The 70,369-nt window shown below is 49.7% G+C and overlaps 1 protein-coding gene, 1 long non-coding RNA gene, 1 other non-coding gene and 1 pseudogene across 6 annotated transcripts; 3 read left to right on the top strand and 1 right to left on the bottom strand.

Moving 5' to 3' along the window:
• Positions 1 to 17,099: 17,099 nt before the first annotated feature.
• Positions 17,100 to 39,706, bottom strand: Nlrp12 (NLR family pyrin domain containing 12). 4 transcript variants are annotated; one of them, XM_027921508.2, is made up of 10 exons: positions 38,881 to 39,476; positions 36,224 to 36,304; positions 33,143 to 34,826; positions 27,058 to 27,228; positions 25,032 to 25,202; positions 23,178 to 23,348; positions 21,681 to 21,851; positions 19,599 to 19,769; positions 19,038 to 19,208; positions 17,100 to 17,797 (listed from the first exon to the last, which is right to left on the bottom strand). In XM_027921508.2, the coding sequence occupies exons 1-10, from the start codon at positions 39,233 to 39,235 to the stop codon at positions 17,710 to 17,712; spliced, it is 3,234 nt and encodes a 1,077-aa protein (XP_027777309.2). In that variant the 5' UTR covers positions 39,236 to 39,476; the 3' UTR covers positions 17,100 to 17,709. The 4 variants fall into 4 exon arrangements, with proteins under 4 accessions (XP_027777309.2, XP_027777312.2, XP_027777310.2 ...); XM_027921511.3 differs by lacking the exon at positions 38,881 to 39,476 and adding an exon at positions 38,484 to 38,852; XM_027921509.3 differs by lacking the exon at positions 27,058 to 27,228 and having other exon boundaries at positions 38,881 to 39,477.
• Positions 39,707 to 50,418: 10,712 nt separating this feature from the next.
• Trnap-ugg (transfer RNA proline (anticodon UGG)) lies at positions 50,419 to 50,491 on the top strand. The gene has a single exon. It is a non-coding gene; the product is annotated as a tRNA-Pro (tRNA).
• Positions 50,492 to 54,175: 3,684 nt separating this feature from the next.
• Positions 54,176 to 64,873, top strand: LOC114079999 (uncharacterized). The gene is made up of 4 exons (XR_003580557.2): positions 54,176 to 54,399; positions 61,050 to 61,164; positions 61,325 to 61,462; positions 62,153 to 64,873. It is a non-coding gene; the product is annotated as an uncharacterized lncRNA (long non-coding RNA).
• Positions 55,944 to 56,039, top strand: LOC114080003 (U6 spliceosomal RNA; annotated as a pseudogene).
• Positions 64,874 to 70,369: the final 5,496 nt, after the last annotated feature.

The following is a 70,369-nucleotide window of genomic DNA, read 5'->3' as shown; positions in this document are numbered from 1 at the left end:
GAGGCCTCCACTTGGCCAGACCCACAACTGCTCAGGTCCCGCCAAATGGGGAGAACTGCAGATGCCCTGGAAGCGCTCACTAGCACCCCCATCTCCTGATATCCTGCAGCAGACATCTCCTTTTGCAGAGGAAACCCACCCCCAGTGCAATGAAAGAGCTGGCCCTGCTGTGCCCCTGCTATCCTGGGAGGCCACAGGCTGGAGGGGGTTTGGTGGCGCCCCCCGGTGACACTCAAATATGGTAGCACTTTCCATGCTGATCTCAGAAGAGTGCTTCCACATTTGAGTACCACAGGCTGGGTGGGTCCAGGCCCCAGCCTGGACAGCAGGTCTGCTGGAATGCACAGCATGTCCAGGACCAAACATGCTCCTCTGTGGGGTTGCTCAATTGGTAGCACTCAAACTCTGGCGGCAATTTTTTTTGTGGCACAAATAGTGCCCCCACAGTTTGAGAACTACAGGTTGAGTGAGGGGTCTCCGAGCAACCAGGGACATCTACTTGCTGCGCCCAGAGGCACACTCGTGCATGGGATCCAGGTGGCCATCTCTGGAGGCTGAGGCAGGGGGACCCACTCCAGGCCAGCCTGGGAGACTTAGGTAGACACCTCACACAGAAAAGCTGGTCTACTCACCCAGGAGACAGTCAGGCCTTAACGCACTGGTCTAACCTTCAGAGACCTAAAGACAAGAAAAGGCAAAATCACACCAACCTGGGCGTGGGGCTGTGGCTCCTGGGACAGCAGAACACTGGGCCAGCGCGTGGGGAGGGAGGCTCTGCTCCTCCGTGGAGCTCAGCAGATCTGGGAAGGCTCACCAGCCCTCAACTACCACATGCAGGAGCCTTGCTGGGCTCTTATATACCAGAGGCCCCTGTGCCTCAGGACAGGGAAGAGCACTGGAGACCACTCCCCCACCCCCTCCCCAGAGCCTCCTTCCTGACCCACCCTGTGGCTCTGGATTCTAGTTTAACTGGATCAGACTCCCCTTCACAGGTTTAAAAATACATGTTTTTAATCTCCAGCTCCACAAAATGTATTTGCTTGACATCATATTGGGGCAGTCATCACAGGGTCCTTGGGGGCCTGGGCGAGAGGATCACAGATTCAAGACCAGCCTGGGTAACTCGACTCTGTCTCAAATAAAATAAAAATAAAAATGAGCCGGGCACACTTGTGCCTGCCTGTAATCTCAGCAGCTGGGGAGGCTGTGGCAGGAGAATGACAAGTTCAAAGCCAGTCTCAGCAACTGAGAGGCACCAAGCAACTCACTGGGACCCTCTCTCTAAAGAAACATAATAAAAAGCTGGGGACGTGGCTCGGTGGCCAAGTGCCACTGAGTTCAATCCCAGGTACCAAAACATAAAAATAAGAATGCTGGGCATGTAGCTCCATGGTAGAACACTTGTTAGTAATGTGCAACGCCCTGAATCGATCAACCAGCACTACCTAAAGTAAATAAGTAAATTGATTGATCAATCAATCAATCACTAAGGGCTAGGGATTCCACTCAGTGGTAGATCACTCCTGCTTCAATCACAGAACCTTAAAAAACAAAAAATGACCCATTTACTGCTGAGTGATTATAAATAAAGAGAAATATACAGTGAATAGTCCAAAGGAAGTTATCCTGCAGTGTGGGGTTCAGTCATTCATTCAACCTTTATTTTAACCTGTGAGCCACAGCCCCAGCCCTTGTTATTACTTTCCAACAGGCGCTCAGGGAGCCACTCAGGGCCTTGCTAAGTGGCTGAGCTGGCTTGCACTTCTCCATCTCCTCCTCAGCTCTGGAGGCCCTGGGATTACAGCCCTGCTCCACTGCCCTGGCCTCAACAATGTCTGTAGCAATATTCCTCAAGCTCATGGAGCAGATCAGACCCGTGGCTTGTTTTGTGCTTGGAGAGGTCCAGGACACCCTGGATTTTGTAGTCTGGAGCAGTATGTGTGTCCCCCAGGAGATATTCTGCAAAGTCTACAAACAGTTTTGGTTGTGAGAGCTGGAGTGGAGGAGGTTACCTGGTTACACCTCCAGCCCTGTGTTGAGACAGGGTCTTGCTAAGCCACCAAGGCTCCTGTGGACTTGTGATCTTGCACCTCACCTCCTGATCCTGGGATCACAGGCACGAGTGTGCCACCATGCCTGGCTCACAGTCACTTTTCTTGAAAGTTGCTTTCATCAAAGTGAGAGAACAGGCCTGTGATCCCAGAAGCTTAGGAGGCTGAGGCAGGAGGATCAGCAGTTCAAAGCTCCCTCAGAGCCTTAGTGAGGCTCTAAGCAGCTCAGTGAGACCCTGTCTCAGAATACAATTTTAAAAAGGGCTGGGGATGTGGGTCAGTAGTTAAGTGACCCTGGGTTCAGTCCCCAGTACCAAAAAAAACAAAAACAAAGAAAAAAAAGTGGAAAGGTTTCTGACATAGTCCTCATAAAACCCCTAGTGTTGACTTTGACCTTGAGCCCTAGCAGGAAACTCAGAAGGGGGTGGGGTGGGTAGGGGTGGGGCAGGGGAGGGGGTAGATTTGAAGGTTGAGGTCTTAGCTGGTAACTCAGGGAGCTGGGCAGGAGCTCCAGGATCCCTAGTCCAAAATCAAAAACCAAAGGGCTGGGGACATTGCTCAGTGGGCAAAAATGTCCTGGTGTTCAATCCCCAGTACCAAGAAAAGAAATGCCAGGTGAGCGCACTACCACTTGAGCCACATCCCTAGCCCTCTTTTTATTCTTTGTTTAGAGACAGGGTCTTGCTAAGTTGCTAAGGGCCTTGCTAAAGAGTTGAAACTAGCTTTGAACGCCTGATCTTCCTGCCTCAGCCTCCTCAGCAAAGGTCTTACAGGTATGCACTACTGGGCCCAGCTCTACATTTTTTTTAATACTTATTTTTTAATTTTAGGAGGACACAATATCTTTATTTTATTTATATGTGGTGCTGAGGATGGAACCCAATGCCTCATGCACAACAGGTGAGCGCTGTACCACTGAGCCACAACCAAAATGTTGGAATTTATCATCACTGTCTTCCCAAATTAGCAAGAGCCTCAACTACTTAGGGTGATCCTGTCTCAAAATATAAAAGGGGCTGGGGGGGCTGGGGAGGCTGGGGATGTGGCTCAAGTGGTAGCACGCTCGCCTGGCATGCGTGCGGCCCGGGTTCGATCCCCAGCACCACATACAAAACAAAGATGTTGTGTCCGCCGATGAATAAAAAATAAATATTAAAATTCTCTCTCTCTTTAAAAAAAAAAAAAAAGAACCTATAGAATGAAATTGTATCGAGTAATTTGAGTGAATAAAGCATTGAAAGGGGCAAAAGAGTGTGGACATTCTTTAAAAAAAAATAAAATAAAAGGGGCTGGGTTTGTGGCTCAGTGAGAAAGCCCCCCCTAGGTTCAGTCCCCCTACAAAACAAAGAAAAGACCAGAAGGGACCTAGTCCCAGGTGGACCTCAGTGCTCAACACTAGTAGAAGGTGGTCTGGTGCTCTGGGCAGGACACTTGTTTTCCTTGGGACATAAATAGTCTAACAACACCAACCTCACACAAGGTCATTTTGAAGCATGGCAGAAGGAAAAGTAACAGGACCATTTCAGAAAGCTGTTTAAACCCACAGAAACAGCCTGTCCTTGGTGTCCACAGAAGACCCAGGCTTGGAATGGCACCTGCTTGGGGACAGGACAAATCTGCAGAGACTCAGCCAGATCCCAGACTTCCTCAGACCCACCTGGGGGAAACAACAGAAGGCCCCTCCTTGCTAACCCCCATCCACCAACACACCTGAGTCCCCAAGGTGCTTGGTCCCCTTGCTGCCAGAGACAGTCCAGAAGGTCATAGCACAAGAGACCTCCTTCTGCTCTTTAGCTGAAGGGCATCCAATGGGCATTGAGAACCTCCTGCAGAGGAGGTCAGATTCTGTGCATCCATGTGAGGTCACCACCCTCCCTCTCCTGTGGGCATGTGGAAAGCTGGGCTGTCAGTCAGGACTGGCTGTGGAACTGCCCTTGAGCTGAGAATTTTGTCTGTGTCTTTGGAACTGGAAATTGTATCCAGGTGGTGCTCTGCCACTGAGCTATGTCCCAAGACCTTTATTGTTTTCTTTTTGAATAGGGTCTCAGTACATTGAAGTGGCTGGCATCCAACCTGGGATCCTCCTGCCTCAGCCTCCTGAGTATGTGAGAATCCAGGTGTGGGCCCCGAAATCGGCCTTTGAATGTGTTGAAGGAAAAATTGTAAAGAACAACATTTTGGGGGGTCTGGGGTTGTGGCTCAGTGGCAGAGCACTGGCCTAGCAAGTGTCAGGCACTGGGTTCTATTCTTAGCACCACATATAAATGAATAATATAAAGCTCTTTGACAAAAAAAAAAAAGAAACAATAGAATAACAGTTTCTGACCCATGAAATTCAAGGCCTGTGGGTACCTCACAGCCACATTCATTGCTTTTCCTGTTCTCCATGCTCCCTTTCCTCCAATGCAGAGTTGAGTGATCCCGACAAGGACATGTGACCTGCAAGACTTACAGCATTTAGGAGGCACTACAGCCCATGTGTGTAATTCCAGTGGCTGGGGAGGCTGAGGCAGGAGCAGCCTCAGCAACTTTGTGAGGCCCTAAGCAATTCAGTGAGACCCTAAATATAATAGTAAAAACAGGGCTTGGAATGTGGTTCAGTCATTCAGCACCCTGGGTTCATTCCCAGGGTACCAAAAATAAAAACAAAACACCCTACAGCTTCCACTATCTGGTCCTGCCCAGGGTGAGGGTGACTTTCTTGGCAATGCTGGATGTAATCCTGGGCCTCCACATGCTAGGGGTGCAGTCTCCCCTTGCTACATCCCTGTCCACAGCTTGTTAGGACTTCACTCAACACCATGCAGTGGGTGTCAAGACTATCCCAACAGGGGGACAGACAGAGTCCAAGTCCAAAGAGAAAGCAAAATGGGATTTGTCATCAAAGAACAGGGAGGCTTCAGGGGTAGAAATGAAGGACAGGAGGCATCAAGGGTGCAGGGATCTTGCTTCAACTGACCCAGCAGGATTCTTGGTCAAGTCCCAGTGGGGGATGGGGAACTTGGTCAGGCATCAGAAGTGATTAGATAACAAGATCAGGGATATAACTGGACAGGATTCTTTGGTAAGACCTGGCTGGGTGGGTCAAAGACAAGATGGCGGCCAGATTGAGGCTTAGCAGAGAAGGTTCCCTGAGTATGATTAAGATTAGGTCAGTGCTGGAGAAGGAGCTAGTGTAGTAGAAATATCTAAGGGTAAACACCCTGGATTCAACCCCTAGTACCAAAAAGAAAAAAAAAAAAGAGTCAAGGAGAGGACTTTGACACCACAGATTGGACCCAGCAGCACTTAACCTCTAATCCACATCCCCAGCCCTCTGGTTTTGAAGCCGGTCTCCCTAAATAGCTTAGGCCTGGCTCAATTGCTGGGGCTTGTTTCAAACTTGCAATCCTGCCTGGGCCTCCCAGCTGCTGGGAGTAGAGCTGCTCACCTCTGCACCCAGCAAGGGACAAGTCTGTATCATGCTATTTCTTCCTAGGTAATGTTGTAGTTTTCAATATTTTTGAGACAAGGTCTTGCTAAATTTCCCACAAACATGCAGTCCTCCTGCAACAGTGCCCACTTTATGCTCTGAAGGGAGCTCTTGCTGCTCTGCCACTGTCACCTATTTTTAAAATGGACTTTTTTTTGTCTTCCTCTCTCCCAGCTCCTCCCTAATCTCCCCCCTCCCTAATCTCAGGGGAAACAGCACTCCCTTTCTTCCCCCTTTTAGGTAGATTTATCTGTCCTTGAGTGCACACCCACCATAGGAATGAAGTCATCCAGGTTTAGGGGATGGCACCAGAAGAGGTCAGAAGGGACTGCCTCCCAAATTAACAAGTGAATTACCCTCCAACAGAGAACCCAGGGAGGTAGACTTCCAGTCCCCTCCTACCAAGCCACCTTTCCTGCTGATGGGCAGAACCACAGCCTCTGAGACAGGAGTCCAGTGCTTGTCTCTCTCTGTCTTTCTTTTTTTTTTTTTTTTTTTAGGTACTGAGGATTGAACTCAGGGGTACTAGACCACGGAGCCACATCTTTAGCTGTATTTTGTATTTTATTTTAAGGAGAGGGTCTCACTGAGTTGCTTAGTGCCTCTCAGTTGCTGAGGCTGGCTTTGAACTTGGGATTCTCCTGTCTCAGCTTCCCAAACTGCTGGGATTATAGGTGTGTTCCACCATACCAGGTTCCTGTGCTTCTCTCTCTCTAATATTTTTTGAGCTGTAGATGGACAAAACATTATTTATTAGTTTTGTGGTGCTCTAGACTGAACCCAGGGCCTTGTGCACGGGAGGTGAGCACTCCACCAACTGAGCCACATCCCCAGCCCCTGGGCTTCTCTTTTGCTAGCAAAACAATCAACTTTTTCCTTTTTCCCAAATACATATCCTCCTAATTGAATTGGCATCCGGGACAAGGACAGAGCTTTCAATAACAGTAAAGTGTCCCTGAGTTTGATCCCCAGTACCAAAAATTAAATTAAGAAGGACTAGAGAGTGGTGCTGTGATGAATGCCTGTAATCCCAGGGGCCCAGGAGACAGAGGCAGGAGGAGCCAGCCAGCAAAAGGGAGGCCCTAAGTAACTCAGTGAGACCCTGTCTCTAAATCAAATATAAAACAGTCCTGGGTGGTTCCTCAGTAGTTGAGCATGCGTGCCTTCAACCAGTACTCCCCAAAAGAAAAAGAATTAGAGGTGGAGCTCTGTGCTAGAGCACCCCAGTTGGATCCCAAGCACTAAAAAAAAAAAAAAGGAAAGAAAGAAAAAGAAATAAAGGGGTTGGGGTTGTGGGTCAGGGGTAGATGCTTACCTAGCAAATGAGAAGCCCTGGGTTCGATTCTCAGCACCACATATAAATCAATAAAATAAAGGTATTGTGTCCAACTACAACTAAAAAAATCTTTTTTTTTTTTTTAAGAAAAAGGTAAGAAAATGAATTGTGGAAATTCACTTTTCAGCATCTTCATATCCTGAAGGGGCTGAACAGGAAATAAACAGGTTCAGCACCATGTGACCCTGGTTTTCAGATTCCCACAGTTATCAGTGTAGGAATAAAAGTTTCAGGGTCTGGGATATACCTCAGTTGGTAGGGTGCTTGTCTGTCCTGCACAGGGCCCTGGGTTCCATCCCCAGCACCAGCCACAAAAAAGGAACCAGAGGTTCAGGAGCAGCATTCAGCACAGGTCATCTGGTCGCCTGGGAATGGGACAGGGAGCTGCTTTAAAATCACCGTGTTCTGGTGGCCGGGGCTGTGGCCCAGGGGCAGAGCTTGCCCAGCACCTGTGAGGCACTGGGTGGATCCTCAGCCCCAGGTAAAGATAAATAAATGAAAGAACGTCACTGATGTCCTCCTGACAACGTGCTAATACTTTCCTTGTGGTTCACTGTGTCTTACTGGCCTCATTTTACAAGGGGACAAATGAGAAATAGAGACAGACATAAAGGGAGGGCGCCTGGCTAGGAACCAGGACCCCAGGATTCCAGCTCTGACCTTCCCTGAAGGAGCCCTGGCTGCCCGCCCTCTGCTGGCCAGAAGGAGAAGCATTTGCCCAACGTGCCCTCGCTGCGGGCCGCCTGCTGGCGGTGAGGGAAAAGTGCGCCTTTGCTCCTCCCCTTTATTGAGCAGGGTGGGCCGCCCAGCACCTGGGAGCCAGGGCCTTTTGTTTAGTTAGATAAACTGGGATTGACTGCTCTGTGTGCATTATGGCTTTGCACAGGAACCAATTATTACCGTTCAGGTCTCCTACATCCTGAGTCTGTTCAGCGCCAGGGACCCAAGGTGGGCACAGCGTGCAGGCCTGCTGTCCCTAACCCTCCTGAGGCTGAGACAGAAGGGCTACAAGTTGGAGGCCAGCCTGGGCAACTTGGCCAGACCCTGTCCCAAAACAAAGAGGACTGGGGATGAAGCTCGGGGGCAGAGCCCCCTTGGGTACTATGCCCAGTGCTGGAGGAAGCTGAGTGTGTGTGTGTGTGGGGGGGGGCATTGGTGGGGACCCAGGGTGGGAGCCCTGGGGAGGAGTCAGGGACCTTGTGCTTCTGCCTCCAAAGTGCCCAGAGAGCAAACATTTGCCATACCCCAGTGCCTTCCCCTTGGTGGCACCAGGACTCCTGGGATGACTAATGGGCATCCAGGCTCACCCTGTTCTGCAGGGTCCTTTCCAACACACACAATCATCCTCACTTATACCCAGGAAAAAGCCCTCAATGACCCTGACCACTGCTTTCTTACCAGGACTTGCAGTCTGGCCCATGACCTTACCCTGCCTTTTTCTTTTCTGTACTAGGGATTAATCTCAGGGGAGCTGTACCAGTGAGCACCAACCCCAGGTTTACTTGTTTGTTTTGAGACAGAGGGGAGAAGATCAGGGTGGAGATGACCAGACAAGGTGTTTCTTCCTAAGGCTGGCCTGGAACTGCAACCCTACTATCTCAGCCTCCAGAGTGGCTGGGAGTCCACATGCCACCACACCTAGCTTCAAAAAGATATCTCTCCAGTCACTGCAGATTGCACACTGAGTTGTCCTGTCAGACTTACTATCATCTGGACACAGCGTTGGCAGGGAGCCAGTTGGGTCACACAGGGTGATCAGAAGCCACTGGGTGACTGGAAGCCAGAGGAGGGTTGTCAAATAAAATACAACCCAACTAAACTCAAAATTCAGAAACATTGTGAACATTTAGTATAAATAAAGATGTCCCTAGCCTGTCTCAGTGGCCCATGCCTATAAACCCAGGGACTCCAGGAAGCTGAGGCCTGAGGATTGCAAGGCCAGCTGGGGCAATTTAGAGGGCCCCTGTCTCAAAGTAAAACATGCAAAAGGGCAAGGATGTAGCTCAGTGGTCAAGTGTCTTTGGGTCCAATTCCCAGTTTAAACAAAGTCACCATCAGTCAGGGTTGTAGCTGTGTTTATAGGGCTCGCCTATAGGTGCAAGGTCCTGGGTACAAAAAATAAAGTCCCATACTCTGTGTGCCACCACACGGACTCCCCCAAACAACAAACTGTTCTTTGCATAAGTCTGTCCAGGAGTGCAATTATGTGGGACTTTCTTTCCTGGAAAAAAAAAAAAATTATCTGCCGGGTTTCGGTTAGCAACTAAAAGGCTCAGGGGTCACTCCAGTTAAATTAGGGTAATTGGGCTGCACAAAATAACCACAAGAGAAACAAATACATTCTTTCTTTGGGGTCACTGTGAAGGCTCCTCTGACCTTAAATGTCCAGAGGAAGAGAGAGCCAGAACATGAGCTGACCCCTTTTATTGAGGAGAATCTATTCAAATGAGGCAAGGGGTCAGGTCTTAGGGGCTGAGTCTATCTTCATGATGTCCACTGTCAGCAGGTTGACTGACACCTGGGTAGGCCACACCCAAGGGCACAGTAAGAGAAGGGGACACACACAAGGCACTTCCATGGAAGATTCTGTCCTAAACAGGGCAAGAGATTATATTACAAAGGAACAGGTGGGCATAGCTTCACCCATGGGGCTGTAGCAAGACACATAGATGCAGGAGACACTGACCCTCGCACCCAAGAAGAGTGGGGAAAGCTCTGCCACATTTCTGTGACTAAGTGCCAGGGGGTGTGACTCAGTCACGTGTTAGGTTGGTCTCCCACAATTATCCACTGTGATTTCAAACTTGAACATCAGAGGGCACCACTGAGTCATCGCTCTCCCTGGCAGCACTGCCACAGACAGCCCCCTGGCTGAGCACCTGTTCCCCTTGGCAGCCTGGGTCCCAATGTGCAGACAGAACCCAGGGCCTCCCCCATACCAGGCTCTGCTCCACCACTGTCACCCACATACAGCTCTTTTTATTTAGACAGGGTCTTGCTAAGTTGCTGACACTGGCCTTGAACTTGCCCTCCTCTGTTCTCAGTCTCTGAAGCACTGGGATTTCAGGTGTGTGGCACCTCACCAGGCTCCCAGTGCAGGAGCTAGGGATGTGGCCAGGTCTACAAAGTCTGGGCTGTCAGGGTTTCCAGATTCTTAGGTATCCTGCAAACTCCAGGACTCCCCCAAACCTGAGTACCTTGCTAAGAGCAATAGAGCTGGGGAACCAGCCAGCTGTCCTGGGCACAGGCCTTGGACATCAAATTGGACAGCTGAGAGGGACACCAGGGAAAGTAGGGGCGGGGCAAGTACCTGGCTCAACCCCCTTGGTTCAGCTCAACCCCAAACTGCCACTGCTCCCCCTGCCCCAGGGTTCCCCTCCCACTGTGCCCTGCTGTCCCAGCCAGGATTGCACCCTTCACTGCCCAGGGTTGTCACCTGTTTTCCTGTCAGGGAAATGGGGTATTCTACTTCATGGCTGCCCAAATCCCTTGTTCCCAGGAGATCTTGTGCCCTCTCCTGGTGGCCTGCTTCACTGTGGAGCTCAACCATTCCCTGGGGATGACATTCTGCAGGGGACAGCAAACATGCAATGCTAAATCAGAGCAGGCAGGAAGGGTGGCCTGCTGCTGGAGCCCACTGGGACCCTGCTGGAGAGCTGGAGAGGGACAGCACAGGACAAAGGTGCACAATCCTGCAAACACACTCACCCCAGGGTGCAGGTTGAAGACAGCAAGAGAGCCAGGAGCAGGGGTGTGGCCCAGGGGAGGGCAGTTGCCTAGCCTGTGCAAGGCCTGAGTGTGATCCCAGTCAGGTGGACACTACCCACAGGGGGGTCCTGCTGTGCCCATTTACCATCTGGAATGGCCTTGTTCCCCACCCTGAGTGTTCACCCAGTTAAGTGAAACCCAACCCCATGTGTTGCTAAGCCACTGTGCACCACCCATGCTCCCCCATCCACCATGAAAGGGACTGGCTGCCTCCAATTCTGTCCCCCAAATGTTTCACTTACCAGTTCTTTTTTTGGGGGGCTGGGGTTGACCAGGGATTGAACTCAGAAGCACTTCACCATTGAGCCACACCCCCACCCTATTTTGTATTTTCTTAGAAATTGGATCTCACTGAGTTTCAGATCAGGCGAGGCGGGCAGTGACCAAAGGAGGCAGATTTTAAAAGGCCGCTGAACAAGGCTTTATTGAGATATCCACTCCTGGTCGGAACTCGATCACACCCACAGAGTGGACAGGAGAAGGGTCTGAGGAGAAACCATGTGAGAGCTAGACCAGACTGGATTTTATGGGGCTCACAGCAGGAAGGGAAGGGCTTGGGACAGGAAAAGGTGTTTTTAGGGTCCCTTGTCCCATTGGAGTTGGTCAGGGCAGTTGGCTGAACTCCAGGATTGGCCAGAGGGTCCTGCTGATTGACAGGCATGAGTCAGGAGATCTCGCTGATTGACAGGCATTTCTCCTGGCACCTGATTGATGTTCCTTTCCCCTTGGCTGCTTTGTTCTAAGTGGACACCACCCCAATCCAAAGGAAAGTTTGTGGGGGAAAAACCCTAGGTGTGATTGGGCGATGAGACTTTGTTTCATTAGGAGGAGATGCTGTGCACCACACCTGCTGCTGGACCTCAAACTAGGTCCATCTGGGCTGCAGAAGGTGTTGGGAAATGATGTAGGTGATGTCTCCTGTGACCTTACCATGGAGTGAGTGACATGTAAGGCCTGGACCTTGGTGTTCACCAGGGCTGCAGGACATCCCTTGCTGGCTCCTGTGGGCTCCACTCTGGTTCCCCTGGGAGGAGGATTAACAGAACATGAAAGAGCAGGGAGCCCTCAGGGGTCCTGTCCAGGGGAGGGGGGACTGGAACAGGAGCTGGCCAGAGGTGGGCAGGCCTGCTCTTCAGGTCATGGCTGCAGGCTGTTGGGAGGGAAGAGATTTCCTTCTCCCAGCTTCAGGGATGGTGGGCTGCAGTGCAAAGAGGCAGGTCATGCTGAGGGGAGCAGGCTCCGTGGCAGGAGTCTTGCCTTGTGTCTGTCATATGCAAGGGCCTGGTGTAGGTGTGCAGCCCCAGCCCTGCAACAACAGAACCCAACACCAGGTGAGCAGGGAGAAGCACCTTTATTGGGATTTCCAGAACACACTGGATTCAGGGGCTGACTGGAGCAGAAAGAAGGTCCTGGAGCCAGGTGCCATGACAGCTAGGAACGTATCCTTTTCTATAAAAAATAGGAGACTTAGCATATGTAATAGAAAGTACCCCATTTACCAGAGCCAGGGAACAGAAGGGTCCTATGTTATATGTGGGAAGCTTGACATTCTAGAAAAGGCAAATTAAGACCTTTAAAGCAATGTTCTAGGAAACATTTCTGGTCATGTAGCTTTGAGTAGCAAGAATGAAAACCTGGGTGAAGTGGAAGATGAGACGTCGTCACGTGGCCTGTCAGCCCCTGAGTGGGAGTGGGCGCTCCCCTCTAATCCTAGCCCGGAGGCTGAGGCCGAGCACAGGGAGTTCCAGGGCAGCCTCAGCAGCTTAGCAAGACCTGAGTCCAAACAAAACTCTTCCAAGGCTGTGTTTGTCCCAGGGCGACACTCAAAACAGAAGCACTTTCCCCTTTGAACAACAGAGGGGCACCCCTGAGCCAGTCCTGCTGCTGCTGGCCCTGGCCTTCCATGTGGGAGCTTCCTTTGGACCCTAGAACCTTGAACAGAATAGACTGTCAGCTCTGTGCAGCTCTGACCACAACACCCGGCAACCTGGAGAGAGTGTTTGGCTCTTGGTTCCAGATGTATCCATGGACCCTTGACTGCGTTGCCCTAGGCTAAGGTGAGGCAGCACAGGACTCAAGGGCCTGGTGGACATTGCTACCTGTGTTATGGTGGCCAAGAAGGAGAAAAAACCTGCATGGGAAGTACTAAGAGGATGGTTGAGTGTGGCCTGGGGTGCGGACACATGAGCCCAATCCTGGTGGTGCCTTCTGTTCAAGAAGCTGCACCACAGTACAAGCTCCCAGCTGCAATGCAGGAGGTTTCCTCTGAAAAGGGAAACATCACTGTGTTGCAGGATGTCACAGGGTGGGGGTGCTAGTGAGCAGGTCTCCCCACCTGGCAGGACCTGAGCACCTGCAGATCTGGCTATGAAGTGGAAGCCTCCTGTGAAGTGCTCCCAGTGGCCATGGGTGGTGGCACGCACCAAGGCCAGCCTGGGAGACCCAGGGAGATCCCCATCTCAAGGACTTTATGGTCATATTGATTTGGGAACTAATGCTGATTTAAGCCTTTACTCTTAGATTGGGTTCATAAACTATTATTAACTTACTGTGAAAAACCAGCTTCTACCTCAGAGCAAAGCCTGTCCAAGGAAGGGACATGACCTTAGTCCTTGGAAAAACCCACAGAGCACTCCTAAGCACATTCCCACCCTGCTAAGTTGTTTATCTACAAATAACAGGAGAGATCTGCTGTTATCTGCCAGGTGTCCCTGACTCAGTCAGGCTAGGTGGGGATCCATAGCAGCCCCCTAGCAGCCACCAATCAGCATGAGACAGGGAAATACCTGGGATGCCAGATAACCCTCCCAGTGGTTTATGGTGGTTGATAACAAGTTGGGAAACCATGTAGTTCAGCACGTACACCCCTCTTGGCTTAAACCAATCAGTTCAAATGAATACCCCTTTTGTACTGACCAATCACCCCTATCCAACTTGTTCCCGCCAGTGAATGTGCTAATCATGTTTTAGAGTTGTTATTTGATTTTCCCACGGTGTGTGATGATTTGCTATGATGTATGTGAAGTCCCTGCCCTCTCCAAAGAATGTATAAAACTGCTGCATCACCAGTTGCTGTGTGTGTGCGCGGAAGAACCAGCTAGCTCGCAATAAACACCTCTTTGCTGCTTACACCGATCTTGGGTCTCTGGTGGTCTTTGGGGGTCCCAAATTCGAGCATAACAACTGCTCAACCCCACCCTTTTATTATTCCTTTCCTGAGCCTTTCTCACCAAGTTGCTCAGGCTGGTGATGAATTGTGATCCTGCCTCAGCCCCCAGGGCTGCTGTGACTCCAGGCCTGGGGCAAGCTGAGCTGATATTGCTACTTTGTATTTAAACTTACATAAATTTAACCTATTGCTACTTTGTATTTAAGCTTGGACTTGTTTGTTGCTACTTTGTATTTTAAGTGGGGACTATTAAGATTGTAGTCCTTTCCAGGCAGGAGTCTACCCCTAGCATGCAAGACAGCCTTATTTTTTGCAAGAGCCATTTTTCTTGAGTTAAAGGCTCTGACAGTGAGGCCCAAAGGGAGGCACTTGCCTTGGTCAGGATTGGAAAGTGCTTCTGTTTTGAGTGTTGTTGTTTGGGGGGGCGTCCGGGAGCCAGTGTGCCTTTTGACCTTCCACAGCCACCCTTCTAGGTGTATGTGACTTCTACACTGCCGTCCAGCCCTCAGAAATAAGACTTCATGGGGCTGGGATGTAGCTCAGCTGGTAGAGTGCTTGTCTCTTGCGCACAAGGCTCTGGGTTCAATCCCCAGCAACACACACACACACACACACACACACACACACACACTCCGTGCCCCCATAGTGAGCTAATTCTTTTGTCTTTGATTCCTGGGATTGAGAAACATCTCTAACCTTTTAGAGGTGGTCTGGCTAAATGGTCCAGGCTGGCCTGGAATTGCTGATGTCCTCCCTTGGTCTCCTGAGTCTCTTACAGGGTTGAGCACCTGCCCACCCTAACCTAAGCTAATTCTTCACATGAAAATAAGTCTGGTATATTGAATGAGGGGGTCAGTAGTGGGGGTAGAGAACCCTTGTCTCTGGGACCCCACTCTGCTCCTCAACTAAACAGGACAGGCAGGGATGAAATGGGAAAATGGTTTCCCCTAGAGGCATTATTTCTGGATGCCCAGCTGTGACCCTTAACTCTATCCTATTTTCAATATGCCTAATTTCTAGTGGCCCACCCTCCCTTCCCCCCCCCACCCTCCACTCCCCATACTGGGGATTGAGCCAAGGGCTACTTAACCACTGAGCCACATTCCCAGCCCTTTTTGTGTGTGTTTTATTTAGAGACTAAAAGGGTAAAGTTTCTAAGCTGCAAAGCCTGAGTTAAAATGTAAAGGACCAGGCATTGTAAACCTGCTTCTAAACTGAAAAGCATGGGTTAAATTCCTGAGGCAGTTAAGACAATGCCCTACTGGCCATTTAGTTGATTTATAGCCTAGGACTCTGTGTAGCTTGTCACGTAAGCATTCAAGACCCTGTGCAGCTTGTCACGTAGGCATTCAAGGCCCAAACCAATCAGTTTGAATGTAACCCCCTCCTTAGGAATGACCTATCACTCCAGCCTGACCTGTTCCCGCCAATGAATGAACTAGTCATGTTTAGGAGTTGTTGTTTGATTTTCCCGCGGTGTATGATGATTTGTTAAAGGGGACTGTGATGTATGTAAAGTCCCCGCCCTCCCCAAGAAGTGTACTTAAGCAGTGCTCAGCCCCTGCTCTGGGCTCTGGGCTGCTCTCCTTTCTCGAGTGGGCACGGAGCCCCAGCGCGCTGGAATCTCAATAAACCCCTTTTGCTGTTGCATGAGTCGCGGTCCCTTGGTGGTCTCTTCCTCCGACGTTAGCCAGACCCTTACAAGACAGGGTCTCACTGAGTTGCCTGGGATTACAGGCATGTGTCACCGTGCTCAGTAACTGATGGTTTTGACTTTAATGTTCCAATTGGGGAAATGTCCAATCCTAACCCTTCAGCTACAGAGGGAATTCAGAGTTTTTTTTTTTTTTTTTTTTTTTTTTAAGAGAGAGAGAGAGAGAGAGAGAGAGAGAGAGAGAATTTTTTTAATATTTATTTTTTAGTTATTGGCGGACACAACATCTTTGTATGTGGTGCTGAGTATCGAACCCGGGCTGCACGCATCTCAGGCGAGTGCGCTACCGCTGTAAGGGTAAAAGAAATTGAAGTTAAAGTGTAAAAGACCGGGCATTGTAAAGTTTCTAAGCTGCAAGGCCTGAGTTAAAAAGTAAAGGACCAGGTATTGTTAAGTTCCTATGCTACATGCAAAACCTGAAATTCCTGTAGCTGTTAAGACAATGCTTGGAACCGCCCAGTAAATATTTCCCCTGACCGCCTGGTTGTTTAATAACTTAAGGGCTCTGTGTGGCCTTGCACGTAGGCATCACAGGGCCTGGACCAATCAGTTTGAATGTGTACCCCGCTTTAGAACTGACCTATCACCCCCGCCCGACCTGTTCCCACCAATGAATGAACTAATCATGTCTCAGAATTGTTGTTTGATTTTCCCGCGGTGTATGATGATTTGTTAAAGGAAACTGTGATGTATGTAAAATCCCCGCCCTCCCCAAAAAAGTGTACTTAAGCAGTGCTCAGCCCCTGCTCGGGGCTCTGGGCTGCTTTCCCTTCTCGAGTGGGCACGGAGCCCCAGCATGCTGGATCAATAAATCCCCTTCTGCCAATTGCATGAGTGGTCTCTTTCTCCGACGCTTTGCCGGACCCTTACACCGCTACTGCTTGAGCCACATCCCCAGCCTGGAATTCAGAGTTTTTACAGACTTTCAGTGTTATCTGGGTTCCCTGTGCCTTTGATCCCTGTTTTCAAAGGGCCCCCAAGGGAGACTGGGAATGTGGGGAACTGCCAGAGGCTTAGCTGAAAGGAAAGTGACCACAACACTCAGAGCCACCAAGAGAGCTCTATTGCAGCCGGGCAAAAGAGGAGAAAAAGAGAGAGAGAGAAAGGAAAAAGGGGGGGGGGAAGCGGAAAGAGAAGAGAAGAGGACAGATGGAGAGGGAGAGAGCGAGAGAGGGAGAGAGAGAGAGCGCAAGAGAAAGAGCAAGAGAGAGGGGCCGGCAGGAGGGAGTTTTCATAGCCCAAATCTAATGAGGTCTCTGGTTCTGCAAGCTGCCTTGTTGGCACACAAGGGGGTTAAGTGTTCAGCCTTGATGGGTGGGGGCTTGGGCGTTTGGGCTTGAAGCAACCAGGTGATAAAAAACCAGACAGAGGGTATGGGTGGCCAGGTCATCCTGCAGCTAACTTTGTTTGGCATGCCCTGCAGACAACTTATTCAGCCTGTCCTGCACCTGAAATTAGCCATTGCTGAGATCTGCTTGGGAAGGTGGTTCTCTGCACTGGACATCCTCCAACCTGGGCTAAGTAGTTGGAGTTGCAGGCAGGGATTAGAACCCAGGTGAACATTGTCTTTCTTTTTTTTAAGAGAGAGAGAGAGAATTTTAATATTTATTTTTTAGTTTTAGGCGGACACAACATCTTTGTTTGCATGTGGTGCTGAGGATCGAACCCGGGCCACACGCATGCCAGGTGAGCTCACTACCACTTGAGCCACATCCCCAGCCCACTGAACATTGTTTTTAATAAACTCTTGGTGCTGGTCTGTTGATTCTTCAGCATCACTGGAAGCTTGAACTGGGTTACTCCATTAAGTTCTGGGCATGAATTTTCACATCACCATATCTGCTGACCTGGGCAAGCATTCTCTGGAGGGCAAAGTAGCCTTCTAACCATTTGGAATTTTATATCCCCTATTATGGGTTGCTATTGGAGACTGAACCCAGAAGAATCTAACCACTGATCCACACCTCCCGTCCTTAGCCTTTACTGACACAGGGTTTTTTAGTAGGTAGTTGAGGTGGGTTTGGAACTCTTGTGTCCTCAGTGTCCCAAGTCCCTGTGTTTAAAGACATGAAAGTTCCATCAAAGGCTGATCACAAGATCCCAAGCTGAAAGAGCTTTTTGCGTGCAGTTTGAAGACTCTGGTCCTTGTGGCCTGGGAAGTGTCCATCACTGCGTCTTCCTGAGTGCAGGGCAGAACCTTCAGCAGCCCAGGTCCAAGGATGGCTTTGATCTGCGAAGTGCTGCTAACCGCATGTGGCTGGTCTTACTCAGGTCCATTCCAAACAACCTGAGGACAAGAGTGGGAGATGCTGTTGTCCTCCACTACTATAACAAGGAGGGGCTGGTAGGTCTGAGCTATTGTGCTTTTGGGGGGAGCTGTTCTTTTGGATGTTGGGGTGAATCCAGGACCTTGGGCTCAGCAGGCAAGCCCACTACCACACAGCTGCTTCCCCAGCCCAATATTGTGCACCTTGATCTGGGGAAGTAATTCCATTACCTTCTAGTGACCCTGACTCAACTAGACAACAGGCTAGTCTATGCTCTCTGCTGCTCCCAGTGGGGTGGGGAGGGGTCTGACCTGGGCTGCTGCCCTACTCAGCCACAACTCAGCCCTGTGTTTTCCCATGTGGTCTCAGAGGCCCAGGATGGCCTCCAACTGGCCATCCTCCTTCTGGGCCTCTGGGGGCTAGGCGAGCGCTCTAGGCACTGAGCTACACCCCACAGTCCTTTCTCTGCTTTGAGTTTTCTCCTTTTCTGCAGTCATGGGGGATGAACCCAGCAGCCCTCTGCCATTTAGCCACATCATCAGCCCTTTATTTACTTATCCAGAGGCAAGGTTGAAGTTGCTGAGGCTGACTTTGGACTTTCTCTCTGGTACAGGATTGGACCCAGGGGCTCTTAACACTGAGTCACATCCCCTGCCCCTTTATTTTTTACTTGCAAATGGTCTCCCAAGTTCCTTACTTGTTTAGGGCCTTGCTAAGTGGCTGAGACTGGTCTGAACTTGGGGTCCTCCTGCCTCACTCCCCCAACCCCCACCCAGCTGCCCTGACTGCATGCTTCAGCTCCACACCTGGCTTGGCTTGGAACCTCCCATCCCCCTGGGCCTCCTGAGACCTGGGGTACAGGAGTGCACCACCCCTGGGCCTCCTCCCCATCTTATGGGCCTCAATAGTTTAATTCTGATAACCCCAGGAAGAGGCAGCTCCTTCCCTCCTTCTACTGAGGCAGGTGTGGAAGGTGCCAAGTGGTTGAATAACTTGGAAAATGTGTCACCTAGTTGCAGCGAGGGCACTTGAACCCAGGCAGAGCAGGGGTCCCTCTGAGCCTTGGTGGCTGCTCTGCTCAGGGAGTAGGGCGAGGGCTGCGCCAGCAGGGGGCGCAGGAGCGCCTCCTCTCTGAGCTGGGAGCTGGGGAAGACCTCTGCAGCTCTAGAGGAGTCCTCCCTCCAAGCTGAGTTCTTAACGCGAGGCTGCCTGCTGGAAACCCGTGTCCTGCCCTCCAGAGAGCCAGGGGCCACCGCTCACCAGAGGACTCGGAGCCGGCAGCGCGGGTGTCTGAGCCCCTGGCAGAGCAGCCGCACGCCCGCGTCGCCCAGGGCGTTGTTGGTCAGGTAGAGCTCCGTCAAGTGCTGGGCGCTCCCCAGCGTGGGGGACAGATCCTCACAGGCTTGGGCAGTGAGGCCGCAGCTGTCCAGCCTGTGGGGGGCAGAGCGGTTCAGGCCACGTCCGGCACGTCCTTTGGGGAAGTCCTAGGTTTTTCAGTGCCGGGGGCGGAAGGCCACGAAAGCTACCTCTGAGCCACCTAAGGAGCCTGATGTCATGGGCAAGAAGGTACTAAAAGGCCTGGATCGGCCCAAGGGACACACACACACACACACACACACACACACACACACACACAGCATCGTCCAGGCTTGATGGAATGACGAGGCTACCTGCCGGTGCCCTCAGGCCAGTACGAACCGTCGGGACCCTGGCCGCGGCTGTGGCACCGGTCACGTGGACCTTCCGGGTGAGCGAGGGCTGTCCCTTAAACAGGACCCGGCAGGGAGGACGCTCCCGCCCCCCGAAGCCGCGGACACTCACCAGAGCTTCTGGAGCCTGCAGCTCGGGTGCCGCAGCCCCTCGGCCAGCAGCCGCAAGCCCCCGTCTCCCAGGTCGTTGAAGCTCAGATCCAGGTCGCGGAGGCGGGCGCTGAGGCGCAGCACCTCGGAGAGACCCGCGCAGGCGGCCGAGCCCAGCCGGCAGATGCCCAACCTGGAGGGACGCGGGACAGGGTGGCTGGCCGACGCCGGGGTCTCTGCGCCCAGCCCTGTGCTGGCGCAGATTGTGTGACCATCAAGGTGAAAAAGAGACCAAAGGAGAGCGTAGGGGGGAGCAACTCGGACTGTGAAGGCTGGGCCAGTTAATAGAAATGGAGCCCTTCGTGCCGCCAAAGCGCATCTGGGTGAACCTGCGCTGACCATGCAGGGCAGGGAGACTTTTTGTTGGTTTTTGGTGCCAGCGTTGAACCCAGGGTCACTTAGCCACTTAGCCACATCCCTAACCACCATCACCCCTTTTTCAATTTATTATATTTATTTACTTGGTTCCATGGATTGAACCCATGGATACTGAACTACTGAGCCACAACCACTACCATCCCTTTTTTTTGGGGGGGGGGGGAATACAGGGGATTGAACTCTGGGGCGCTCAACCTCTGGAGATAGAATCTCACTATTTCCAGTCCTATTTCGCATTTTATTTGGAGATAGAGTCTCACTGAGTTGCTTAGCACCTCAGGGTTGCTGAGGCCTGGCTTTGAACTCGGGGTCCTCAGGTCTGGGCCTCAGAGCCTGGCTCTTTTTATTTTTCACTTTGAAACGGCCTCATTGAGTTGGTGAGGCTGGCCTTCAACCAGCAAACCTTCCCCTCAGCCTGCTTCGTGGCTGGGATCACAGGCCTCTGCCAACCACGACCGAATTGAATACAGTTTTCCCAGATATTTTTCCAGGACCAGGAGTGGAACCCAGGGGAACTGTACCACTGACACACACACACCCCGCCCACCCCCAGAAAATATTTTTTTTAAAAAAGTACTGAAACAGGGTCTTGCTAAATTGTCCAGTCTGGGCTTGAACTTGAGATCCTCCTGCCTTTGCCTCCCCAGTTGCTGGGATGACAGGTGTGCACACTCCCAGTTGTGCCCGGCTTTGAAGGGGTCTTGAAAGAGGTGACAGAGTTTTAAAAAGGTCACTGGGATGGCCCGGATGCAACATGGCCTGTGTTCCTTACAGGACCTCAGGACACAGGTACAGGGATAAACACATGGTGGCACAGTGAGGTGGTCATCTGGAGACCACCAGGAAAGGCCTCAGGAGAAACCAATCTGCCAAACCCTGACCTCAGACTCCTGCCGCCCGAGCCTGAAAGGGTGGATTGGTCCCCAAAGCCGCCCAGTCTGGGTGTTTTGTTAGGGCAGCTCCAGACCCTAATAAGGCCACATTCTGGGGCTGGAGCTATAGAGCCCAGTGTCAGAGGACTTTCCCTGGAGCAGGTGAGGCCTCAGGTTCCATTCCCAGCGCTGGGGAGGAATGTCAATATAAAAAGCTATTTTTTCTGAGGGTTCAGACTTCAACCAGGGAATTCGGAGGGGGATTCAGTTCAACCCATAACACCAAGTAATTCAAAAGCATCACTTCACTTGCTGCTCACAACAACCATAGAAGGAAAATGCTACAAAAGTGTGCGTTTTTAGTCTCCCGGGCCAGGTCTCTCACTAGCCACTAGGAGCTAGAGTGGACACTGCTCTTGCACTTTGCAAAGCCACACAGGACACACCCAAATTACAAACTTTGTTAAGTGACCTGAGAGAAAGAATCAGGTTATAAAGAATTATGAAACTCGGAATCCAGAGGGCCTCCACGGGGAAGTGACAATTTGTCCTGAATCATAAAAGATGAGCTAGACTTCTCAGCAGGACAGCAGAGGACGGCACAGAGGTCAGCACAGCTGATGGTCATGCCAGGAAGCAAGAACAGACTATGCAAAGGCCACATTCTGGCAGAGAATCTTTGGAGTGAGCTGAAGTAGCGAGAATTCAGGTGGGAGGGGAGGCTGCTTGGCCTCCTAGAGCATAGAGAAGTGTGTGAGGGTTTGCACTCCTGAAGTGAGCACAGCGGCACTCACCGCAAGGTCTGGAGATTGCACTTGGGGTGCTTGAGGCCTTCACACAGCAGCAGCACTCCAGAGTCCCCCAGGTCGTTCAGACTCAGGTCCAGCTCGGTCAGGCCCTGGTTCACACTGAGGGTGGAGGCCAGGTCTTCACAGGCAGCAGCGGTGAGATGGCAGATTTTCAACCTACAGAAGACCCAACAGCAAATGTGGAGGGTGTTCTGTGTGGAGTTGAATTTAACTCCCACCCCAAGTTAAAGGTACTGCTCTTTGTTGTGTGGTGGTTGGAGGTTGAACCATGGATGCTTTACCACTGAGCTACACCACGGCCATTAGTTATTTTCAGACAGGGTCTCACTAAGTTGCTGAGGCTGACCTCAAACTTGCATCCTCCTGCCTCAGCCTCCTGAGTAGCTGGAATTACAGGTGTGCTCCACTGATCCTTGCATGTATTTGATGGTTCTGAGTATTTCACACATGTGGAATCCCACAATTTTTGTCCTTTTATGTCTGGTAAATTTCACTTAATATAAAGCTTCAGGATGTATGTTGTGGTAGAAGTCACTCTTTTTTTTTTTTTTTTTGTGGTCCTGGGGATTGAACCCAGAGCCTTATGCATGTGAAACAAGTACTCTACCAACTGGGCTATATCCCCAGCCCAGAAGTCATTCATTTTTAAGGATGAATGATATTGCATTGCATGGATACAACACTTTTTTGTTTGTTTTCTTTTGCAGTACTGAGGATTGAACCCGGGGCCTTGTACAGGCTAGGCAAGTACCATATCCCTGAGCCACATCCCTAGTCCTCTTTTTTCTTTTTTTCTCTCTTTTCTCCTTTCTTTTCAGGAGACAGGTTATAACTATGTTGCCCATACTGTGCCCCTCCCCTTAATTTAGGATCTTAAAAGTGGTACTTTGGGGGTTGGGGTTGTGGCTTTAGTGGTAGAGAAATTGCTAGCACATGTGAGACACTGGGTTTGATTCTTAACATCACATAAAAATAAATAAATAAAATGAAGATATTGTGTCCATCTACAACTTAAAAAAAAAAAAAAAAGGCTCTTTAGCTAGGTGCAGTGATGCACACTTGTAATCCCAGAAATTTGGGAGGCTGAGGCAGGAGGATTGCAAGTTCAACACCAGCCTCAGCAACTTAGCAAGGCCCTAAGCAACTTAATGAGGACCATCTCAAACAACAAAAAGTGCGGAGATGTGGCTCAGTGGTTAAGCACCTCTGGGTTCAAATCCCAGTAAACTACACCCCCCAAAAAAAGTAGCACTTTAATTTTTTTTTTTTTTTGCAAGACAAAGTTGATTCTTTCCCTTTTTCACTTAACATTGTCAGATTGTGTAGACCACATTGTATCCATGCAGTCATTCCCCCATGGACGTGTAGTGGCCTCCACCTTGGGCTGTGTGACAGGGGAATGCTGGGCACATGGTGGATGCAATCCTCCACATCACTCGGCGGGACAGGGTTTGCCATGGGAGTTGCCCTCCAAGCACTCACCACAAGGTCCGCAGCCTGCAGCCTGGGTGCCTCAGTCCTTGACACAGCAACCACAGGCCGGAGTCCTCCAGGGCATTTCCTGTCAGGTCCAGCTCCTCCAGATGTGGGTTGGTGCTCAGCACAGATGCCATCTCCTGACAAGCCCCAGCCTCCAGCAGACACTTCCTCAACCTGGGAGGGAAAAGATGCTTCTCTGCCTTCGGGTTGGGTATGCCTGGCCTGTCAATCACCCTGCACAGATCTATCCCCTGGTCACTCAGCATCAACTGGGGACTTGTCTAGGACCCCTTGAGGATACCATGTGCAGGAGGTCCAGTCCCTTATATAAAATTACATGTCCTCTTATGTATTTTATCTTTAATTTTTCTTTTGTAGAGCTGGGGATCGAACTCAGGGCCTCATGCAAGCCAGATAAATGCTCCATCATTGAGCCTCATCCTCAGCCCCTCTTGTGCATTTTAAATGATGACTTAATAACCTAGATGACTTATAATACCTGATACAATGTAAATGCTACAAAAAATAGTTGTTACACTGTGTCATTTAGGCAAAAATGACAAAGTCTGTATGATCAGGCGCAGGGGTGCACACCTGTAATCCCAGGGACTTTACAGGCTGAGGCAGGAGAGGCAAGTTCAAGGCCATCCTCAGCCACTTGGTGAGGCACCAAGAAACTTAGTGAGACCCTATCTCAAAATAAAAAATAAAAAGGGGCTGGGAATGTGGCTCAGTGGTTAAGTGCCCCGGGGTCCAATCCCTGGTACCAAAGGGGGAAAAACGTGAGGGGGTTGCTGCTGGGGAAGTGGCTTGGGGATGGGGAACCGATGAGCTCAACTTCCATCCCCGGTACAGAAACAAAAACTGTACATGTTCTGTACAGAAGCAACTTTCCTTCTTGAATATTTTCAGTGGAAGCTGGTGGAATCCCTGGGTGTGGAAGCCATGGGCACAGAGCGGACTTCAGAGATGAGGCCCAGCAGGAAGCGCCCTGCTTCCCAGGTACTTGCACCACCGCGTGGGCATAATGCAGCCCAGGAGAGGGGAGTCCTAGCTCAGCCTCTGCGTGTGCACCCGGGGCACCACCCTCCTGCCCTGGGACTTGGAGTTTGCGTTTCCCGTGCTGCCTTGTGCCTGCTTCCTTAGGTTGCAAGGGTTGGATGATCCGAGAATGGAGGGAACAGACCTGGGCCTCACCCCTCCTGGGAGCTCTGTAAGCTGAGCCACTGTTATTAAAAGCATCTCAAAGCATCACCGTTATTAAAAGCGCCTGGAACTGGGCTTTGGCAGATAGGGTGTGCCGCTTGGGAGGAGCCCCGGGGGAGTTGGGCTGGTTCTCAAGGGCCAAGCAGAATTCAGGAGGAGTGGGGTGCAGGTGGCATTGTGGGAAATAGGGGCCCCACAACCCGAGTCTGTTTGTTTAGGCAGCTCTGGGGTTCCCTCTGCTCAGGTCAGTAAGAGGGTGTGGGTTCTGGGAGGGCGGGTCGCTCAGGGCTTCCTGGCCATGCAGGAGAGGGTGGAGTCAGAGGCCAGAGAGTGACTTGAACGTGCCTAGGTGTTGGGCAGAGGTGTAAGGCCATGGGCTTGAGGTCGAGCCCTGGTGTTGAGGAACAGACTTGGGAATCTTCAGCATATGGGGTTCTTTCCAGCTAAGGCGACAGCGAGGTTGCCTGGAGGACTCGCCGTTTGAGAGCTTCTTCCCAGGGGGTGGAAGGGGGAGGCAAATGTGATCAGTGCACATCCCATATATGTATGTAAATATCACACTGGACCCCATTTAGTATTCATTTAATGTGTATTAATATTTCCATTAAAACAAGATGAAACCGAGCACGTATTCCAGGGAGGAGGACTCACCGAATCATCTGCAGCCTGCACTGGGGATGCCGGAGCCCCTGGCAGAGCAGGGACATGCCCCGAAGTCCCAGGTCGTTGCCACTTAGATCCATCCTTATTAAATTCTGATTGGCCGTGAGGGCTGTGGCCAGGTCCTGGCAGGCGGAGCTGGAGAAGCAGCACCTCTTCAGCCTGCGGTAGAAGGAAGGAGAAGAGCCAGGGTCATCTCCTTTGCAGCAGTTTTGGGAATTCTGCACAGGTAGAGCCCCTGCTTAGCATGCATGAAACCCTGGGCTTGAGACCCAGCAATGCCAACAAAGCAAAACTAAAAGGAAAAAAAAAAAAAAGCGAGGTGTGGTGGTGCACACCTGTACTCCCAGTGACTTAGGAAGCTGACGCAGGAGGATTGCAAGTTCAAGGGCAGCCTCAGCAATTTCATGAGGCCCTAAGCAAGCTAGTGAGATTCTGTCTCAAAATAAAAAAAAAATAAAAAGGGCTGGGGATGTGGTTCAGTGGTTAAGCACCCAGGGGTCAATTCCCAGTGCCAAAAAATAAAAGGAGATTCTGGCAGTTAGGGACTGTGGGGTGTGGGGGTAGAGAGATCATTAATGGGTATGGGGTTTCATTTAGAGTCAGGAAAATGCTATGGACGTAGTGGTGATGTTTGCATAACGGTGAATATACTGAAAATGCAGAAATCTACACACTGACTGAATTTTCTGGTATGTGAACTTGATACTTAATAAAGTAACAAAAATTATTCCTGAAAAATGCTAAGAATAGATTTTAAATGTTCTCACCACAAATATGGTCACTTTAAAGGTAATATGTTGATTAGCTAGAGTTTATCATTCTACAATTATATATATTTTACTTTAATTTTTATTTTTTGGGCAGCCCCAAGGATCAAGGCCAGGGCCTTGGACATGCTGATCAAGTGCTCCATCATGGAGCTCTGCCCCCTGCGCAATACCTCTAGTTTAAAGCATCGTGTTATTATACACAATGAATGCATCATTTCATCTGTTATCCTCTCTCTCTCTCTCTCTCACCAGGTATTGAACACAGGGGTTTTTAACCACTGAGCCACATCCCCAGCCCTTTTTGCTTTTTATTTTGAGACAGGGTCTCATTAGGTTGCTTAGGGCTTTGCTAAGTTGTCGAGGCTGGCTTCGAACTTGTGCTTCTCTTTCCTCAGTTTCCGAAGCTGCCGGAATTATAGGCATTTTTGCCACCATGCCTGGCTTTAGCTCTCAAATTTTAAAAGACGAAAAAACTTTAAAGCAACAAAAATAATATAAAATGTTTAGTGCTTTATATTCAATGAAGTGTGTTCACAGAGACTGCCCTTAAAAAAGAGATTTAAGACTCTTCTTTTTTCCTTCCTCTCGTTAGTGGGGGTCGAGCCCAGGGCTACTCCTAATGCTAGGACAGCACTCTACCACTGAGCTACAGCCCAGCCCTTTTTATTTTTTATTAAAGTAGGATTTCAGTATGTTGCCAGGCTGGCCTCCACTTTGCAATCCCTGCTGCAGCCTCCCAAGTCCCTGGGATTACCAGTCTGTGCCACCACGCCCAGCTGTTCCATTTTAAGGATGCAGTGTCACCCCAGTGAGTCTGGAGGCTGAAGCAGGGGGATAGCAAGCTCAAGGCCAGGCTGGGCAAGTCAGTAAGAGCCTGTCTCAAAATAAGAACTAGAAAGGGCTGGGGTGTAGCTCAGTGGTAGAGGGCTTGCCTAGCGTGTGCAAAGCCCAGGGTTCAATTCTCAGCACTGCAAAAAGGTGATTAGGACACAAACCTGTGCCATGTGCAGAGGGATGACATTGGGCAGACAGCCCTCTGAAAGCCAAGGAGACAGTGCTCAGGAAAAACCTACCCTGATGCCACCTTGATCTTGGACTTGTAGCCCCCAGATCTGTTGTTGAGGGTGTCCAGACCATGGGACTTTGTTACAGCAGCAAGTGAACACTGATACACCATCCTACCATGACCCTGGAGAGAGGTGGTGGTCGGCAGGCCAGAAAGTCACGGGCTAGCTGGCACTCACCTGAGGTTCTGCAGCCGGCAGAGGGGGTGTCTAAGTCCTTGGCAGAGCAGCTGCACCCCGCGGTTGCCCAGGGCGTTCCGGTACAAAGCCAGTTCTGTTAGGTCAGGGCTGGTGCGCAGAGCAGCTGCAAGGTGCTCACTGTAGGCATCTGGCAGCCTGTTCCTCTCAGGTCTGCAGGAAGGAGACAGCCAAGGTCTAGCCTTTCTGGTCACTTGACCACTATGTTTGCAGTTTGTATGTCACTTTATAATTTTTTAAACACTTTGTCTTACTTATTTTTTTGGAAGTGAGGACTGAATCCAGGGGCATGCTACACACTTAGCCACAGTCCCAGCCCCTTTTAGTTTTTGAGACAGTGTCTTGCTGGTGGTTGAGACCGAGCTTGAACTTGAGATTCCCTGCTGGGATTCTAGGTGTGTGTCTCCTGCACCCAGCCAACTTTAGTTTAATTTAGCTTCTGAATGAACTGGGTTACCTGCCCAGGTTCCCACAGCAAGTCAGCAGCCAGACAGACTCCAGACCTGGGATCAGGAATGGAAAAGAGATGTCATCTGCAGACACACTCTGTATAACACAAGTCACCCTAATGGGTAGGAATAAAACTTCCCATTTTCCAAGCACAAAAACTGGATCCAATAAAGGAGAAAAGTCTTGCCCAAGGTCACACAGCTAGTGAACAGCAGAGCTGGGGTTCCAACATATGTGTGGCTTGATTCCAACGCCCAGGCGATTTGGGTGAGTGGGAAGGGGAGGAGATACTGGAGGCTGAACCCAGAACATTTTATCTCTGGAGCCAGAGTCCTTTCTATATTTTTGTTTTCTCTTTCTTTCTTTTCTTTTCTTTCTCTCTCTTTTTTTTTTTTTTGTTTGTTTTTGTTACCAGGAAAATTGAACTCAGGGCTACTCTACCACTGAGTCACATCCCCAGCCCTATTTTTATTTTATTTAGAGACAGGGTCTCACTGAGTTGCTTAGTGCCTTGAGATTGCTGAGCCTGGCTTTGAACTCATGATCTTCTTGCCTCAGCTTCCCAAACTGCTGGGATTATAAGCACATGCCACCTCACGCAGACTTTTTTGTTTTATTTTGAGATAGGATGTCCCTAAGTTGCAGAGGCTGGCCTTGAACTTGCCATCCTCCTGATTTACCTCCTGAGACTCTGGGATTGACTACAAGAGTGCTCCACTGCATCCAGCAAAGCCAGGCTATTAACAACCACCCCTGCTGTCCCCTGCCGCAGTCCGGCTGCAGCAAAATAACGGGGGGGGGGGGGGTGGGGGGGGGTGGGGGGGGGTGACGAAATGTTAGAGTCTGTAAACAAGTCAAAATAACACCTGGCATTTTGCCAGGGGAATGTTAGAGTTCGTAAACAAGTCTGGATGGTGCCTGGCAAAATGCCAGAGGGAGTGGTTTGAGAAGTAACAAAAGCGAGCCATTAAGTGTGGAGATTCCTTATTGGTTGACTGATGTATCTAGTTTATGCTAATTAGATAAGCTGTGTGGAATGTATAAATACTGCTCCTGTCCTGCAATAAACGGCTCCCACTCCTGCTGTATCAACATACACAAGTTGTTCGTCACCCCCCGGGTTATTTTGCTGCAGCCGTACTCCGGCAGATGGTGGCCCGTTACGGGGAGCCCCGGGACACTCGGGGGTAAGTGACGAAAAAAAGCTGCCCGTCCATAGATAGGACGGGAGCAATCTGCTCGTCCCTAGGCAGATAGGGCGAGAGGAAAAATGGCCATTTCGAGAAAATGGAAAAGACTGATACAGTATGTTTGTGTCTTGTTTTGTCTCCGTGTATTGTATTGTTTTTGTGATGAAAATATGGAAGGGGTGAGAAGTAAATTGATAAGGGAAAGAGGCACCCCAATGGAACCAAGAATAGTTAGGGCATGTGTTGATAAGAGCCCAGGAACTCTAGTCAGAAAGAAACAGAAAGTTCAGAAGAAGAAAGATTATCAGAGGAGGAAGGATTATCAGGAAAAAAGTTGCAGCAAAAGGCTATTACTGAATATTTTTCATTACAGTATGTTTGTATCTTGTTTTGTCTCAGTGTATTGTATTGTCTTTGTGATGAAAATATGGACGGGGTGAGAAGTAAATTACCAAGGGAAGGAGGCACCCCAGTGGAACCAAGAATAGTTAGGGTATGTGTTGATGGAAGCCCAGGAACTCTAGTCATAAAGAAAAAGAAAGTTCAGAAGAAGAAGGATTATCAGGAAAAAAGTTGCAGCAAAAGGCTATTACTAAATACTTTTCGTTACCAGAGGGTGCGTGCTACAGCCAGCAAAAGACGCTACAGGCGTCCCTGATGTTTGGTCATTTCCAAGACCAGTAACTACAATGGTTCTCCCACACCTGGAAGCTAATGAGTAATGAGCACTATTAATGCTTATTTCAAATGCAAAATAAAACCTTGAGATAATGTACTAAATTGTTCAGAAGGTTGTTTTCTTAGTGGAATGCTACAGGATTTTCTTTAGCCATCCGGAGTTCCTGCCTTCGTCCCAGTCCCGGTGAAAACAAGGGTGGAAGAATTTCCAGTGTTGCTGAAAACCGGACGAAACTTCGGCTGAGAAACGGACGAGACTTAGGAGCTGTTGCTGTTTCTGCTACTACAGCTTAGGCTAGCTGCCTGCAGAACTTACCTGGACTGTGATTTAAGCTAGCTGCCTGCAGAACTTACCTGGACTGTGATTTACCTGGACTGTGAGTTAATCTATTTGAGACACTGCTTTACCTGGACTGAGACAACAAACTGTAATCTATAACAAATTGTAACTCGGTATCTTTGCTAACAGTGTCATTGCTGGTATAATTTTTCCAAGGGCTTCTTGCATGGAGCCATCAATTGGCTTGGTATTGTGGCATTTTGTATCCTCCCTTTCTGTTTGTAGCAGGTTATTTATGGTGTTTCTGTAAAAACCACTATGGTCCTTATTTAAATTAAACAAAAGGGGGAAATGTTAGAGTCTGTAAACAAGTCAAAATGACACCTGGCATTTTGCCAGGGGAATGTTAGAGTTCGTAAAAAAGTCTGCATGGTGCCTGGCAAAATGCCAGGGGGAGTGGTTTGAGAAGTAACAAAAGTGAGCCATTAAGTGTGGAGATTCCTTATTGGTTGACTGCTGTATCTAGTTTATGCTAATTAGATAAGCTGTGTGGAATGTGTAAATACTGCTCCTGTCCTGCAATAAACGGCTTCCACTCCTGCTGTATCAACATACACAAGTTGTTCGTCACCCCCCGGGTTATTTTGCTGCAGCCGGACTGCGGCAGTCCCCTACCCAGGTTGGGCATCCCCAATCTGGAATCCAAAACGCTCTACAATACAAAACTCAGGAGTGCCAACCTGATGCCCTAACTGGCAACTTCCACAGCTGACATCCTGGGAGCAGTCTCAGGCAAGTGCCTTTGTACTAGTGTAGCCCCAGCAGAATGGCAGGCAGCAAGAGCGCACACTGCAGGGGTGGGGAGAGGTGTGGGGCACAAGGAACACTTCCTCACTGCTGTGGACTGTGAATTAGCATCCCACCATGGAAATCAGTATGCAGGCTCCTCAAAAGAAGAGCATGGAACCACCCCTGACCCAGCTGTGCCACTCCTGGGTATTTATCCTGAAGAATTGAAATCTTCATGCCACAGCGATGCGTGCACACCCATGTTTATAATGCACAACTCCCAACAGCCAACCATGGAACCAGCCTGCTGTCCATCAGAGGGAGAATGGAGAAAGAAACTGTGGCATGGATGCACGATGGAGTCTTATACAGCGATCAAGAAGAAAGAAATTGTGGCCTTTGCAGGAAATTGGAAGAACTAGGGATCATTATGGTAGCAAAATAAGTCAAACTCAGAAAGTCAAGGGTCACGTGTTTTCAGTCATGTGGAAGCTGGGGAGGGAAAGGGATAGAAAGTGAGGTGGGCATCTCATGAGACTCTAAGGGTGGTGAGTGGAGGAAATGCAGCAGGGGTGAGAGGAGAGGGGAGTGCTGGGGAGGGATATTGGCCAAATTGCTATTGTTAGGTTGTGTGCTTGTACAAATGTGTGACAAGGAATTCCATCATTATGTCAACTACAACGCTCCAATAAAAATACGGAAAAAGATTCCAGGGGCTTCCTGAGAGTGACCCTGAGATTTACTGAGAGGCTTCTGATGGTGAGAAAGTACAGTGCAGGGCTGGGCGCAGTCAGGGGTGAGGAAGGCCAACCTGACCCACGTGAGGCCCTGGGCTCCATCACCAGCACTGAGCAACCAAAAAAAAGTGGGGGGAATCTTCTGGCTACGTCTATAAGGTGCAGGTGATGCACACGGGAAGTTTGTGCTTAGACTTGGACCCCACCTTTGAGCTACCTCATTATGTATTTGGATTTGTGTGTGTGTGTGTGTGGTGCTAGGGATTGACCCCAGGGCCTTGTGCATGTGAGGCAAGCACTCTACCAACTGAGCTATATCACCAGCCCTATTTGCAAGTATATTAAAGTCTTAAAAATGTGAAATTTGAAACATTTCTGGTCCCAAGCATTTTGGTTATGGGCATTCCACCTGCACAGTAATCTAAGGTCCTGGCTTGCAACCCTGGAAAGAAAAGAAAGAAAGAAGAAAAACCATGATGCACATTTATGTCCTTTCTTACAAATGAGGGGTCGAGTTCCAACTGCGGTTCCAGGAGGGAGGCAGAGTCTGGCTGCTGGAATGAGCCCCAAGTCCAGAGGCTGTGGGCACACCAACCCTCACCTGCAGCCAGGGGTGGCTCCTCCTGCTCCTGCAAACCCTCCCTCCTCAACTTGTCTAAAGCTGTCTCCAGCTCATCCCCACTGAGGTAGTTCAGGGCTTCACCCAGTCTTCAGGCTGCCTGGGAGGGTGGAGATGTACCCACACTGGTTCTCATCCAGTGACTGAGAGGAGACCCCTGGATCTCATCCAGTGACTGACAGGGGACCCTGGTTCTCATCCAGGACTGACAGGGGCTGGCTCCCTGCCTGTGGGGGCAGACGAAGAGCTGGATGCTCCTTTGCTGCTGCTTTCCCTTCCGCTCTCCTCTCCTTTCTCCCTCTCTTTTGAGGTGCTAGGGATGGAGCCCAGGGCCTCATGCATGCCAGGCAAGTGCCCCACACTCAGTCACGCCCAGCCTGTCTCCACTCATGTTCATTTTCCCAAGACCATTTACCAATTAACCATTCAGACCAAAACAGTCTCCCCCCCCACAACTCCCCAAATGTGAATGGAACCCAGGGGCACTTAAACACTGAGCCATATCCCAGCCCTTTTTATTTTGAGAGAGGGTCTCACTAAGTTGCTGAGGCTGGCCTCCAACTTGCCAACCTCCTGCCTCAGCCTCTTGGGTAGCTGGAATCACACAGAACAAAGTCTGTTCTTTGAGTGGTGAGTAAGGTTACTCACCACTTCCTCAGGACCTCCCACCTTGATGGCCAGCTCCGGTGTCCCCCACCCCACATCACTGCCGTCCCATCATCCTGCTGGATGTTCCTCACAGCAGTGACCTCTCTGAAACTCTTAATCTTTGACAAGCTTGTTGCCTGTTTGCCTACTTCTTTCTTTTCTATTTTTGTGATGTTGGGTAGGAACCCAAGGCCTTGCACGTGGTAGGCAAGTGCTCTACCACTCAGCTACACTCCCAGCCCTTCCTGTGTTATTTGGAGACAGGCTCTCACTAAACCGTCCAGGCTGCTCTTGAACTTGTGATCCTCCTTCCTCAGTCTCCCGAGTCCCTGGGATTACAAGTGAGCGCCCTGTGCCTGACAGGATATCTTGATTGAATGTTCTCCATGACATAACCGCAGTTTAGCTCCCGTGCTTGCTGTTCAAGAGCAGGCTCTCAGCTCTGGCACTGTGGGCATTTGGGGACCAGATCACCCTGGGACTGCCCTGCAGATTGTGGGACGTTCTGCTGTACCTCTGCCTTCTAGCCACTAGATGGCAGCAAAGTCACTCTGCTGCCCAGGTATTGCCTCCTGGGTCCGGATGGCAATGATGGCAATATGGCTGCAAATTTCCCCTAACAGAGAACCAATAGATGAGGGCATGGACTTGGAGGGTCAGCCGGAGGGGTACTTACGTCGGCCCTGACGGTGCCTGGGTTTCAGAAGGCCACGTGGAGCTGCCCTCTTGGTCGGCACTGTAGGCAGCCCCATATAAGTGCAGCACCAGGACACTCCTGCAGCTCCTGGCACAGAAGGAGCAGACCATGTGCTCCATCTTGGTGGCAATGTCGCCGACCACCACCACCTGGAAGGGGCTCAGGGCCTGTTGGATAAACTCCTCCTCCTGGATCTCATACAGACAGCTGAAGAACTCCAGGGAGCCCTGCTGCAGGGTGGAGCCCTCGCTCCGAGCTTTGCTTTGGATCCACTCCAGCAGCTCCATCTTGACGTGAGGCAAGGTCTTCCAGCAAAGATGCTTCTCCAAGTAGCTTCTCATCTCCCCATTCAGTAGCCCAAACAGGAAGCGGACGGTGAGGGCCAAGAAACTCCTTTCTGAGAACCCGTATTCGGTCAACAGCCGAGTCATGGTCTGCTCTGGGCCTGGCCCACGCTCCCCACCCTCCAGAATATAGTGCATGGCAGCAAAGAATTCCTGGAAACTCAGGTGGATGAAGCTGTAGAACTTCTCACAGTCTATGTCCTTCTGAAAGATGGTCACGTTGAGGAAGGCAGAGACATCTACCCCGTCCAGGCCGTGTTTCTGGAGGTCCTGCTCCTCAAATAGGATTTTCTGATTCCAGAGGCCATCTGCCGCCAGAGAGCACAGCCCCCTGTGGTTCAGTGGGCATTTGAGGGTAGGAGTCCCTGGTTTGGGTTGCATTAGGCTGAGAAGGTAGAGCGTGTACACGGCAGTGGTGGTCCTGAAAGGCTGTCTCAAGAGCCCCCCGCCCTCCAGCTGCTGCTTGAGGCAGGTGCAAACGACCCAGCACACCATGGGAACAAAGCACATGGTGAAGAGGGGCTCGTTGTCCCTCACAAAGCTCAAGACTTGGGTGGCCTGCTCTGCACTGCGGAAATACTTGTGGAAGTACTCCTTCCTTTCCGCCTCGGAGAAACCCAGGATCTCCACGTGCCTGGGGTGTTCCAGCAAGCCGTGGAGCTTCTCCAAGGCGGAGGGCCGCGTGGTGATGAGCAGGGACAGCTCGGGCAGCAGCTTCTTCCGAATCAGGCTGCCCAGGAGCAGCTCGGTTGGACGTCTCTCCTCCCAGCAGACGCACCAGGATCCCTGAGGATCATGGAAAGAAGGCTTGAGCTCATCGAAGCCGTCGATGATGAGCAGGAGGCGCTCGGGGGCACAGACGAGCGCCCGCAGGGGCACCCCGGCCTCTGGCCAGCAGCTGGAGATGAGTTCCTTCACGCTCCGCTCGGCAGCGCTCCGGTTCATCTCCCGGCAGTGGATGTAGAAAAGATAATCAAACCTGTCTTGGAAGAGCCTCCCGTCGGCCCAGTCCAGCATCAGCTTGTGCGCCAGCATGGACTTGCCCATCCCTGCTGCCCCCTGCAAGACCACGGTGCGCGGTGGTTCTGGGCGCTCCTCGTCCGGCTCGAAGAGGGTCTCTATCTGGATGGGGCTGGACTGGTGTCCCCGGCCTGTGTCCAAAAGCTTCTGCTGGGCCCGCATGGGATTTGAGTGATCCTTGCCGAGGAGCAGCCGGGTGTACCTGCGGCTGAGGTTGACGCACTCTCCCAGGCGCGCATTGCGGTCCTCCATCAGCCGGAATTTCCTGCGGACATAGTCCCTGTAGGTTTCCCGGGGATCTAGAGGGGAGGAATGGGAGACTCATCAGCAACGAATAAACTCCTGGTCTTTATAAAGTCCTTGTCACCTTGTCACGGGAAGCTGAGGCATTACCAGACACGGTGGGTAAGTATACACGCCGTGCCTTCGACTCCAAGGGCAGTCCCCAGAGCAGCAGCATTTCCAGGGAGCTAGCTGGAGGCTGCCCACCAGCTCAGTCAGAGGCTGCATCCCAACAAAACCCGGGGCTGGTTGGAGGAGCAGAGCTCCTTTATCTGCACCCCTTTGGCAACCCTCAGATGCAGGTCTGTAGTGCAGGAGAGCTATCTCTTCCAGGAATCCTCTGCTGAAAGTCTCTGGGGGTGGAGGGCTAAGGAAAATATTAAAGATCTTCCCTGTCCGTGTGCCTCTGTGACCTTCCCACGCCCTTGATGTAACATCTACAGAATGCTGCCTTCTGGTGTGTGTTGGGGGGGCTCTCCCACAGGAACTCAGTCACCCTCTTATCTTGAGGCCATCGCTCTCTCCCTTCCGGGATCCCCAGTCTTTGGGGCGATGAAGTGTCCTCAAGGGGATCATTGGGTGACACAGTTTGTGGAAACAGAGCTTTCTGTGTTCTAGCTTGTATTTCAGGAGCCCCACTGGCAACAGGGCTTTGGAGTCTCACCCGTCGAGCCACTGGGATTACAGGTGTGGGCTCCTGTGCCCAGTGGTTGTGCTTTGGGGCACGTGCTCTCACAAGCCACATCCCAGCATCATCAGCCCCATTTCCTTCCCACCAACAGGAGACTGCTCACACAGTGGGTGTTGACCACTGTCCTCGTGAACGGTCAGTGTTGCCCCTTCACAAGCCCCAGAGGGTGAACTGTGGCTTTGTCAAACCCGTCATGAGAAGTCTTGCTTTGTACACCCGTGACTAGCTGAGGAGGCACATGGACCCCAGTCCTGACCAGTGAGCCACCCAGCATGACTGCTAAGAGCCAGAGAACTTACTGGAGTGACTGCATTTCTGGATAAAGTGACAGATTCTTTTATCATTGTTGTTATTACTACTATGATTACTATTTTATTGTATTTTGAGATGTGGTCTCAGAGTTGGCCAGGCTGGTCTTGAGCTTGCAATCCTCCTGTCTCAGCCTCCAGGGTCCCTGGAATTACAGTCCTGCGCCATCACATCTGCTAAGTGACAGACTCTTGAGCCTCTTGAGGATGAAAGACCTGGCCCTCCCCTTTGTCCTGGCTCGTGATTCCCTGGTGTGAGATCCCTTGGTAGCCACTGTTCAGCCATGAGATGACAAGTGTGTCTTACAGGGTCTGACTGAACTGCAGCACAGGAAGACGTGGGGGCTGCGGTGCCGTTGGCGCCCCGACGATGGCTGGTTCCACGTAGCTAGTGGGTACCTGGAGCGTGGCTCACCTTTTCTTGGAGTGTTGGGACAGACGTCCACAAGGCCCGCTGACAGGCTTCCCTGTGAGCAGGAACCACGCGGTGGAGTAACTGGAAGAGAAATTTTGGGGGATCAGCAAGCACAAAAGTGACCTTAGCTGCTGTTACATCTGCAAGCTGCTTCGCTCCCCTGGAGCGTGTGGGACTCGCCTCACAGACTGCATCGCACCCCAACTTATATTCCAATGCGCTATGGAGCTGGGTGCAAGAAAATACACAGCCACTGTGACCCCAGATAATGAGTGACAGAAGTTAATGAAGAGCCCGCCCCCAGGGCTCTTCCTGATGGCCCTGGGGGTGGGCAAGGCTCCCAGGGGCCAGTTCTCCTATCCTCTGGACTAGCTGCACCTTGCCTGGTCACCAGCCCAGCAGCATTCCCCCCCCCTGCCAGGCCAGGAAGTCATTCAAACAAGCCGACTGCATTCTCTCTTGGGAACCCGGCAGCACTGCCCTCTAACTAGAAAGCCTGCCCCTGCTGGTCCATTCGGTCCCCAGGTAACTGTGACTTCTCCTGGTGGGTGGGGTTCCTATCCCCCCAGGCTCTGAGTCTACAGGAGTCCCCCTTCTCTATTTCACTTTTGGTGGTTTCAGTTGCCCACAGTCAACAGTGGCCTGAAAACATTAACTGGAGTTTTCCAGACATAAGCAACTCATAAGTTTTCAGTCGCCCCCACCTGACTAGCATGAAGAAATCTGAGGCCATCCTCTCTGTCCCACCCAGGATGTGAATCATCCCTTTGCCCAGCGTATCCACCCTGTGTATGCTATCTACCCACTAGTCCTTTGGCAAACATCTCGGATCCACTGTGGCAGTACTGCAGTCCTTGTGTTCAAGTAATCCTTATTTTACTTGATAATGGCCCCTAAACATGAGAGTAGCAATTCTGGCAATTTGGATGTGCTTTGTGAATTTTATTGCAGAATCTTGTTATAATCATTCTATTTTGTTATTAGTTGTTGTGCATATCTTACTGTGCTTGATTCATACATTAAGCTTTATTATGGGTATGTGTGTTCAGGGGGAAAACAGGGTTTGGTCCTAGGTGCAGTTTTAGGCACCTATTTGGGGCTTGCATGGAGTCCCCTGTGGATAAGGAGGAACCACTGCTTGTGACTAATAAACTGTTGTCGGTCCCATCTATCCAGGGCTGTGTGTCACGTGAGCAGCCATCTCATACTAGGTAGGGTGACAGATTTCTCCATAAATGGGGTAAATAGGGGTGCTCAGAAGAGGGGGTGAGATATTGAACATGAGACCTGAGTGGCAAGGGTCAGATATATGACAAAAGATGTTCTTTATTTTTTCTTCTTTTCTTTCTTTCTTTTTTTTTTTTTTTTTTTTTTCCTTTTGGTACTTGGGTGGAGATTAAAGTCAGGGCACTGAGTACCACTGAGCTACCCCCAATCCTTTTTATTTTATTTTTTTTTAATTTTGAGACCAGTATTCTTTACATTGTCCTCAAACTTTGCTCCTCCTGCCTCAGACTCCCAAGTTGTAGTTCTGTGCCACTGTGCCTGCTGCTCCCTGTTCTTGAGCAGAGGGAGAGGAGACAGAGCTCTGCCACATCCAGCAATAGCTGGAGCCTGAGAGCCCTTGCTGCCTGCCATGCTGAACCTTTTCCATGTGCTGGGTGTCATGGCCGTGTCGGAGGGCAGGTCACATTTTCCCCTGGGCCTCAGCTTGCTCACCTCGTAACAGGGTCCTAGCATTTCTTTTCTGCACTGGGATGGAGCACAGGGTGCTCTACCTCTGAGCTCCATGTCTAGCCCATTCTGTTTTTTTATTTGAGACAGGGTCTCACTGAGTTGCTTAGGGTCTCACGGAGTTGCCCAGGCTGTCCTTGAATCTGTGACTTTCTCCCTCACGCTCCGGAGTTTCTGGGAGCACAGTTGTAGACCACCATGCCTGGTTTCACCCAGCATTTTAAACATGCCCTGGGATACCATGCACAGGGCATAGAAAGGAATCCACACGGGTTGGCACCCTTGTGACGATTTCATAAGATGGAAGCAGAATACAAGAAATCGAGAATGTCAAGGAAGCAGCGGAGAGGATTGTTAGAGCAGTCAGGCAGTCAGTGGTAGGGACCGGAAGGAGCAGGGAGTACAGAATTTGTAGAGAAGCTAGAACCTAGGTTGAGCATCCCTCATCTGAAAATCTGAAACTCAGAAACCAACAAATACAAAGATTTTAGGGCTGACTTGATGCCACGGATAGAAAATTCCACACCTGAACATGGGTGACCATGTAGACAAATAAAAATTCTGTATGACGTCCCTCCAGGCTCTGCATCCGAGGTGTACATGAAACACAGTGGATTTCACGCTCAGATTTCAGTCCCATCCCAACATACATCACTGTGTGTTTGCCAATGTTCCCAAATCCAAAATAATCCCAGGTCCAAAACACTTCCCATCCCAAGCATTTCAGCTAAGAGACACTTGACCTGTGTGTGGCTCAAGGTTCTGGTGGATAAATAAGAACTTTCCGGGCACTGGAGGTAGAGTGTGCCCAGGGCAGAAGTCAACAAGAACAAAACCAAGGGACAGAGTGGGGGCCCCATGTCCCCAGGCTCAGGTATCTGTGGGAGAAGAGGGACCCCGTGACAGTCCTACCACCTGCTTACCCCTCACCAGGTCCTCTCTCTGTCCTCTCTCCCACAGGTCCTTCCTGTGGATCCGATCAAAGATGCGGAGGGTCAGCAGCCAGGCCTCCCTGGTCCCCAAGTGGGTCACAAGCAGCTGGGCCATTTCCAGGGGCCCAGCGGGCTCCAGGCGTCCCCAGGGGATCTTGTCCTCCCCCAGCTCCGCTGTAGTCCCCAGGTACAGCTTGAACTTCTTCAGTTCCACAGCCTCGAGTTCTTCCAGGTAGGTGGACAGGCGGCAGAGGCCATCCCCGGCTGTGGCTGGCAGCATGGGGCCCTCTGGACGGGCAAGAGACCTGGCTGCTGGGGCACACGGGAGAGCGGGCGGTTCCAGCATGCCCACCACGGACGGTCCGCAGGCCCGAGGACAGGCCACTGCAATCTCAGAGAGGAGAGAGCTGCAGAGACAGGCTTCCTCACCTGCGGGCCCCTGCCTGCCCGGCTCACAGAGGGGAGTGGCTCTGAGAAAGGGGAAGCTGAGGCCGTGAGGCAACCCCACAAGTCCTGGGCCTTCACTTCTGCTCTGTCTTCCCGGCTCCCTTCACACACTGGCCCCTCTTCTGGGTCCCCCCTCCTGTCTTCCTCACCTCAGGCATCCTGTGGTGGATTGCGTCATCTCAGTCCTGGCTGGGCCTCTTCTGGGGAGGCGCCACAAGAGCTTCCAGGAGTCGGCACCGCGCATCCCCGTAATCCCTCCCATTCTGGAGGCTGAGGCAGGAGGATTGCAAGTTTGAGGCCAGCCAGGGCAACTTAGTGAGACCTCAACCCAAAATAAAAAACAAAAAGGGCCAGTGGCCGTGATGTACGCCTGTAATCCCAGCAGCTGGGGAGGCTGAGGCAGGTGAATGGCGAGTTCAAAGCCAGCCTCAGCGATTCAGTGAGGCCCTGTCTCTAAGAAAGTATAAAATAGGGCTGAGGATGTGGCTCAGTGGTTAAGCACCCCTGGGTCTAACCCCCTGGACCAACCAAACAAACCAACCAAGAAAACATCTCACGTGGGCTACTGTTTCCTCTTAAACCCACAGTGGCGTTTCCCACAGAGGGATTATTTTTGGGGGTTGGGCTACTAGGGAGTAAACACAGGGGTCCTTTACCAGTGAGCCACATCCCCAGCCGCCCCATTTCCACCCCACACACCATTTTTTTTTTTTTTTTTGAGACAGAGTCTCACTAAATTGCCCAGTTTTGCGTTGAACTTGAGGTCCTCCTGCCTCAGCCTCCCACGGTGCTGGGATTACAGGTGTGGCCCCTACGCCCATCCAATTCGTGGACTTTAAATAGGTTGAGAAGATCGTGCGACCATCACCACTCCCCATTTCTGGGACTGCATCTCTACCCCAAGAGGAAATCCCGGACCCGTGAGACAGTCACCCCAACCTCCCCCTCCAGCTCCTGGCTCCCACCATCTCCTTGCTGACTCTAGGGATTTACCTATTCTGGATCCACCCCCCCCCCTCCCTCCCTCCCTTTCTTTCTTTCTTTCTCTTTTTCTCAGGAATTGAACCCAGCAGTGCTCAACCACGAAGCCACATCCCCTGCCCTTTTTACTTTTTGCTCTGAGATAAGGCCTCCTTAAATTACTAAGTCACCAGGCTGGCCTCGGGCTGGCCATCCTGCCTCAGCCTCTCGGGTTGCTGGGGTTCCAGGCCCGTGACCCCATGCCCAGCTACTCTGGAGCCTTCGGATGGACCATTGCATTTGGATTCTTTCTCATAGGATGAGGTTTACAAGTTTCTCCCCTCTGGTGGCGTGTAACTGTCTGGCTTCTTTTTGGGACTGGATAGTCATATTCCACTGGATGGTGTGGACTGGTTTTGAGCAGAGGTGGGGAAGTCAGATCTGAGTTAAGGAGATTCCGTCCTGGCTGCTGACGTGGACCAAAGGAAGGATGCTTGGGGCCGGGAGAGTGAGAAGCTGGAGCCAGGGCTCAGGGATGGAGGGGCAGCGGTGGGTCTGAGGGGTAGGGGACCAGCAGCCAGAGTCCACGGCAGTGGGCAGAAGACCAGGTTCTCTGTAGGTTTGGTCTGAGCTTCCTCAATGAAGTCACCCACACTCCTTCCACGTCACCATGGCAGCAGGAAAATCGAATGTCTAGGAATTCAGAAAGGAGAGTGGAGGAAGCTGATTCAGCCCTGCGGGTCTCCTGCATCCCTGTTCATGAAAGCCTCCCTCCTCCTGGGAGGAAGAGAACCAGCAATCTGTGGAGCCATGTCTGGACTCAGTGCCATTCCTGGAAACCCGCGAATGAATCCGTCTCCGTCCCTGCCTTCAGGGCTATCACAGCCTAAAGACAGAGGGCAGGAAAGAAAGAGCGACGCTGTGTTCATGAGAGCCAGGAAATGCTGGAAATGTGTCCTGGGAAGTTTTTCCTCACCAAGAAAATGTGAGCTTCTGATTATGAAAATGCCACAGGTGGATCGTAGAATCTTGCACTGTATCAGTACGTGGACAGGAACTTCAGGGGGTCAGAGTTCTTCGTGCTGTAGTGACTGGCCTTGGGATTGGTGTTAAGGACGCTGTGTGGGATGGAAAAGTGTCTTGTTAGGTGGGTTGGAGAGAAGGATGAGCACTGGGTTCAAGAAAGGGGAAAGGCTGTTCGTTACATAAGGGCAAAAAATGATTCATTGTTTTGCTCCTGCAAGGGACAGCATGTTAGCTGAAGGTCTTCCTGTGGAGCCAGCTTGGCCATGTACGCTGCAGTTCAGCTGCCCGGCTGGCTGAGGCAGGAGGGCTGCTTGACTCCCTGGCTGGACACTGGCTTGGACCACATAGAGAAGTGCTTGGCTCAAAACAGAAGCAAACGAGCAAAAATGTTTACTGTTGAAAAATACAAAACACAGCTCAATCTAAAGATTAATCTAGAGATTAATATAAAATGGTGCAAACACTGAGGAAACAGTTGGGTGGATTCTCAGAAAGCTAAACAGAGCTATCACAGGACCCAGCAGTTCCACTCCTAGGTGTATACCCCAAAGAATCAGAGTGGATCCGCACAAAAACCTGCCGAGGATGTTCGCAGCAGCATTACTCATCCCAGCTAATTAGTGAAAGCCCCTCAACCGTCCATCAAATGTTGGGCGATTGAAGAAAACAAAGTCTGGTTACACAAAGAAATCTTATTCAGTCACAAACCAAGAATCTAGCCCTGGCTCATGCTGCAACGGGAGGAAACTTAAAAACGTCAACGTGAAAGAAACCAGACACGAAAGGTCAGGTAATGGATGAGTCCACCGAGAGGAAACAGCAGAGGAGACAGGCCAGGGAGAGGTAAAGCCGATGGGTGCCCCGACCTGCAAGGGGTGGGGGAGGGACAACAGGAGGGACAGGTCAGCATGGGATCTTTTTTAGGAGATTAAGATGTTCTTCTTCACAAATATGCAAAAGAAGCCACTGAACTGTACACTTTAGAAGGGCGAATTGGTGGCATGTGAGTAATGTCTCAATAAAAATGAAAAAAAAAAAAATTGAGAGGCAGGAAGGTCCCGAGATTGTCATCACTACCGGCACAGCTGGCCTGGATAAACAGGTCCAGCGCTCTTGGCTGGGCTGTCTTTCCTTTCCGTTTAAACAACCCCCAGCTGCCCACGTCAAAGGCCGAAGCATCCCTAGGCTGAACCGCTAGGAACTCATGGACCAGAAAGGGCGCCACCCTCCAGAGCGCTCATTGGCCAGACTCAGTTACGGACCTATTTCTGAGTCTCTGATTGGTCAGCCAAAAAAGACTGACAGCTGAAAGTGAGATGCTGATAGAACGGGGAGAAAGGGGAATGAGAAGAATGAGGATGTATGCCCCCAGGAGTGGAGTGGTGGGGCATCTCCAGACGTCTTAAACAGCGACGCGTATTCTGCAGACGCTGCCATTTCTGTGCTGTAAATTTCTCCTCCGTCTCCCTGATGAACCAAGTCTTCAGTAGATCGACTCTTCGCAGGAATTTTTTAAAAAATTATTTAAAATTTTAATTATTTATTTATTTTGGTACCGGGGATTGAACTCAGGGGTTTCCACTGGCCACATCCCCAGCCCTATTTTGGATTTCATTTAGAGACAGGGACTCACTGAGTTGCTTAGCGCCTCCCAGTTGCTGAGGCTGGCTTTGAACTTGCGATTCTCCTGCCTCAACCTCCCAAGCTGCTGGGATTACAGGCGGGCGCCACCCCACCCCGCTCTCAGGAATGTTTGATGTGAATGGATTTCCCTTCATATGGAGAAATCCAACGAGGGGCTGAGTTTAATTTCTGACGACACCCAGAAGGGGACGTGTAGGATCAGACTCAGACCCAGGTGCAAATTCTGGTTCCTTCATTTACCCCCTGGGTGACCTGTGTGACCATCCCCACTCCCCAATTCTAGAAGTGCATCTTTACCCCCAAAGGAAATCCCATACCCATGAGGCAGCCACCTCCACCCTCCTCTCTCCAGCTCCTGGTGCCCACCATCGCTGGTTGACTCAAGGGATTTACCTGTTCTCACCTCCTGCCTGAGCTTCAGTTTCTCATCTCAAAACACAGATGTGGGGAGCCACTCTGAATGATTAACGTTCTCCTTCCTGGAGAAGAGAGCGAGGCTTTGACCGTCACTACATCTTGTATTGACCTGGACATTGCTCCCGTCCTGGAAGTTTGAGGACGAGTCTTCAGATGTAGGTGAGTTACCCCATGGTTGAGCTACATTCACTCATTCCTTTGTCATATTACCACTTGCCCTGTTTTCCATAAAAATGCCCTTTGTGTGTCCCCTTCTCTTGATCTGCCCTTGGTGTGGCCTTCCTAGATGTCAGTCAACCTGCTGACAGCAGACATCACAAAGCTAGACTCAGCCCCCTGAAACCTGACCCCTTGCCTCATTTGAATGGCTTCTCCTCAATAAAAGGGGTCAGCATGCGCTTTCTCTCTTTTCTGCAGACCCCTAAGGTCAGAGGAGCCGTCACAGGACGTCACAGGTATCTCTGTCTCTTGTGTGATTATTTCGTGCAGCTTAGTTCCCCTGGCGTGACCCTGAGGTTGTAGTCATGAGGAACGCCACAGCCACCTTTACAGGATTGTCATGGACTGCAGGTTTTAGGTCCCCTGAATTTCATTTGTGCAACCTCTGGTACCCCATGTGATGGCATCTGGAGCTGGGATTGGGCAGGTAATGAGGAGCTGAGGGTAGAGCCCCCGAGTGGGGTTAGTGCTGTTCTAAGGAGAGATGGTGGTGCACCTGCTCTGCACTTGTGAGGAGTCAATAAGAGGTTAGCCATCTGCAGAGCCAGAGAGGGTGTTCCCCCGAACTAATTCTCCTGGCACCTTGGTCTTGGGCTTCCTAGCCTCCACAGTGGGAAATATGTGCCCTGCTTCAGCACCTGTGTTGTGGTAACTTGTTAGAGCGGCCTGAGCAGGCTAAGACCCATTATGTGTGGGGATAGAACAGATCCATACAATTGAGCTACAGCCAATGGAAGGTGTCATTTTTGCTGACTGATACCTAGTGGAAGCCAGTGGACAGAGGTCACAGGCTGTCTCTGGGTTCAGATGTCATAAAGACCAACCCTCACCACATGATGTGAGAATGAATGGCCCCTGCCTGAGCGTGACCTCTGGGTCCCTAGGGCTGGGTTCATGGAGATGCTCATTCAATGTCGAGTAAATGGACTAAATGAGTGCAGGAGTGGATGAGTGGGAACTGAGTGAGTGGATCTGTGGACATTTACTCTATGACCTCACTAATGCCTCATGCAACCATGATGTAGGGACTTTGCATTTTGACTGTTATTCACATGAGAAGTAGATCTATTCTGAGATCACTTTCTCAGTGTCCCATGACCAAGATAGTGAGAGGCAGATCCAAAGCTAAGCCCCTCTAAAGCTGGTGGTGGTGGTCACCCTCGGTTCCTAGCTAGGAGTGCACATTATGATGACTAAGGAGGGGCTGGGATTGTGGCTCAGTGGTAGAGCACTTGCCTAGCATATGCAAGGCCCTGACTTCAATCCTCAGCACCACATAAAAATAAATAAGTAAAAAAAAGGCATTGTGTCCAACTACTTCTAGATAAATGTTTTAAAAAATGATCACCAAGGACATTTTCAAAGACATATGCAATAAAATATTATATTCTTGTACATAAATTATAGGCATAGTTATGAGCATGTAAATATACCACCTGGGCTCTTCCTCGGCCTCCTGAAGCAGTGTTGGTGGGGCAGGGACTGAGAGATGTCAGGCATCAAGTGCTGTGTTTTGGTTTTTTTTGGTATCTGGGATTAAACCCAAGGTGCCTAACCACTAATCCACATCCCCAGCCCTATTTTATATTTTATTTAGAAGTTGCTAAGGCTGGCTATGAACTCACCATCCTCCTGCCTCAGCCTCCTGAGCCACTGGGATTACAGCTGTGCACCACTGGGCCTGGCAAATGCTTTTTTTTCATAAAGCTCCCTGAGAGACTCCGCTCCAAAACACTTCTCTACAATAAACTGTAAAGGAACAGGGAAAAGAGTGCTCCTATCAATAGAATTCCCGTTTTGTCATTCCAGAAGAGACTGGTTTCTGTTGAGGGAACACATCCAAAGGCCACCTGTGGGGGTCCTCTCTGTGGGAGGGCTGGGTGAGCTGAGGGTGCTTGTTTGCAGGTGGAGCTAAATCAGGTGGGATACAAAATACATCTTTGAAGTCACTTGGGGAAGGACAGAAGGAATGAGAAAAAAACAAAAACACCACCAACAAACCAACCTCAGATGCCTGGAGGAAGCCTTTGGTGGGTTTCTGGAGGGACTAGTGCATAGAGTATGAAGGGCGGGCCGTCTCCCACCCCAGCTGGACCCACCATCAGTGAGGTCTGTGCTCACTAATGGGGTGTGGAAATGGACTAGCTTTTACCCAGAATGTCACAAAATGCCCAGGTCTTGGGAGGCGCTGGCTGAGACCAGGGTTGGCCCGTGGCCGTCACATCCCGGGTTTCCATACCACCTTGCTGACACCTGGGGAGCTCAGCGCTGCCCCCACCATTGCCTCCCCAGCAGCAGCATCAGCAGCTCTCAGCCAGCCTGCCAGAAGAGGGAAGGCATCCTTCCTAAGGTACAGAGGGGGCACGGAGGCTCAGTAAGGGACCTGCACAGCAGAGGTGGGAGAGGACGCGCTGACCTCCACCTGGGTCTGTCTGGCGCCAGAGACCACGCTGGTGCTTGTACACCCACCCACCAGGCCATGCTCCCACCCAGGAGAGGGGCAAGCTGAGCCAGTGACATCTTCCCAACAGACCTCACACAGCACCCCAAAGCCATCAGTTGTCCAGGGCTCCACATCCCAAGGCACAGTCACACATCATGGGGCCTGAGCTTGTGAAACTTCCTCTCCTGTGAGCTGTGTCTTCACTCCCTGACCACTGACCCTGGCAGGAAGCTCCTCTTCTGGCTGTCCCCTCCCCCATGGGTTTTAGGGAGGCAAACAGTCTGGCCTTCAGGCTCCACCCCACGTGTCCCTGTCAATCAGGAGGACTCAGACACCACTGATGTTAAAACAGTAAAGGAGGAGTGGGAGGCACCCAGAAAACGGCTCATGTTCCCCACTTCTCAGACCCATCATCTCCCCTCGACACATCAGGGGTCTCCAGAGATGAGCCAACAGGATAGATAGATTGCATGATGTCCATAAAGATATGCAAACCCACCCACAGAGTATAGAGGGAAAGAGAGGGGTCTATTCTGGGCATTGGGTCCCCCAATCCTGGAGGCCTAGAAGGCTCCCATCTGCCATCTGCAAGCTGGAGAACCAGGAAGGCAGAGCTGCAGTCCAAGTCCAAGGCCCTGAGATCAGGAGCTCCAGTGTCCCAGGGCCAGAGAACCTCATGAAGCTCCCAATTCAAGAGGAGAGTGCATCCACCCTTCCCCCACCTGCTTGTCCTATTTGGGACTCCCAAGGTTGCCTGAGGCTTGCCCACACTGACCAGGGCAGTCTTCCTTATTTTTTATTTTTTATTTTTGGCACGGTGGATTAGAACCAGGGGTATTTTACCACTGAGCTACATCCCCAGTCTTTTTATTTTTATTTTTTATTTGGAGACAGGGTCTTGTTGAGTTGCTTAGGGCCTCACTTAGTTGCACAAAGGATGGCCTCGCACTTGAACTTGGGATCCTCCTGCCTCAGCCTGCCAAGTCACTGGGATTACAGGGGTGCCCCACAGCTGTCCAGGGCAACCTTCTTTACTTGGTCTATGGATTCGAAGGCTTATCTCTTCCAGAAAGACCTTCACAGACCCAGCCAGCAACTGTGTTTTACCAGCTTCTGGGCCTCTCATGACAATCAAGTTGACACATGATTAACCCTCGCGCTGCCAGTCACAGGCTTTCCCTGATCCTGGACTTGCTATGGCTTAGATTAGCACCCTGTCCTTGTCCAGTTAGCCTAGGACACCGGAACCATCCTGTGGTTGGCAGTGCCACTCATGTTCAGGAGGAGCAAGATGAGGCCAGAGTTGGGCCAGGGCTCTGGGAGTGGAAAGGAAGAGATTAAATTGAAAAGGATTAATAAAGTAGAATCAGAAGGGCTCAGTGACCAGCTGGGCATGGAGGCCAGGTTTTGCCTGTAGAGAAGTCACACACCACAGGTGGAACAAACTCTCATTAAAATCAATTAATTAATTATGATTGCAGCACTAGGGACTGAGCCCAGGGTCTCCTGCATGTAGGCAAGCACTCTACCCTGAGAGATACCCCAGCCCTGTTTTCTTTCTTGTTCCTAACCACTGACCTACCTCCCGGGCTCCCCTTTTTAAAATATTTATTTTTTACTTGTAGTTGAACACAACACCTTTATTTTATTTATTTATTTTTATGTGGCTCTGAGGATCGAACCCAGGGCCTTACAGGTGCTAGGCAAAGGCTCTACCGCTGAGCCACAATCCCAGCCCCCATCCCGGGCCCTTTTTAAATTTTACGTTGAGGGCTGGGGATGTGGCTCAAGCGGTAGCGCACTCGCCTGGCATGCGTGCGGCCCGGGTTTGATCCTCAGCACCACATAGCAACAAAGATGTTGTGTCCACCGAAAACCAAAAAAAAAAAAAAAAATTAAAATTCTCTCTTTCTCTCTCTCTCAAATAAATAAATAAAAATTTTTACCTTGAGACAGGGCCTAGTTGTGTTGCTGAGGCTGGAGGCAGACACTCTCCTAGCCCATTCCTTACTTTGCTCCTGGCCTGTCCTTGGTCTCTGTGTCTCCGTGGCTTCTCCATAATGTGGGGACACTCAGCGCCTATCCCGCTGGTCTCTGGTAACATTTAGAAGGGCGCTGGGCACAGTACGAGCACCGTAGGAACACTGGCTCAGGGAGCACAGTGACATAGGACAGCACAGGGTTTGCCTCCTGCTTCCCACTATTTGGGGAGAAGTCTGATATTTGCTGAGTGAAAACTTTGAAGAACCCCTTTGCAATGAGATCTGTTATTTCCAGGGACTTTATTACATTCAGAGGAGTTAATACTGTTTGGAACCAACTCTGATAATATAGAGATTTTGGATTCTGCTTGTGCTGCTGCCCTGATACTTGCTTGCTTCACGTTTGAATGGTGATTTCACGTACACTTTGAAACGGCCAGCATCATTGTCATACCCTCTGCTCAGTGTCCACAAACAGGCCGCACCTTGCAGCCGCAGATCAAGAAACTCAACAGGGCAGCACCCCCTGCTCCCGCAGTCAGCCGCCCTCCCCAAGGCAGTCAGGACAAGGCGGTTGGTTGGGAGAAACCTGAGGACTCTGGACTTCTGTTACCTTCTCCACACATCAGTTCTCTGAGCAGAGTGTGGCTGGCAGATGCCTCCCCAGCCTCCTCTAAAACGCATACCCACTCATCGAGAGCAGGGATGCCCAGCAGAAATAGAATGTGGGCCGCAAACACGAGCCGCATACCTCCTTTAACATTTTGTAGTAGTCACATTGCAAGGAAGAGTAAAGTAAAGCCAGGGGCCATGGCACTCACCTTCATCCCAACAACTTGCCTAGGCAGAAGGTTGGCAAGTTCAAGGCCAGCCTGGGCAACTCAGCAAGACCCAGCCTCAAAAACCCAGAGAACCCAGCAACTCTGGGTTCTCTCCCTAGTGTTGAGAGAGAGAGAGGGAGAGGGAGAGAGAAAGAAAACAAGAAGTGGAATTAGTGTTAGTGATGTCTTTCATTTAACTCAGTATGTCCAAGAATAATAATTTCAGCATGAAGTCGATATGAGGGGATCATCCACAATTTCCACCCTGACTGCTGGAGTGCATGTGAAGCACACCTCGCTTCACATGAGCTGTGGTCCAGTTCTCAACAGCACATGTGCCTCATGCTCGCCACATTGGACAGCCAAGGTCTGGCCCATTTCTCCAGTGTCCTGGTCTCATGGTGTCCACTGTCACCCTTCCATTGCATCTTGCACATCAACCTCAGGGAGATCTCTAACTCTCAGAGCTGAGCCTGTCTCTCCTCTGCTCAGAGCTCTTCCTTGGCTCCCCATCTCCCTGAGGATCAAGTCCCAGCTTCCCACTTGCCATTCCAGGCCCTTCAGGATGGGACCCCAGCTGATCTCTACAGTTGTCCCTTCTTCTCCTCCATCGGAGTCGTCTGTGTCCCCCTTCTGAGCACATTCACCTGCGGTAGCCTCTGGCTAAACCAAGTGTCCATCTGTCTCTACCTGAGTGAGTCAACTCCAGGACCACCTGCGTGGACAACAGTTTAATTAGGCTCGGGAGAGAACAGAGAGCAGAGAGGAGCTGGCCTCCTCCTGGACCAGCGAGCTAAGGATCCTGGGCTGGAATCAGAAAGCAAGGGACCAGTGGGGGCTGGCTGATAGGGAGTGAAGGCCCATAGTTCCTGCCCAAACAGGGGGAGCCAGTGGCAGACAGGGGACTCTGCATCCCCTCACAGCACTAAGTGTTGGATGCTCTGGGTACCTGAAAGAAGGAGAAAGATGTCCCCAATATGAACACAGTCATAAAATCATTGATATTTATTCAGTCTGTACTAATTGATAGTCACTGAGCTAGTTTGTGTGTGTGTGTGTGTGTGTGTGTGTGTTTTGCAGTTCAGGGGTTGGAAGTCAGGCCCTCTCACATGCTAGGTAAGCATTGGACTACTGAGCTACATCCTTCGTCCTTTTTATCTGGAGGCAGGAGCTCACTAAATAGCTGAGGCAGGCCATGAACTTGCCTTAGCTTCCCAAGTAGCTGCAGTTACAGGTATGTGCCACCATGCTGGCTTAAGCTAAAAAATCAGCTTTCAGGAAGGAATTTGTGTCTTTGTAATTCTATTCTCAGGCCATTCTTCAAATGTGTTCTAAAACAAAAAGCTTTTATACTCAAAATTTGGCTTCGTCAGCCTTGAGTAACAAATAGAAGTTCAGAATGAGACAGTAAACAAGTTAGACCAAAAAGACAAGTTGCCTTCGATTACTGAGGTATAGACATAAATTCATAAGATTCCATAAAAATCAGACAACACTTTCCTGAAATAATAGAATCATATTTTTTATATCTTAGAGATGATGCCTTGAAAAATATACTTGTTAGGGGGCTGGGGATATAGCTCAGTTGGTAGAGTGTTTGTCTTGGATGCAAAAGGCCCTGGGTTCAATCCCCAGCACCACCAAAAAAAAAAAAAAAAAAAGAAAGAAAGAAAAATATACTTGTGGAGGACTGCTCCATATCTTGATGGCTTCACAAATAGGTTGAAAAGGAGCTATGTCCCCAGCTGGCTTTATTCGTGTTCGTAGCAAAGTTAGAAAACCTCAGTGGGGAGTTGAACCTGTTGACCTAATGATAATCTAACGACTTCTCATTGGAGACTGCCTTTCAAACGGACTTCTTCCCTCTTACAAAGTTTGAAGACTTGGAAGGAGACGATCCATACATTTAGAAAGTAGAATACGGCAGCTGCTTCTGAGTGGGTTTATTTGTTGTGTGCGAAGAGGCGGGTCAGCAGGAAACTGAGATCCCCACCGCCTTCTGAGCGGCTGCTGTGCACCTGCGCCAGGCCGGGCTCACTCCCAGAAGGCCCAGGGGTGCCTGGCATCTCTGCCTTCCCTGAGGTGGGTAGAGACACAGGCTCCTGCCATCTGTGCCTCCAGCTGCAGGGGTACGATGTTGGCAGCAGTGCCCATCATTCCCACCAACACTCCAGTGAACGCAACTGTCACAGGGTCACACCTGCCTGCAAAGGGGCTGGAAACACAGCCCCTGGCTGAGGATCTGCTCACAAGGTGTCAATGTGTGTTTTAGAAACAAAAACTGGATTTGATGAACAGCCATTCCCACTGCTAAGATAAGCTGAATTTTTTAATGTGCATTTCATCCTATAATTCTATAATCATTTATCATATATAATATTCATATAATCATATATTATCTATGTTCTACACACAATATACTCTCCAATCCACAGAGAAAAAAATACAGATCACTTTGTATTGAATGCATATGTGTGTACCAGTGAATGTATGTATGTGTACGATAGCTATCTAGCCTACCCATCACAAGCATATATGCACAGATGTAAATGAATGTGTGTATATAGGCATACGCACTGCATATACATGGGCCTTATTGTCACCAGGAGGTCAGGACTTCTCCAACTCCTCATTATGCCCCTGGCTATGCCCCAGCACAGAGCCCGACAATCACAGCTACTCAGCTAATAAATGATAATTATTGAACAAATGAGTAACGAGTTCTCCGAATAGTGAATAAAAATCAGATAGATGATGAATGTGAGAAAACGAATCATTGGATGAATTGGTTAATGAAATAAGGCTGCAGAGGAAATGTGAAGTTGGGACCAGGCTCAGACACCCTGAATTCCCCAGAGTCCTTGAAAGGATTTACCCCATCACCTCCAGGGAAAACACAAGCAAACCCCGGGAGGGATCCTCCTCAGCCAGAACTGAGGGAACAGGCGGGTCCAGGTTGGAGCCCTGGTGCGGCCAGGCATCAGGTATGGGGCCTGCAGAGGTGGCTTCCCGTCTATGCCTCAGTGTTCCCCTCTCAGAGGAGACTAACACCTGCTCTGGCGTGTCCATCACTGCTGCAGGACCCGCACGACACCTAGAACATGCCAGGTGAGCAGCGGGGCTGTGAAAACAAGCTCATTTCCTCTGTCGGCCGGCACAGTTCACTCCCAGCGTGGGCTCTGTCCAGCTAAAGGTTCATCTTCCAAATCTGTGACCCTGGCCCTGCAGGAAACCTGGCTGCCTCCCACCTCCTCAGGCCAGGACAACCGAGCAATCTCTCAAAACCTGCAGGAGAGGAATCGCCACCCACCGCCCTCTCACCCCCTGACTCAGGGAGGGCTTCACCAGCTCTGCTCCTCCTCCAACGCCAGTGGCTCCCTCCTGCTGGGCCCCAGGCTCCTGGAGATGGCACGAAGGGGGCCCCCGTATCCCCAGTGTCTCACCTGGAATTTACACAGCCTCCTGTATCAGGGAGGGTCTGATTCTACAATTTTTCCAGAGAGGAACATGGTGTGAGATGGTCAAAAGGAGCAGCTCACTAGGTAAACAGCCAAGTGACAGAGATGCGGAAAGGCCCCAGAGAAGAAGGAGACACACCAGGTCAGACAGACAGACACAGAAAGAAAAGAGAAAGGCAGGGAAACCCTGGGAGTAGATGGATGAGGTGCAGACCAAGCAAGGGGGAGCCAGAGAGCCAAGCAGAGGGAGGATAAACCAAGGCGAATGAGGCGGAAGACCAGGAGAATGTGGGGGCCAGAGGGACCCCGAGTGAGCACAGCGAGAAGAGCACTCGGTATTTGAGGTCCTCGTTCAAGACTGAGCTGTCTTGTTCTCCGGAGGCCACGCCATTCCAGGCCACACCCAAATGTCAACCTGGGGAGTTGTTTCCCCCTCGCTGGTCTCCCAACTCCTCCTCCCTCCAGGGACTCCAAGTGGGAGAGGGTCAGGCCTCAGGACCCTCCCTCAGGGACCCTCCTCCTGAAGGGACTGATTGACTCCACTTCTTCAAACATGGCTCATGGGAACTTGTTTGGGGGCTCAAGTTTTGTGAAAAGTCTTTTTTTTTTTCCTTCCTTTGTTTGCTTTTCCCCAAGAAGAGAGCATGATCAGGCTCCACTGAGAGAAGAGGTAGAGTAAGGGCGAGGCCTGGCGGGGAAGCAATGGAGCCTAGAGGTGGCAGGAGGAGTGGGAAGACTGGGGACCGGGGAGGGCTGTAAGGGAGCAAGGGCAGAGGGCTCCAGGTGTGGTGCATCCTCTATCCCAGACAGGTTGACCCAGATCCGGGCAGCCCCAAGGAGATTCGCCAGGCTGTAAGGAGCCCCCACGTGACCTTATTCAGTGGGTGGCCATCGCACAGCTCAAAGTCTCACTCAGCTTTATATACCGGGTCACAGCAAAGCCAGCAGCACGCCAGATGTATCCTGTGGTTTTATAAGAATGTGCATGCTCTGGGGCTGGGTTGTGCCGCAGTCGTAGAGCACATGTGAGGCACGAGATTCAATTCTCAGTACCGCGTGTGAGTAAATAAATAAAATAAAGGTCCATCCACAACTACTTAAAAAAAAAAAGAAAGAAAAAGAACGTGCATGCTTTTTTGTTTGTTTGTTTTTTGGTAGCAGGGATTGCACCCAGGGTGCTTAACCCCTAAGCCATATCCCCAGAACTTTTGATTTTTTGTTGTGAGACAGGGTCTCACTAAGTTGCTTAGGACCTTGCTAAGTTGCTGAGGCTGGTCTTGAACGTGTGGTCCTCCTGCCTCAGCCTCTCCAGTAACTGGGATTATAGGCATGCACCACTATCAGGTAGGAGTTCAGGGACACTCTGGTCCATGGGTACAGTATCAAGAGGGTGCATACTCCACCTTGGGAGGTGGTCAGTGTGTCAAGGGCCATCCTATTTCCCTGTCCTGCTTTCTTCATTTGGTACACTTCTTCATTTAAGAAGGCAAAGGACTCACAGTGGCATTGAGGGCTCTGGCTGTGTGCAGTGCCAGAGCTGTAATCTCCACCTCATGAACAATGGTGGCCACTTGCCGTGAAAGCAAGGCTAAAGGGTAGTACCACTGTGGAGTGCACTTCACGCAAAGCCTTCTCTTGAAAGTGTCCCGTAAGGTTTAATTTGAATTGTCAACTTGCTTGGATTGAGATATGCTGATGATTAAGAGGCTTATGGGTGTGTCAGTGAGGGTGTGTCCAGGAATGATTGGCAGGTGGGAGAGCCAACTGAAATGGAGACCCACCTAAGCATGGGCAGCACCGTCCAATAGGATGATGGCTTGGATGGAATAAAAGTTGGAAGAACAAGGAAGCAGCAGCAGATGCAAGCTCCCTTCTTCTTGAGGAGGCTCTTGGTTGCTGCTGTGATCCTCTGAGGTTATCAGAGTCTCACTTCTTCATTTTTACAAACCAGACTCTGCCAGCGATTCTCCAGAAGCCTTCAGTCTCAGACTCAGGTAGCACCTTTAATTCCTCTTGTCTGGGGCTTCAGCTATTGGTTCTTCCAGCTGTCCAGACTGCAGATGGCCATTGCGGACTATCCAGCTTCTGGTCAGGTAAGCCAGCCTAATAAATCCCCTTTTTATAATTATACTTCCTGTTGATACTGTTCCTCTGGAGAGCCCTGACTACTTCATGTCCCAACTGGATAGACACTTGGATAAGAATTTGAAAACTTTGCTGGGAGATATGGCCTTCCCCCAGTGCATGGACCAGTCCACTTGGTAGGTAAATATGGTTACCCACATTGTCTACATACCCATAAATATCCCAGGGGCAAGGGGTAGGCAGAGCTACCATTTCATGACTCCCAGTGTTAGAACCTTTAACTGTTATAGTGCATAAGACGTGCAGGGTCCACCCCATAGATCCTCCTGCCCCCCCTATTGTCACACTGGGGTGCCTTCTGGTTAAGCTCTACAGCTTCAGTAGGGAGCCATCTTACACCATCCCACACTGAATAACTCTAGAGGGTCATGACAGAGTTGCCCACTGTTGTCCACCTGCAAATATATGACTCCTTGTATAGTTCCATTGAGGGTCAGCATGCTCCAAGTCCAGGCAGAGGTTGTTGGATGACAACAGGGGACCCTGGGTGCTCTGCACAGTCTGCTTGGCTCCCTTGAATGCCTGGTCACTTCCTGTAGCCCGGTCCCACTTTTCTCCCTTCTTTACTAGGGCAGAAGAGTCTGTATCATTTGGGCCAGAGAGGGAAAAAACACTCTCCAATACCCTGACAATCCCTAAAGGGTTTGTAATTGCTTTATGGTTGTGGAAATGCGGTAGGCCTGGAACCTATCAATAACTGCATTGGGAATAACTTTTGCCTTCCCTGGCAGGACAACCCCCAAGAAATTGGCAGACAATCCAGGTCCTTGCAACTTGTTGCTATTGATAGACAGACCACATGTTGCCAGATGGACTAGCAATTTCAGCACAGCATCCACTAAATCTGCAAAGGAACCACTGGTAACAAACGATCCCCAATTATAGTGGAATAGACACACAGGGGATGGCTTTGGCCATGGCCAAGTCAGAGGCTCCTGGACCAAGGTACATAGATGGTCTATGCAAATATCCCCGAGGCAGCAAGGGAATGGTGCACTGCCACCCATCCCACATGAAAGAAAATTGGTCTTGGCCACCAACAGCGATATCTGTGGGAGAGAAGGCATTAGCTAAATCAAAATGGATGCCCATAAGTCGTCAGTCAATACGTCCCTCAGGTCAGCCACTCAAGGAACGGCAGCCTGACCTGGGGGAGCCACTTTACTAAGCCCACAATAGTCCACAGTTGTTCCCCAGGATCTATCCGGTTTCTTCACTGTCCACACTGGGGAGCTGAAGGAACTACGGGCCGGTGGCACTGTGCCCGCCCTTCCAGCTCTGCCACGGCCACAGTCTCTCTCCATGCCTTGCAAGTTGACATTGCTTGTTGTTGGCGATGTGTCTGGTGGTGGCAGTGAAGCACCAGGGATCCCCCACGCCCCCACCACTGCCGTTAGTTACAGCACAGACACACAGCGAAGCCCTCCTCCATAAGCCTTGGAGGATGTCCACCTGGCTTGCACTTTATTTACTTATATTTTTTGGCTTTTCAGTATTTATTTATGACATAAAATAAAATTGGAACGATACAGAGAATATTAGCTTGACCCCTGTGTACTTTATTTGTTTACATTTTTTTCATAGTTTTATTGGGGTAAAATTGAAGCACAATAAAATGCACATATTTGAAGTATGCAATTTGATCAGTTTTTACATGTAAGTAACCAATACAATTAAAATAAAAGCATTTCCATTACTTTTTTAAAAAATTGAAATTGTGCAGACTGTGTTTTCCAAATGAGTTATTACATTAGAAATCAATCACCTTAAGTTATATAGAACCTCACCTCCACATGTCAACGACTTCAAAATTAAATGGCACACATAAATATCTCAGAGGTCAAGGAAGAAAGCACAGTAAAAGCAAATAAAAAATGCTTCAAACTAAGTGATAACAAAAGGTTAAAATCAGGATCTCTGGTATGAAACAGTACTCAGATGAATATTTGCAACTTAGAGTCTTTGTATCAGAAAGAAGCTAGAATAACAATCAAGTTATTTTCAGATTATGTAGTAGGAAGGAAAAAGTAAGAGCAGGGGCAGAAATATATAAAATAGAGAAAAATAATATAGCTAAAGTTTGATTTAAAAATAAATAAGTCTAATCAAGAAAAAAGCAAGAATTAAAAAATTAATATCAATGGAAAGGGAGCCATCAAAATGACCCTACAGGTGCCAAAAAATCTTTTAAGGTAATATTACAATTGCATGCCAACATATGTGATCGCTTACATAACATGGTCTGTGTTAGAGAAGGATCCGTGTGCAGCTGGGATGAAAGTGTATTCCATCATTGACGGATGAGATAGTCTATATATGTCTACAGAAGACATGCAGAGCTGCAGGGAGGTCTGACATATCTTCATTCAATCCATGCTGCAGAAAGCCCCTGCTCAGCTTATATACAGAATTACAATGAGCCAGCTGCATGCCAAATGTGATGTGTGGTTATATAAGAATGAGCATGCTCTATTGTTCCCGACTTACATAGGACATCTTAGTCATTGCTTCCTTGGCGAGGGAGCCTGATTGATTCCATTTTTCTTTCTTTCTTTTAATATTTTTTTAGTTGTTGATGGACTTTTATTTTATTCATTTATTTATATGTGGTGCTGAGAATTGAACCCAGTGCCTCACACATGCTAGGCAAGTGCTCTACCACTGAACCACAACCCCAGCCCCTTGATTCCATTTTTCTTACATGAGGTCTGGCAGAAAGGGGGCAAAGAGAGTGTGTAGATAATAAGTCTTGGAGGAAAGAGTGCAGAGTATGGGAGAGAGTAAGCATGCAAAAGGAAAGACTCAGAGTTCACAAGAGAGAAGGAGCTAGTTCCAGGAGAAATGGGGGGTAGGCAAAGAGCAAGTAACAGAGGCAGAAAAGGGAGAGGTTGTGAGAGGAAGAGCATCTGGTTTGGTAAAGAGAAATGTGGCTAGTGAGGGAGGGAGCTTCCCAGGGAAGAAGAAAGTAGATATGTTGGGACCACACAGCTGGGTATAAAAGTCTGTTGGATAGAAAGTCAGCTAGGGAGTAGGAAAAAATATGGGGGTGTGGGCTAAAAGCATCACGCAGATGGAGAAAGAAGATGGGGCCATGGTCCTGGGAAAAGAGTTGAGGAACAGAGAGGAGTACAGCACAGAGCAGGGAGGGAAAATCCAGCTTCGAGGAGCAACGACAGTGGACTGATATGTATGGGGGAAAGGACCAGGTATTTATTAAATAGAGTTGTTCCATATGAAGAAGGTGAAATAAATTATGTTTTAGCAGAGCACTTGCACAGAGCCTTAAGCCTGATCTGAGTACATTCGGGTTTCAAGGCTACCATTTTTCCAACCCCAGTAATCCTATACAATAGCCACCAATCACAAGTAGCTATTGAGCACTTGAACTGCGGCAAGTCTGAATGAAGATATTTTCTGAGTGCAAAATACACCCCTGATTTCAAAGAGTTGGTATGAAAAAAGTGACAAGTTTCATTAATACATTCTTGTATCTGTTAGATATTGAAATTATAATATTCTATCTGGGCAGAGTGGCAGGAGTAATCCTGTGTGTGTAATCCCCAGCTAATCAGGAGGCTAAGGCAGAAGACTCCCAAGTTCAAGGTCAGCCTGGGCCACTTAGAGAGATCCTACCTCAAACTAAAAATAAAATAAAATAAAAAAGGCTAGGGATGTAGTTCAATGGAAGAGCAGTTGCCTAGCATACAATTGAACTGGGTTCAATTCCAGTTCCACCAAGAAAAAAAAAAGATAATATTTTGGATTTTAAATAAAATACATTATTAAAATTATTTTCATCAGTTTCTTTCTACTTGATGATTCCCAGAACTTTTAAAATTATACATGTAGTGTACATTATAGTCTGTTGGAAAACATTGTTATACAGAAATTAAATTTCCTTAGGTGGGGTTGGGTAGTGGGGGATGGAGAGGGTGGTTAACAAGTATGGGAGTGTGCAGTTGGATAGAAGGAATAACTTCTTGTTGTGTTTTGCAGTGCTGGGGATTGAACACAGGGCCTTGCTAAATGCATGCTCTTCCACTGAGCTACACCTCAGCCCAGGAGGAATAACTTCTAAACATCTATAGCACAGTAGGGTAACTATGGTTGACAATACTTAATTGAAACATTTCAGAATAGTTTAGTAGAGAGGATTTGGAATGTTCCCAGCATAAGGAAATGGTAATGGTTGAGGGGGTGAATATACATATTACCCTGATCTGATCATTACATGTTGTGTATTGAAATGTCACACTGTACCCCATGAATATGTAAAATTATTATAATCAATTAAAAATTTAAAATATTTTTTAAAGTATTCAATTAGGTGTCATGTCTACAATGCAAGATAATGAGCAGCTCTGAGCAAGTTCACTCAGGCATGAGGCAGTGAGACAAAGGCAGTATGGCCACCCCTGGCTGACACCAACACAACATGCCATCAATCACAAGACAACTCGTTTCAAAGATAATAAAAAATTCTGGGCATGGTGTGCAGGCCTGTAATCCCTGTTGCTCAGGAGGCTGAGGAAGGAAGATTGCAAGTTCAAAGTCAGCCTCAGCAATTTAGGGAGTCCTTAAGCAACTTAGTGAAAACTTGCCTGTAAATAAAATATTTTTAGTTGTGGACAATACTCTTATTTTTTTTATTTTTATGTGGTGCTGAGGATCGAACCCAGGGCCTTGCACGTGCTAGGCGAGCACTCTACAACTGAGCCACAACCCCAGCCCTTGTAAATAAAATATTTTTAAGAGGGGATGGAAATGTGGCTAAGTGGTTAAGGATCCCTTGGTTAAATCTCCAGTACCAAAAAAACACAAACAAACAAACAAAATATATATATATATATATGAAATGATAGAATGAAGGAAAGAAAGAAAGAAACAGGAAAGATGATATAACTTCATGAAAGACTTAATTCATGTAAAATAGCAAACCCTGGGCTATGAACTCATGCTATGTTACTATTTTCCCTGACCTAGGATTCATACTCCACCTTCCTCTCTAAATTAATCAGAATTTTTGTGGTTTCTATAGATAGGAAAAGTGGCTAAACAAAAATAAATACATAAATAAAAGTTCATATTATTGGAACCCAATATAAACAAAAACAATAGTTAATTGCTATAAATGTATATTCCACACTTTTTTTTTTTTTTTTGGTACCTGGAGTTGAACCCAGAGGTCTTCAATGTTGAGCTACATCACCAGCCGTTTTTATTTTTTATTCTGAGACAGGGTCTCACTAAGGTTCTTAGGGCCTCACTAAATGGCTGAGGCTGGCCTCACACTTGCGATCTTCCTACCTCACCCTCCTGGGTCAGTGGGATTACAGGTGGGCACCAGTGTGCTTGGCTTCTAGACTTTCTTAAGTGTCAGACCCTCTTGTCTAAATGGGAGTGTGGGTTTTGTTTTTCAGTTCTGAGGAGGTAACCCGTGGCCTCACATGTGCTAGGCAGACCCTCTACCTCTGAGCTGGATCCCCAGCCTGTGGCTTGTTCTTTGTCCAGGATTCACAGGGACAGAGCCCCAGCCACACTGCCGGGAGAGCCAATCAGCTGGTGCAGGAGTCCAGGCTGGGACACAACACTCTTGGGGCCAGAGCTGGCAGCACCGTCCTAGCCCCACATACACATAATACTTGGGAAAGTTAGTGAGCGCACCACGGAGGGCAGGAGGTGATTTTGCATATGAGCAAACTGTGGCTCAAGTTACAGGGCTCTGTCTGGGCAAGTGACTTCCCCCTCGTTCACAGCCACTGAAAATCATGAACACTTGTAATCTGCAGACTAAATACCCAGCAGTCAATTAGAGAAAAACACATTTTTCTTCCACTGGGCCTTTTGTGGATGGTGATCGTCCAAATTGGAATTATGTTCTTGGAGGACAAGGAGAAGTGTCCCTGTGTGAGTTTTCTAGACTGGCTTCTGACGTCTGTCTTGGAGGGCCAAGCCAGGGCTGGCCGGCCACTGACTGACCGCAAAGGATTTCAAGCGTCCACAGAGGGAACTGGAGACCAGAACGGAGACTGAAAAGGGGAAGGAAATGAAGTTGAGAAGCCTTAAGTCCTTAAATGAAATGACTCACCTCGCAGCGGGAGGAGGGCAAGCAGGAGGCCCCTGAGCGAGCAGGGCCCCAGAAACACAGAGGTGCTCAGGCAGAGGAGTTCAGATAACCTAACAGAGCACCCAAAATGCAAATTAAAGCACGCCATTGTTCTTGGAGGGAAAGAAAAAATTCCTCATAAGTGCTATAAGCCAGTGGTGACCAGCACAGGGCCAAGCCGGGTCACAGGAAGGTCACGGCAGCCGTGGAAACTGGTATGGTCTCAGGTGTTAAGATCCCTTTGTTCCTTTCAATGGTGGTGGGGACTGAACCAGGCCTCACACATGCTAGGTAGGTGCTCCTCCACCATAAGATCCTTAGGGGTGATCCTATGACAAATACTTCAGCGAACTGCATTCAGCAAAGTGTATTTGCCGATGTGGTTCAGCTCTGTGAAAGTAGCTGGAATGTTTGCAGTGCCACCAGATAAAACTGGCACTCAGGACAGGACAGCCATCTGTTTTTGTTTGTTTGTTTTGTTTTTGTTTTCAGTGCTGGGAACAGAACCCAGGCCCTCAAGCATGCTAACAAGCACTCTACCACTGAGCTACACACCCCAGCCCTCACTCACTTCTTTATTTAAGAAATAAGGATGGGAGCCAAACAGGTCAGTGCACACCTGCAATCCCAGTCACTGGGGAGGCTGAGGCGGGAGGATTGCAAGTTTGAGGCTCTAGTAATTTAATGAGACTCTGACTCAAAATAAAATTTTATAAAGGGGTTGGGGAGGTAACTCAGAGGTAAACTGCTTCTGGTTTAATCTCCAGTACCATAATCATCATCACCAACACCACCACGACCATCAACATGATCAAAAAGAAAAGGAGCCAGGCACGGTGGCACGTGCCTGTAACCCCAGCAGCTGGGGAGGCTGAGGCAAGTTCAAAGCCAATTTCAGCAACTTGGTGAGTCAATAAGCAACTTAGTGAGACCCTGTCTCAAAATAAAAATAAAAAGGGTTGGGGAGGTGGCTCAAGGGTAAGCACCCCTGGGTCCAATCCCTGGTACCAAAAGGAGGAGGAGGAGGAGGAGGAACTGGGCATGGTGGCACACACCCGTAATCCCAGGGACTCAGGAGGTTGACAGAGGAGGAACCCAACAAGTTTAAGGCCAGCCTCAGCATCTTAGCAAGACCCTGTCTCAAAATAAAATAAAGAGGGTTGGAGCACAGTGGTAGAGCACCCTGGGTTCAACTCCCAGTATCAATAAGTAAACAAACAGGAAGACAAAAAAAAAAAAAAAAAAGAGGGAGGAAGGGTCTTGAGCCATCAGTTAAATATGTCAGAGGTGGAGGGGCCCAGGTGCACCCAATGAGCTTGCCACCGTGTTCCAGCACAGGAAGAAGTCTACCGAATCAGGAAACTAGTAAATCTAGAAAAGAAATGAGGTTTTGAGTTTGGTTCTAAACGAGGGTTTCTTGGCCTCGGCACAGTCGTCCCTGGGATCAGGTAACTGGTGGGGAGCCCTCCTGGGTGCTGCTGGCTCTGCTCGCTAGATCCCTGCCTAGATCGCTCCCCCAGCAGTGACAACACAGTGTCTGGGGGCGTGGTGGGGTCCCCTGGGAGGGGGGACTAGTCACTCTTTCTATTCTGCAGGCTTGGTGCTTTGACCTTGGAGACCTTGCTCTTGCTGGAGGGAGCGTCCCTCCAGCGATGATCAGTTCCTAGAGGTGGCACATTTCGCAGAAGGAGCCTCTCCTACACGGGCCAGCCAATCCAGAGCGCACGCCCAGACGCCTCCTCGACCAGGTTCTCATGCTCTGGGCCATCTAGAGTTGTTCACTGCCCTGTCCCCCAGGGCAGGCGCAGGACAACTCCTGGCTACCTGTGTCCCACAGCCTGCTGAAGTCACTCCAACCAGCTGATCCCAAAGCTACTTGCCCTGACAGTCACATTTCTTCCCATGAAAACCACAGCCTGCATTATTTCCTCCGTCTCCTTCTGCCTCCTGACAAACCCTGCAGAGTATGCCCATCCCTTCCTTGGGCTCCATGAGTCACAGATTACACCCCCCCTTCTCTCTCTCTCTCTCTCTCTCTCTCTCTCTCTCTCTCTCTCTCTCTCCAGGGATGGAAACCGTTTGTTGTTGTTGTTGTTGTTTAATCACTGAGCCACATCCACAGCCCCCACTTTTTTTTAGCTTTGAGATAGGGTCTTGATAAATGACTGTGCTGGCCTCACATTGGCAATCTTCCTGCCTCTCAGCCTCCTGAATGGCTGAGATTACAGACATGGGCCACTTCACTTGGCTGAATTTTTGTTTTACCTTTCAACAGATTAAAAATGTCATCTGGGCTGTGCACGTGACGCATGCCTATAATCCCAGTGACTTGTGAGACCGAGGCAGGAGAACCACAAATTTGAGACCAGTCTGGGTAATTTAGCAAGGCTCAAAATAAAATAAAATGGGCTGGGGATGTAGCTCAGTGGTAGAGCACTCACCCAGCCCGCCTGAAGCCCTGGGTTGGATCCCCAGCACTGGGGGGTGGGGGGAACACACACACTCACACACACACCACACCACGTGAGAGATAAGGGGTACTTCAGATCACTGCTCCCGGAGGGGCTGTCTTGTCCAGCTCTGCCAGCTTTCAAAGTTTTCTCTTTATTGTTGGCCACCGGCAGCTTGACTGTGACAGGCCTGAGTGTGGTTTTCATTGCATTTATACCAAAAGGACATTTCAGTAGTTATTTCCTTAACAATGCTCGCCCTAGGTTTTCCCCTCTTCACTGCATGTTGAAGCCAGACCCTGGTCTCAGTGACAATTGGGTTAAAGACAGGCCTCTTGTCCTTCCGGCCCATTTTTCAGGCAGCCCTGAGCCCCTAGATGGCAGCACGTGGTGTTGGAGATGAGACTGGGGGCAGGCGGGTTTCAGGGTCTCCAGGCCTGTCTGACCACATGGCTGCAGTGTCTCCAGTGCGACCCTAGGTTGGGCAGTGACCCCAGGACTCTAGTGCATTGAGTGACTTAGTCACCAAGCAGCCCACGTATTTTAAAACAATTAGAGGCAGTGAGACACAATCTGCTTCCTTTTTTTTGTGGTGCTGGAGGTGGAGCCCAGGGCCTCCCAAGTGCTAGGCAAGTGTTCCGCCCCTGACCAACACCCTGCTCTCTGGTTCCATTTCATCCCCCTTCCTCATAGCTGGCCCCGCCCACTCCATGACCAACTCTACCTGCCAGACAGCCTTGTGCAGAGGGCTGAGGGGCCTCCCGTAACTGGCTGTGGTCTAATTCCAGGAAATCTCACCCTGTGTGTCCTGTGGAGGCGGGGGTGGGGGGGGCTAGGTTAGCCAAAGCCCACTTCTTAGGGGTAAGTTTGAGCCAGGATGTCAGCAATGTCAGCACCCCCCCAAACTGTGATTCTACACCATTATGTAGAGGTGACATGGAAATTGTGTGTCACAAATTTTGGAAACTATACATTGCATTTTGCTTGAAGAACCATCCTGCACACAAGGGGTCTGGGGTGCAGAGACCCATCAAATCCCAGACTGTCCCCCAAATTATTAGAAATGCTTCTTTTCTCTAAGCACTTGTGTTGGTACCCCCAGCACAGCACGTGGGGGTCCCAGATATGCAGGGCCTGGGACCTGGACTGTACCGGGATCCTCTTTCTCCTTCCTCCCTCACAGGTTCTTCAACCAACCCTTCTCACTCTGCAGATCAACCCTCTATTGTCTCTTTCCTACACAAGGCTTCTATACTTATATGCATAATTTTTATTAATGTCTGCTTTCCCCAACAGACTCTAAGTTCCACATCAGCAGGGATCATTTTTCTGTCTCCTTATGGTAACTCTACCAACAGGTATAGGGCTGACTCATGATTTCCAAGACAAAAATTATTAAATAAGTGAAATAATGAGAAAGTGAAATCTCACATTTTCCCTTTATGCCCTTCACATGCACCTCTGTTTTCCCTCTTCCTCCGGCACGCTCTCCTTCCCCTCATTTTCTCCAGTCCCTTATCTCAACCGTCTCCTCACCCACACAGCATCCACTCACTCCAGCATGTCCCAAACTCTTTGTGGCTCCAAGGATAAAGACAACGTGTCTTCCGTCCCTTCTCCTGGGACCCCACGTTTAGTGGAGGTAGATAGAAATCAGCATCCTGTTAGCCATGACTACCAGCTAAGCAGCCCCTCCGAATGTGGGCAGCCAAACCCCCAAATAAATTCATCTGCCTCCCAGAGCACCTTGGCCCCAATCCTCTGGATATGCCCATTGGCCTCACAGAATATTCCAGATGAGTGCTTCTTCCTCTTACAAGATGCATCTGCATGTCCCATTACAGCAATAAAAGGATTCTCAGAAGAGTTACTTTCTCTTAACATTTTACTATGCTTCACACGTCCTTCCAAATCCTTTGAGACACCAAGCTCTTAAGCCGGAAGGAGAACCATGGCCCTAATCCTCCACGTCTGGAATTTAGAGGGAGAGAGACCTCGGAGTGATGAGCAGCCTCTTCCTCGAGGGCGTGTTGGTCAGGTCTGGGATTTTACAGTACTGTATGTACTAAGAAGCCTCCTGTTCGTGTTGCCTGGATCCTGGCAGACCACACAGGGACATCGTAGCTCACAGCCGAGTGGGCAGCATGGGTATTGTGTTTGGGTCTGTTTCCCTGTCCCCAAGTCTCACTTGGGCAACACAGAGGGGCCCAGCCAGCCAGCAGGGTTTGCATCACAGCAGAACAGTCTGGAGAACCCACCCACTTTGTCCCAGGGGGAGACTTCCTTGTCCATCAGGCTTGCTGATGGCAGACTCCACCCTGAGAATCAGCCAGGTGTGGAGAGGTGGAACCTTTGCTCCTGGCCTGTCCAGTGGCAGTGCATAGGGCTGCCTCTCCCAGCCCTGTGTTGGAGCTAATGAGCCCTTCACATGACCTCGACCTATAGACCCTGGATGGACGTATGTGGCACTGCGACTTACTCACCACCCCCCACCAAGGGCCCTACTTCTTAACACTATCACATTGCAGATTAGGGTCCAGCATATGAATTTTATGGTGATATCAGATAATACTAATCCCCATAGCACTGCCAATACTAATACTAATCTCCTTTAATCTCCTTTAATCAGGCCGAGAGAGAGAGAGAGAGAGAGAGAGAGAGAGAGAGAGAGAGAGAGAGAGAGAATACTTGTGCATACTTGTATTTCTTAAAAAAAAAAATGAGAGAGAGAAAAAAAAGAACAATGAAACCCCACATTAGGAAGGCCATGAGTGAGGGGACCTTGCTATTGGTAACCTCAGTAACTTGCAGCAGGCCACACAATTGCTCATGGACAGTCCTGCCAGGATCCGTGATCCAACCCTTTGGGATCTGTTCTACAGTGTATCTTTCCTACTCCCCAAACCCTGCTGGCTCTCAGGTCTCGCCCCTTCCTCCTCTTCCCTGTTCACGCTCCTCTAGCCGCCGTGTCCACTGTTCTGCTTCTAGAATGAGCCGCACACACTTCACCTGCAGGCATCGGAATTCGCCCTTCCCTCTGCCAGGACGGCTGTCCTTGGAGGCACTGAGGCCCCAGGTCAAGCCTCATCCTCAGAGGGGCCTTTCCCACCCACCTTACCTGGAAGTGCATCGGACACTCTGGTTCTCCTGCCTGACCTCCTTCCTCATTGCTCGCACCACGTCTGACATTATGCAATCTTCCCTCACAGCCTCGGAGGCCCCTCTCTGCAGCACCTGCAAAAGGACACAAAGTGCCTGCAGATTATTTTTATTAGTAGTAGTAGTACTGGGGATGGAACCCAGGGTGCTTAACCACTGAGCCACATCCCCAGCCCTTTTTATTTTATATTTTTGTGTTGCTGGGGATTGAACCCAGGGCCTTGTGCATGCTAGACAAGCACTCTACCAACGGAGCTATATCCCAGACCCCTTTTTATTTTTATTTTGAGACAGGTTCTCTCAAAGTTGCTGAGGGCCTTGTTAAATTGCTGAGGCTGGTCTAGAATTTGTGATCCTCCTTCCTCAGCCTCCTGAGCTGCTGGGCATACAGATGTGCACTACCACGCCTGATTTATTTTTTATTCTTTACAGGGTCTCACTAAATTGCCCAGGCTGGACTTGAATTTGGCATCCTCCTTCCTGAGCCTCCCAAGTAGCTGGGATTACAGGTGTGCAGCCCTGAGCGGGGCTCACACTTCCTGTCTTTATCTTACTTCTTTGCTCTTTCCTCTATCCAGCAAGATCCTTTCAAAAGCAGAAATCAGATTATGTCATTTCCAGCTTAAAGGCCTCTAATTGCTTTCCTTTCCACTTAGAACAAAAGCCAGATCCTCTACCATGTCCTAAAATGCCTTCATGATCCAGCTCCGCTGCTGCGTTTCTTACCTCCCATTACATCATCCGTCATTCCCCTCCCTCTCTCTCCCCGACTACATTAGCAGTTGGGCCTTGTCATGCACTAAACAGAACCCCTTCTGTAGGCCCTTAGGCTAGCTCTGCCCGTGCTGGAGATGTCCAGCCTTTGTTGGGATCTTTGGGTGACGGCTCTTCCTCATCCTTCAGCTCCCAGCTTCAATGTTGCCATCTCAGGATCCTTGAAAAATTAAAAATAGAATGACCAGATGACCCATGATCGTTCTCTTGGATATGGATCCCAAGGAAAGGAAGGCAGGATGTTGAAGAGACGTCTGCACCTTGTTTGTGGCAGAATTCTCAATCACCAAGGTAGGGAAGCAACCTAAGCATACATCAGGAAAATGTGGCATACATTCACGGTGAAATATTACTCAGCCTTAAAAAAAAATGGGCAGGGGGTGTAGCTCAGTGGCAGAGTGCTTGCCTAGCCTGTGCAAAGCCCTGGGTTCATTCCTCAGCACCATAAAAAAGAAAGAAAGAGCTGGGTGCAGAGGCACATGCCTATAATCCCAGCTATTCAGAAGCCTGGGGCAGGAGGATCACAAGTTCAAGGCCAGCCCCAGCCACTTAGCTAGATCCTGTCTCAAAATAACATAGGGGTAGAGCACCTGCCTATCATGTGCCCTGAGTTCCATCCCCAGTATTACAAAATAAAGAAAAAGGAATAAGGAATGAGCCCTGTCATTTGCTACAACGTGGACAAACCTGAAGACTTATACCAAGTGAAAGAGACCGGGCAACAGAGAGAAAAAGGCGCATCATCTCACCCACGTGGACTAGAAAACTGTGGACCCTGTGGAAGCAGAGAGGATGGTCACCACCTGCTGAGGCCAGGAGGACCCAGGATTCTGGTATCCTGCTCAGAGGACCAGGAGTTTCTGTTAGAAGGAGGAAGAAGTTCAGGGAGCTGATTGTATAACATGGTAGCTATAATTGATAACAATGTATCACAGTATTAAAAACCTCCCAGGAGATTCTAAGCATACAGATCACCAAAAATGATAAGTATGTGGGCAGTGTGCATGTTAAGTAGCTCGATTTAGCCACTCCACAGTGTATGTATGTATCCACCATGTGTCACACCATAAATATACACAGTTTTGATTTGTCCATGAAAAACAAAATCACTGCTTGTCAGCCAGTGGCCCATGCCTATCATCCCAGCCATTAGGAGGCTGAGGCAGGAGGATGGAAAGTTCGAGGTAAGCCTCAGCAATTTAGCAAGATCTTGTCTCAAAATAAAAAATGAAAAGGGCTGAGGATGTCACTCAGAGGTACAGAGCCCCTGGGTTCAATCACCTAGTACCAAAAATAAAAATAAAATAGAATAAATCACTGCTGATTTGGTAGGCAAGACTTACTATCTCAAACAAATAAACAAAGTCACCACCTCAACCCACCCTCCCCTGCATGGCTCACAGCAGGTGCCTGAGTCTTTCACTTCTTGAACTTTCCATACTGGAAAGCCTCTTACTCATGGCTCTTCTTATTTGTTGTCTGCCTCTCTCCCTAGAACAGGGCATAGTCATAAACAGAAAGATTGGAAGTATCTAATCGTCTTCATCATCACACAGGATGAATGTGGTTTCCCCACCACAGCCCCTTAGAGGGAGACCTCAGCCCATAAGCCTTCAACAGTCCAGAAGGCCCAGAGAGCGGCCAGGCAGAAGGTGGCCCAGCGGCGGAGCACCTGCCTAGCATGCCCAAGGCCCTGGGTCTTCCCATCCCCAGCACCACAGAAAGACAACCACAAAAGAGAAACCCCCACACCAACAGGGTCAAAGGTGGAGTCCCAGCTACTTGGAAGCCAGGTGTGGTAGTAGCACATACCCATAATCCAGCTACCCGGGAGGCTGAGGCAGGACAACAAATTCAAGGCCAGCCTGCACAACCTAGCAAAACCCTGTCTCAAAATAAAAAATAAAAAGGACTGGGGTATCACTCAGTGGAATAGCATCCTGGGTTCAATCCCCAGCACTAAAATACATACATACATACATACATACATAAAATACAGTACAATAAGAACAAATTCCAGAGCTGGGGGTGTGGCTCAGTGGTAGAGCGCTCGCCTAGCACCTGTGAGGCACTGGGTTCGATCCTCAGCACCACATAAAAATAAAACAAAGATATTGTATCCACCTAAAAAATAATTTTTTTAAAAAGAACAAATTCCAAATGTCTCACCACCACAAATGATAAGTGAGGGGCTGGAGGGATATGCTCTTTAGTTTAATTTAATCATTCTACACTGCATACGCATATTGAAATACCACATTGTTCTCTGTAATGGTAAAGGATCATGATTTGTCAGTTTAAAATAATATTGACTTGAAGCCAGGGGTGGTGGCTGGCATGCCCCTCTAGTCCCAGCTGGAGTCCGGAGTTTGGGGCAATATGCAAGACCTTCATCTCAAAGTGATGGTGGTGATGGTGATGGTGATAAGGGAAGTGACCACTGTAGAAGCAGAATGGAACTCTTTTTTGGAGTGCGTCAGTCTGCATCAGTGCTCAGATTCTAGCAGTGTTTTAACAAACAGTACACGGTAGTCAAGTGAGGATTCTCTTAGGAATGCAAGGATGGCTGATATCAGGAAACCATTGTGAGATCTATCATAACAGAGCTAGGTGGGACAGTCCCTGTGATCCTCCCACACTTCCTAAAAGGGGGTTTGACCAAATTTGGTATCTAAAGATACTTTTTTAAACACTGAATAAATAGGAGTTTGTAGTTCCACAGTCATTGGGTACCTATGGCCCTCCTGGGCTCCTGGGCTCCTGAGCTGTGAATGGGTTCTCTGGTCTCTGCTGTCAGGGTGTCTAAAGTCCCTGCTTCTCAGAACACTCTTGTGGGACTTCAGCGTATGTGAAATCTATACACCTTGTTTGATATTTGGGGGACTTCCCAGCATGTAAATTCTGACTTATTTGAAAGGGTAGGTGATTCCTCACTGTAGACATACTCATGGGAGTTGGTGTCTGGCTTATTAAAATGCTGAAACCTTCTCCCCAGCTCCCTGGTGTAGACAATTGGCTGCTTCTTCTTGGGAAGATTTGGACTAGTGCCAGCCCACTTTCTGTTGCTATAACAAAATCCCTGAGGCTGAGTACTTTATAAAGAAATTTATGTAGTTCACAGTTCTGGAGATACATGGAAATTGCTCAACTCAGGTCTGACAAGAGCCTTCAAACTACATCACAATATGACAACCTGGTGGGAATCCACAAGAAAGGAAGAGTTTATGCCGCCAGAGAGATTTAGAGTTTGGGCTTTCATTTTTGATAATTAACTAGTGTTCTACAAGACTGCATTCATTCCTTCTGAGGGCAGTGCTCCTTATCATGGCCCACTGGGCCCCACTTCTTCTGTTTTGTGGGGGATGGTATCTGGGATTGAACTCAGGGGCACTTGAACACTGAGCCATATCCAAGCCCTATTTTGGGGGC

The sequence above is a fragment of the Marmota flaviventris genome, chromosome 18 (assembly GCF_047511675.1).
Source record: "Marmota flaviventris isolate mMarFla1 chromosome 18, mMarFla1.hap1, whole genome shotgun sequence".
Lineage (NCBI taxonomy): Eukaryota > Metazoa > Chordata > Mammalia > Rodentia > Sciuridae > Marmota > Marmota flaviventris.
This window is presented reverse-complemented; position numbering and strand designations above follow the sequence as displayed.

What these genes read in the sequence shown, in the direction of transcription:
- Nlrp12 (XM_027921508.2), bottom strand. Translation starts at nt 39,235, where the DNA reads ATGCTGGAACCGCCCGCTCTCCCGTGTGCCCCAGCAGCCAGGTCTCTT. An exon ending in GAGAGAGGACCTGGTGAGGG is followed by an intron (nt 36,305 to 38,880) that starts GTAAGCAGGTGG and finishes TTTCTCTTCCAG; the next exon opens with TTACTCCACCGCGTGGTTCC. An exon ending in TGCCGGCTCCGAGTCCTCTG is followed by an intron (nt 17,798 to 19,037) that starts GTGAGCGGTGGC and finishes TCTTGTCCTCAG; the next exon opens with GTTGTTTGGAATGGACCTGA.